At 39.3% G+C, this 72,089-nt stretch overlaps 1 protein-coding gene across 1 annotated transcript; it reads right to left on the bottom strand.

Moving 5' to 3' along the window:
- Positions 1-29,137: 29,137 nt before the first annotated feature.
- On the bottom strand, positions 29,138-53,465 carry LOC138356309 (uncharacterized). The gene is made up of 3 exons (XM_069312285.1): positions 53,355-53,465; positions 30,747-30,888; positions 29,138-30,627 (listed from the first exon to the last, which is right to left on the bottom strand). Exons 1-3 carry the CDS (start codon positions 53,463-53,465, stop codon positions 29,138-29,140), a joined length of 1,743 nt encoding a protein of 580 aa, XP_069168386.1.
- Positions 53,466-72,089: the final 18,624 nt, after the last annotated feature.

Here is a 72,089-nt window from a genome sequence, read left to right as displayed (position 1 = left end):
TCTTCATGACAATTACTCTCCCAACATAGTCACCATTACTATTACACTCGAAACATCGTCATCGTGACAATAACACTCCCAACATAGTCATCATTACTATTCCTCTCCGAACGTCGTCATCATGACTATTACATCGTCATCATGAATATTACACTCCCATTATCGTCGTCATGACTATTACACTTCAAAAATCGTCATCATGACTATTCCTCTCCGAACATCGTCATCATTACTATTACTCTCCCAACATCGTCATCATGACTATTAGTCTCCCAACGTCGTTATCATGACTATTACTCTCCCGACAGCGTCATCATTACTATTACACCCCAATCATAGTCGTCATGACTATTACACTCCCAACGTCGTCGTCACAACTACTACACTCCCAACATAGTCATCATGACTATTACACTCTCAGCATAGTTATCATAAGTATTATACTCCGAACATAATCATGATGACTATTCCAACATGGAAATGCCTGGTAATAATTCCCAGCATCATCATCGGTACAAAAAGTTAAAAAAACAAAAACGATTATGTACTGTAGTTCGGGTAACACCATCACCACCACTACTTGCGGGCTGTTCATGCGCGTGCCACCTCTTGGGTGGCTTAATCTTCATCAATCTTCACCACCACTATCATTTCCCCCCCCCCCCCCCCCCTTCACTCCCCGATGGTGACCATTTACACCATCACAACTAAAACCACTATTCCCACCCATAGCCTCGCACAATAACTGGTTAGTATTACTATATTGCCAGTTAACTATATTTTGTGTTATCTAGGATATAATTTTGGGTAGTAGTGCTGGATGGTATGGCTTAGTAGGAATCATAATAATTATATTCTCTCGTGACTAAGTAGATAGAGCGACAGGGTTCCAGTCCCTCCTAAGGCAGAAAAAATGAGGTGTCTTCCAGTGACAGTCTGCGTGTCCTCGGGCTCTCCCAGGGTGTTTGAAGTATACACAATGAGGCCTGGGGAGTGGGAGAGGTATGCTGCAGTTGAGCAGCAATACACAGTACTCGACGCACAGAAACAACTTGCTGCACTCGCCCTAGGCAAACGTGAGACAAAGGTGTTACAACGTAAAAATAAGGACAAAAAAAATGAAGTAAAAGAGCGCCGCCAGAGGATGGTGAGGATTACACTGGATAACGGGAAGGTTCCCCCACGCCACCCTCCTCCCACCCGCGCCATCGTCTCCCACTGAACAGTGCGAGAATGCAGGATTTATATTATTTAATTTAATTTAATTTATTTTAATTTTAAAGTGGACTGCTTTTTAATATTTACCCTAATAGGTGTTTATCCATGCACGTAGCGAGCCTTAAACTGTACATATAGCTTATATAACAATTGGTGGTTATAAATAAACTACAGTATAATGTGTGTTAGTTTTATTGTAACCGTATAATGGGTTAGTGTAACGGGTAAAAAAGTCTATTGGGGAAGCCAGAGCATGCAAGGTGTCTGTGGTGTCTTGTAGTTGGTACAGTTCTCTTTGACTTCTCATGGATAACAAGCTTACCTGCCAACAAGTAAGGCTATAACACTTGCACTAACATGTAAAGTACAGGTGAGACACATGAAATGAAAAGTGTAATAATAATAATGAGGATTACTTTTTGTTTCGGATTGATCTACTACATAACAGCAATGAACTATCTAATATTCTCGGACTGGACGGTAGAGCGACGGTCTCGCTTCTTGCACTTCAGCGTTCAATCCCTGACCGTCCAAGAATGAGACCGGTACCACCTTACACCATCAACAATGACCACTGTACTTCCTTACACCATCAACAATGACCACTGTACTGTCTTACACCTTCAGCAATGACCACTGTACTGCCTTACACCATCAACAATGACCACTGTACTGTCTTACACCTTCAACAATGACCACTGTACTGCCTTACACCATCAACAATGACCACTGTACTGTCTTACACCTTCAACAATGACCACTGTACTGCCTTACACCATCAACAATGACCACTGTACTTCCTTACACCATCAACAATGACCACTGTACTGCCTTACACCATCAACAATGACCACTGTACTTCCTTACACCTTCAACAATGACCACTGTACTGTCTTACACCTTCAACAATGACCACTGTACTGTCTTACACCTTCAACAACGATCACTGTACTGCCTTACACCATCAACAATGACCACTGTACTGCCTTACACCATCAACAATGACCACTGTACTGCCTTACACCATCAACAATGACCACTGTACTGCCTTACACCGTCAACAATGACCGCAGTACTACCTTACAACATCAACAATGACCATTGTATGGCCTTACATCATCAACAATGTCATTACTATTACACTCCCAACATCGTCATCATAACTATAGCACTCCCATCATAGTCATCATGACTATTTCTCTTCCAACGTCGTCATCATGACTATTACTCTCCAAACATCGTAATCAGTACTATTACACTCCCAACATCGTCATCATGACTATATAACCTCAATATAGTCATCATGACTAATACACTTATTATAGTCATCATGACTATTAAACTCCCAACACCGTCATCATGACTATTACATCGTCATCATGAATATTACATTCCCAACATCGTCATCATGACTATAACACTCCCAACATAGTCATCATGACTATTAAACTCCCAACGGCGTCACCATGACTATTACTTGCCCAACATCGTTATCAGTACTATTACACCCCCATCATAGCCATCATGACTATTGCACTCCTAACATCGTCATCAGTACAATTACACTCCCAACATCGTCATCATGACTATTACATCGTCATCATGACAATTACACTGCCAACATAGTCGTCATGACTATTACACTCCCAACATCGTGATCAAGACTATTACACCCCAAGATAGTCATCATTACTATTACACTCCCAACATCGTCATCATGACTATTACATCGTCTTCATGACAATTACACCCCAAGATAGTCATCATTACTATTACACTCCCAACATTGTCATCATTAGTATTACACTCTCAACATTGTTATCATGACTATAACACTCCCATCATAGTCATCATGACTATTTCTCTCTCAACGTCGTCATCATGACTATTAGTCTCCCAACATCGTCATCAGTACTATTACACCGCTATCATAGTCGTCATGACTATTACACTCCCAACATCGTCATCATGACTATTACACCCCCAACACAGTCATCATGACTATTATACTCCCAACATCGTCATCATGACAATAACACTCCCAACAGAGTCATCATGACAATAACACTCCCAACAGAGTCATCATGACTATTACTTTCCGAACATCGTCATCTTTACTATTACTCTCACAACGTCGTCATCATGACTATTACACCCCCATCATAGTCGTCATGACTATTACACCTCCAACATAGTCATCATGACTTTTATACTCCCAAAATCGTCATCATGACTTTTACACCCCCCAACATAGTCATCATTACTATTACTCTCCCAACATCGTCATCATGACTATAACACTCCCAACATAGTTATCATGACTATTTCTCTTCCCACGTCGTCATCATGACTATTACTCTCCCAACATCGCCATCAGTACTATTACACCCCCATCATAGTCGTCATGACTAGTACACTCCCAACATAGTCCTCATGACTATTACTCCCCCAACATAGTCTTCATTACTATTACACTCCCAACATCGTTATCATGACTATAACACTCCCATCATAGTCATCATGACTATTCCTCTTCCAACGTCGTCATCATGACTATTACACCCCCATCATAGTCATCATGACTATCATGACTATTACATCGTCATCATGAATATTACATTCCCAACATCGTCATCATGACTATAACACTCCCAACATAGTCATCATGGCTATTGAACTCCCAACGGCGTCACCATGACTATTACTCTCCCAACATTGCCATCAGTACTATTACACCCCCATCATAGTCGTCATGACTATTACACTCCCAACATCGTCATCATGACTGTTACACCCCCAACATAGTCATCATCACTATTATACTCCCAACATCGTCATCATGACTATTATACCCCCAACATAATCATCATTACTATTACTCTCCCAACGTCGTCATCATGACTATTACTCCCCCAACATCGTCATAATGACAATTACACTGCCAACATAGTCGTCATGACTATTAAACCCCAACATAGTCATCATGACTATTATACTCCCAACATCGTTATCAAGACTATTGCACCCCCAACAAAGTCATCATGACTATTACACTACCAACATCGTGATCAAGACTATTACACTCCCAACATAGTCATCATGAATATTACACTCCCAACATAGTCATCATGACTATTACTCTCCCAACATAGTCATCAATACTTTTACACTCCCAATATCGTCATCGTGACTATAACACTCCCATCATAGTCATCATGACTATTACTCCTCCAACATCGTCATCAGTACTATTACACCCCCATCATAGTCATCATGACTATTACACTCTCAACATCGATTTCATGACTATTATACACCCAACATCGTCATCATGACTATTTCACCCCCAACCTAGTCATCATTACTATTACACTCCCAACATACTCATCATGACTATTACTTTCCGAAGATTGTCATCATTACTATTACTCTCCCCACGTCGTCATCATGACTATTACTCCCCCAACATCGTCATCATGACAATTACACTGCCAACATAGTCGTCATGACTATTACACTCCCAACACTGTCATCATGACTATTACACTACCCACATAGTCATCGTGACTATTACACTCCCAACATGACTATAAAACCTCAACATAATCATCATGACTATTACACTCCCAACATAGTCATCATGACTATTACACTCTCAATAGAGTCATGACTATTACACTCCCAACATCGTCATCATGACTATAACACTCCCATCATAGTCATCATGACTATTACTCTCCCAACGTCATTATCATGACTATTACACTCCCGACATCGTCGTCACAACTACTACACACCCAGCATAGTCATCATGACTATTACACTCTCATCATAGTTATCATAAGTATTACACTCCGAACATAATCATGATGGCTATTCCAACCTAGAAATGCCTGGTAATGATTCCCAGCATCATCATCGGTACAAATAGTTAAAAAAAAAAAAGAACGATTATGTACTGTAGTTCGGGTAACACCATCACCACCACTACTTGCGGGCTGTTCATGTGCGTGCCACCTCTTGGGTGGCTTAATCTTCATCAATCTTCACCACCACTATCATTCCCCCCCCCTTCCTTCACTCCCCAATTGTGACCATTTACACCATCACAACTAAAACCACTATTCCCACCCATAGCCTCGCACAATGACTGGTTTGTATTACTATATTGCCAGTTAACTATATTTTGTGTTATCTAGGATATAATTTTGGGTAGTAGTGCTGGATGGTATGGCTTAGTAGGAATCATAATAATTATACTCTCCCGTGTCCAAGTAGATAGAGCGACAGGGTTCCAGTCCCTCCTAAGACAGAAAAAATGAGGTGTCTTCCAGTGACAGTCTGCGTCTCCTAGGGCTCTCCCAGGGTGTTTGAAGTATACACAATGAGGCCTGGGGAGTGGGAGAGGTATGCTGCAGTTGAGCAGCAATACACAGTACTCGACGCACAGAAACAACTTGCTGCTCTCGCCCTCGGCAAACGTGAGACAAAGGTGTTACAACGTAAAAATAAGGACAAAAAAAATGAAGTAAAAGAGCGCCGCCAGAGGATGGTGAGGATTACACTGGATAACGGGAAGGTTCCCCCACGCCACCCTCCTCCCACCCGCGCCATCGTCTCCCACTGAACACTGCGAGAATGCAGGATTTACATTATTTAATTTAATTTAATTTATTTTAATTTTAAAGTGGACTGCTTTTTAATATTTACCCTAATAGGTGTTTATCCATGCACGTAGCGAGCCTTTAACTGTACATATAGCTTATATAACAATTGGTGGTTATAAATAAACTACAGTATAATGTGTGTTAGTTTTATTGTAACCGTATAATGGGTTAGTGTAACGGGTAAAAAAGTCTATTGGCGAAGCCAGAGCATGCAAGGTGTCTGTGGTGTCTTGTAGTTGGTACAGTTCTCTTTGACTTCTCATGGATAACAATCTTACCTGCCAACAAGTTAGGCTATAACACTTGCACTAACATGTAAAGTACAGGTGAGACACATGAAATGAAAAGTGTAATAATAATAATGAGGATTACTTTTTGTTTCGGATTGATCTACTACATAACAGCAATGAACTATCTAATATTCTCGGACTGGACGGTAGAGCGACGGTCTCGCTTCTTGCACTTCAGCGTTCAATCCCTGACCGTCCAAGAATGAGACCGGTACCACCTTACACCATCATCAATGACCACTGTACTTCCTTACACCATCAACAATAACCACTGTACTGTCTTACACCTTCAACAATGACCACTGTACTTCCTTACACCATCAACAATGACCACTGTACTGTCTTACACCTTCAACAATGACCACTGTACTTCCTTACACCATCAACAATGACCACTGTACTGTCACACACCATCAACAATGACCACTGTACTGCCTTACACCATCAACAATGACCACTGTACTGCCTTACACCATCAACAATGACCACTGTACTGCCTTACACCATCAACAATGACCACTGTACTGCCTTACACCTTCAACAATGACCACTGTACTGTCTTACACCTTCAACAATGACCACTGTACTTCCTTACACTATCAACAATGACCACTGTACTGTCTTACACCATCAACAATGACCACTGTACTGTCTTACACCTTCAACAATGACCACTGTACTACCTTACACCATCAACAATGACCACTGTACTGCCTTACACCATCAACAATGACCACTGTACTGCCTTACACCTTCAACAATGACCACTGTACTGCCTTACACCATCAACAATGACCACTGTACTGCCTTACACCGTCAACAATGACCACTGTACTGCCTTACACCATCAACAATGACCATTGTATGGCCTTACATCATCAACAATGACCTCTGTATGCCTTACACCATCAACAATGGTGTATTCCAGCATAGTTGAGGCAGTGTATAGTGGGAAGGTTTGTTACGTTGTAAACCTTGACTTTAGAAAAGCTTTTGATACAGTGCCACATGAAATATTGATTAAAAAATAGAAGCGCGTGGTACTGGGGGGACTATATTAAGTTGGATTAGGGCAAGACTGTTGAAAAGAAAACAAAGAGTTAGAATAAGTGGAGTTAAGTCAGAATGGAAAATGCTGAAAATGGAGTGCCTCACGACTCTTTCTGGGACCTCTTGTTTTATTATTGAAATGATTTAGGTTCAGGTATGAGCAGCATTATTTGGAAATTTGTCGAAGATACGAAAATCGGGAGGGAGATAAACACGGAAAAATACTCACTATCACTTCAAGACGATATAAATAGAGTTTTGAATTGGTTAAAAGATTGGCAGATACCGTTTCTTCTTCTTTTTCGCGATACGTGCAGTTTGCATGAAGGTTTTTCCTCCCGTTCATTGCAAGAGTGGTGATTTTGAAAGATGTGACACTCACAGTGGGACATCAATGTTTATAATTTGGCAGAGATTGGAAATTATTGATGTCTTCTATTTGTGTGAGAATAATGAGAAAATTAAACATATGAGTGGATATGGACTCATGATGGTAAGGATGAGGAGCTGTGTTAATAGTGGTATCAAAGTGTTGCTGTTCAAGGAAAAGTGTGTGGTTTAGTCAAGAGAGTGAGTTTGTGAGTCGAAGTATGTTTGGGAATAAGTCACTAGTCAGATAAGTTAGAATAGATTATAATAGGGTAAGGAAGAGTACATTAAGTAACATGGGGTTCATGTGTGTAAGGTTTGGTTAGGTTAACCTAAGTTAGTGAACTTAACCTAACCTAATTTTAAGGTAAATTAGGATAGGTTGAGGTAGGTTAGTTCAAGATGGGTTGTTATGTTGTTGTATTTGGAATTTTTTACGTCTGGGATGTGACTACATCGGTCTTCTTTGACGAGCCAATAGTCCATCGTGTTGAATATCTGATAGTGATTGGAGGATGGTTAGTGGATGAATGTGGTTTATGTTGTTTTTCAGTCAAAGTGGCAGGTCGTTGGGAGGTTTGTACAGCTGGGGGATTCTTACTCCTCGTGCTGGTGGTTGGGGTTTGTGGCAAAGTCAGCCTGGGGAGTGACTTGGGTAAGGCGTGCTAAGGAGTCATTTAGGAGTTTTTCCATCAACATTTCAAGCGATGTGTGTCCAGCAATGGTAGCTGTGTTAGAGCGGATGTCATTGTCAATGGATGTCAATGGGGTGTCTTTTGGGACCGCCTAGGGGATGGGTTGTATTACGTGTGTAAAGAATTTAGTTAGGAGTCGGTTCAACGTCTTTTCTATTGCCTTTTCATTGCCAGTGACAAGAGTCTCAACAAGATCGGCAATCTTAGTCATACGTTTTATGGGATCAGATTGGACTCTGAAACTGTAGGATTGTCAGTGACAGACATGTCAGGAACAAGCAAAAGTTATGGTTGAGTGTGAGGTAGCGGTTGACGATGGGCTGAGTTAGGTTGTTTCAATGCACTACTGTATTGCAGGTTATTGGTAAGAAGAACCTTAGGTTTTGCCGCAATGTATGAAGGACATTGTTTGAATGTAATGTTGTGATCGTCACCACAGTTTGAGCAGGTGAGTACATATGATGCACAGTCCTGTGTGTAATGGGAACCAGAGTATTTTCCACATTTAATGTGAAGGGTGCAGCCTTTCCTGGTATGGTTAAAACCTTTACATATGAAGCACTGACTGTTACGGGGTATGTGCACCTCTAGTCTAAGGAGTAAGCTGTTAAACCGAACCTGATCAGGGGGGGGAGAGTAGTCTAGGAGAGTAAATAGGGCAGTGTCTGTATCACTCAGTTCTCCGTTTATTCTACGGATACATTTTTTGACTCCAAAGATTGGAATGCCATCTGCCAGAAGTTGTGCCTTGATGTCGTTTGCACTAATGTCTACAACATGTCTGAATATATATTTTGCTAATACGTCACCTAGTGGTTTGTAGCATTTGACTTAGTGTCCACAGATGTCAGTAACGTCTGAAAGCTCTAGTTCTGCGCTGTGTTTGTGGTCCACTGCGATTAAGTTCCTTTGTTTGTTAGGTTTAATATCGTGCACTATGATCTTAAATATATTTTCGAATGGCATTATATAGGATACTTTGTGACCTGCTATTTCTGAAAACAATCCTATCTTCCTCGTCAAAGGCAATTATGAAAATTTGTAAAGCAGGAGAACTTGTCCTAGCATGGTTGAGCGGTGGATGTTGATACTGAGGCCGCCTGGGGCCAGGATGGTCTCTCTTTACCTCTGTATGATGGCGACGTTGCGCCTCTAATCTGTTTGCCTTACTGTGATGTTTACTGTCCAGGAAAACTCCCTCTGGATCCTCCTCTAAGACCGTGTGACCATCATAATCTAAATGTGTGCCATGTAACAGTGGTTTCTTAAAACTCTCAAAGGTATCGTGGATGTTTGTAGGAGAGATGCTGTGCACACCTCCGGTGTTGCCATGTTGTTCGCCCTCCCCCCCCCCCCTCCTCCCAAGATGCAGTTTAATGCTGAAAAATGTTGCAAATCAAAGAGACAAATATTGCAAGTCAAATGCAATATCATTCATAGGTAACTGGGAACTCTTCTATGGAAGAAATAACATGTATGCTCGAGATGGGGTGCATTTATCTAGGGCTGAGGTTGTTGCTATTGGTAACTCATTTCTACCTGTGGCTAGAGGGGTTTGTTTGGGTTTAAAGTTTAAAGGTCTGTTTAAAGTTTAAAGCGGTATGGGAATTGATATGGAGAAAGGAGGAAATATAAGTATGTGTTTGTGGGGGAAACATATTGACAAAATGAACAGAAAAAGAGAAAGGCTTCAAATTAATAATACACTTAAGGTATATTACAAGAACAGTAGGAGTCTAAGAAACAAAATAAACTATTTAAATGATCTTGTCTGCACAGAAAAAAAATTATTATTGCGCTTGCCGAAACATGGATGAATGTAGAGAATAGAGAACTTTTAGCTGAATATTAAATAAACGGATTTAAACTACTTCACACAGATAGATATATTAGACGAGGAGGGGGAGTAGCCATTTATGTTAGGGAAAACTATACATGTAATCTCAAATATTGAAACAAAACGGAGCCACACACAGAAACTATCTAGCTAGAATTAAACGAAAAAATTAAAATCTTATAATATGAGTTATTTACAGGCCACCAAACTTAGGCTGAATGGAAGCAAAGCATCTATGGGATGAAATATCTAGGTCAAACAGTATTTGTGTCATGGGTGACTTTAATTTTATTGGAATAAACAGGATTAACAGAACAGGGAATAACGAATCAGTAGATTTTCTACAGTTAATTGACGATTGGTTTCTTAGACAACACATTAAGGAACCAATGCGAGAAAATAATATTTTAGATTTAGTGTTAACTAACCCAAATTAAAGAAAACGAAATAGGAAGTGAGTTAGGGAACATTGATTACAATGAAATCAGATTTAGCATAGAATGGAATAGATTTGTAGAAGAAAATTCTGTTAAAGTGCCAGATTTTCGAAAAGCTGATTTTAATGATCTTTGGGTAAAATAACTTTTTGGGGTGAAATAGTTTGGAAAGTCCTGAGCATGAGGGGTGGGCTAGTCTTGCTACCAAAAAATTTAATCAAAGTCAGCATTTATATCATGCAGCTCAGTTTTAGTCATAATACTATGGAATGGATATAAATTCACTAGAACGCGTCCAGCGTAGGATGCCAAAGTTAATTCCCGAAATTAAAAACTTGTCATATGAAGAGAGGTTAACAAAGCTTAAATTTAATTCGCTGGAAAGGCAAAGTGTTAAGGGTGACATGATAAGAGTTTACAAGTGGATGAATGGACATAACAAAGGGACTATTAATAGGGTATTTATAGAATCAACACATGACCCAACACGAAACAATGGCTATATAGTGGATAAGTTTAGATTTAGGAAAGACTTTGGTTAAATACTGGTTCAGTAACAGGGTTTTTGCTCTGTGGAACCAATTACCGCATAATGTGGTGGAACTGGGGTCCCTCGATTGTTTCAAACATGGGTTGGACAGGTATATGAGTGGGATTGGGTGGTAGTAAATAGGAGCTGCATCGGATGGGCCAATAGGCCTTCTGCAGTTACCTATGTTCTTACGTTCTTATGTTCTTATGTACCGATTTTGTATCATCGGCAAATTTACAAATGTTGCTACTCAAACCTGAATCTAAATTATTTAAATATATTATAAACAACAGAGGACCCAGGACAGAGCCTTGAGGCACTCCACTTACAACATTTTTCCACCCTGACTTAATCCCATTTATACTAACTCTCTGTTTCCTTTGGTATAGCCATGCCCTAATCCAGCTTAATTATGCTCTTGTCTGCACAGAAAAAATAGATATTATTGCACTTACCAAAACGTGGATGAATGTAGAAAATAGAGAGCTATTAGCTGAATATAAAATAAATGGATTTAAACTATTTCACACAGATAGATATATAAGACGAGGAGGGGGAGTAGCCATATATGCTATTGACAATTTGAAATGTAGTCTCAAAGAGGGAATCAAAACTGAGCCACATACAGAAAATATTTGGATAGAATTAAACAAAAAAGCAAATAACATTATAATAGGAGTTATATATAGGCCACCAAATTTAGAAAGAATGGAAGCAAAGCATCTATGGGATGAAATATCTAGAGCAACTAGATCCAACAGTGTTCATGTCATGGGTGACTTTAATTTTAGCGGAATAAACTGGTTGAACAAAACAGGGAATAATGAAGCAGAAGATTTTCTAGAATTAATTGACGATTGCTTTCTTATGCAACACATTAAGGAACCAACGCGGGGAAATAATATTTTAGATTTAGTGTTAACTAACAGGGAAACACAAATTAAGGACATCGAAATAGGGAGTGAGCTAGGGAACAGTGATCATAAAGAAATCAGATTTAGCATTCAATGGAATAGATCTGTAGGAGAAAATTCTATTAAAGTGCCCGATTTTCGAAAAGCTGATTTCAATAGCCTAAGAAATTTTTTGGGTCAAATAGACTGGAAAGTTTTGGGTATGGGTTGTGGGCCGGTATTGGAGCTAGACGTTAACCCAGCGATAGGTGACGTAAAAGGGGGTTTTAGATGTGGATTCAAAATATAACCTATTTAAAAATATTCTAACCAAAGCCTAGGAATGTAGTATACCGTATAAATTGAATAGATCGAATACTAATGATCCGAAGTGGATAACAATGGATCTGAAGAACCTTATAGGTAAAAGGAGAGCGTGGTACAAAAGGATTAGGAATGGGGAAGTCTGTTTAGAACAGGAATTCGTACAACTGGTTAGAAATACTAAAAAATAGAAAATTAAAGCAAAAAGAAACTATGAAGTTTGCATAGCAGAGCAAGCAAAAACAAATCCTAAAGGGTTTTTCCAACTATACCGGACAAAGATTAGGGATAGGATAGGTCCATTAAAAACTGAGACAGGTCAAATAACAGATAGTGATGAAGAGATGAGTAGTATTTTTAATAAATATTTTGTATCTGTATTTACTAAAGAGGAACTTAACAATATGCCTTCAGCCGAACAAGTCTATGTGGGTGGGGACGAGGACAGGTTGACGAGTTTAGCAGTTACCAGGGAGGATGTTCTTAAACAAATAGTAAAACTCAAACCAAACAAATCCCCAGGGCCGGATGAAGTGTTTGCCAGGGTGCTTAAAGAATGCAAAGAGGAGCTTTGTGACCCACTGTCAACCATATTTAATAAATCAATAGAGTCAGGCAGAGTGCCAGAGTTATGAAAAGTTGCTAAGTGATACCAGTTTTTAAGAAAGGAGATAGATCACTTGCGTCTAACTATTGACCAATTAGCCTAACGTCTATTGTGGGAAAGTTACTCGAATCTATAATTGCAAATAAAATTCGTCTTCATCTTGAAAAACATAAGTTAATAATTGAGTCGCAACATGGTTTTATAGATGGCCGTTCATGTCTAACAAATTTGTTATCGTTTTTTTCTAGCATAGTTGAGGCAGTTGATAGTGTTAAGGATTGTGATGTTGTGTACCTTGAGTTTAGCAAAGCTTTTGATACAGTGCCACATGAAAGACTGATTAAAAAGATAGAGGCTCATGGTATTGGGGGTGCTATATTAAGCTGGATTAGAGCATGGCTATACCAAAGGAAACAGAGAGTTAGTATAAATGGAGTCAAGTCAGAGTGGGAAAATGTTGTAAGTGGAGTGCCTCAAGGCTCTGTCCTGGGACCTCTGTTGTTTATAATATATATAAATGATTTAGATTCAGGTTTGAGTAGCAACATTTGCAAATTTGCCGATGATACGAAAATCGGTAGGGAAATTAACTCGGTGGAGGACTCACTATCACTTCAAGTTGATCTAGATAGGGTTTTGAAATGGTCAAAAGATTGGCAGATGCAGTTTAATGCTGATAAATGTAAAGTTCTGAGGCTAGATAATGATGATAAAATTACAAGATACGAGCTAGATGGTGTTGAGATTGCGAAGACGGATTGCGAAAGGGATCTAGAAGTTATGATTAGTAAGAATTTAAAACAAAAGGATCAATGCATGAATGTTCGAAATAAGGCAAATCGGACACTCGGATTTATTAATCGCAGCGTTAGTAACAAGACACCTAGTGTGGTTCTTAAGCTATATCTTGCACTGGTTAGGCCCCATTTAGATTATGCAGTTCAGTTTTGGTCGCCGTATTATAGAATGGATATAAATTCACTTGAACGTGTGCAGCGTAGGATGACCAAGTTAAATCCCCAAATTAGAAATCTTTCATATGAAGAAAGATTAATAAAGCTTAAGTTCCATTCACTGGAAAGGCAAAGAGTTAGGGGTGACGTCATAGAGGTTTACAAGTGGATGAATGGACATAACAAAGGGGATATTAATAGGGTATTAAAAGTATCAACACAAGACAGAACACGAAACAATGGGTATAAATTGGATAAGTTTAGATTTAGGAAAGACTTGGGTAAATACTGGTTCAGTAACAGGGTTGTTGATTTGTGGAACCAATTGCCGCGTAACATGGTGGAGGTGGGGTCCCTGGATTGTTTCAAGCATTGGTTGGGCAAGTATATGAGTGGGATTGCGTGGTTATAAATAGGAGCTGCTTCGTATGGGCCAATAGGCCTTCTGTAGTTGCCTTTGTTCTTATGTTCTTATGTTAATGTAGCACCCCCAATACCATGAGCCTCTATCCTTTTATTCAGTCTTTCATGTGGCACTGTATCAAAAGCTTTGCTAGAGTCAAGGTACACAACATCACAAACCTCTCCACCATCAACTGCCTCAACTATGCTGGAATAAAATGATAGCAAATTTGTTAAACATGAACGGGCAATACTAAAACCATGTTGTGAATCATTTCTTAATTATTTTTTTTTCAAGAGGAAGACGAATGTTATTTGCAATTATCGATTCAAGTAACTTTCCCACAATACACGTTAGGTTAATTTGCTGATAGTTTGAAGCAAGTGATCTATCTCTTTTCTATCACTATTTGTTTAATAACATCCTCACTGGTAACTGCTAAACTAATCAACCGGTCCTCTTCCCCATCCACATAGACTTGTTCGGCTGAAGGCATAGAGTTAAGTACTTTTTTAGTAAATCCAGAGATAATTTATTTATTAAAAATATTACACATCTCTTCGTCATTATCAGTTATCTGACCAGTCTCAGTTTTAATGGACCTATCCTTTTCCTAATCTTTGGTCGATATAACTGAAAAAGCCCTTTAGGATTTGTCTTTGTTCGCCCTGCTATGCAAACTTCATGCATTGAAGTGCTGGGGATTGAAGAGATGCTAGGGATTCTTGTGTAGATGTTCCAGGTATTTCAGCCCCAAGCAGAGTTTCATATACCTCTATGGTTGAAGATACATCATTGTTGTGCTAGGTATTTCAGCCCCAAGCAGTGAGGGAGTATTAGGTTGTGAGCCAAGAGTTGTGCAGCCACTAGATATGGATAGTTCGTGAAGCCAGGGTATGATATGATATTGGAGTATTACTGTGTTGTAGCAGTTTAAAGTGTTGTATGGTAATATTGTAGATTATATGTCTTTTATTATGAATGTTTTAATTTATTAAATGTTTTATATGATAGCTGGCTTTTGCTCTTTTCCTGGGGAGGTTTCCTGGAATGCGAAGGAGAAAGAGAGAGAAAGATGGCTGTGGATAGGGGTGACAGAAGACACTAATTCAAGAAAAGGGGATGTTAGGATATCATTCCAAACAAGGAGAGAGTGGGGAGTCACGGCGGCTTGAGTTGGGTATGTGCACAAGATAACGAGTCCAGTTTTGGAGGCGCACCCGTAAATACGAGTAGTGGAAGTAGACCGTCCATTTTGCTTTTTCCCAAGCTGGTCTATATGTCGTGTTTTTTCCCATAAAACATCAATGGCCGGTCAATGTGTCGTGATATTTTTCCGTGAAACATCGATGGCCGGTCAATGTGTCGTGATATTTTTCCATGAAACATCGATGGCCGGTCAATGTGTCGTGATATTTTTCCGTGAAACATCGATGGCCGGTCTACGTTTCATGATTTTTGTCTGTGAAACATCGATGGCCAGTCTATGTGTCGTAATTTTTTTTCCGTGGGAATGCAGGGTTACTCTCCTAGGTCGAGCCATTTCGTTCAAGGGGATTAAAAGGTCGGGCCCTGTCTTGGGTGTTTTCCGTTACCCCAGTGACCCTGCACAGACATCGCCAATGGTCAAATGACGTTATCAGCTAGCCAGTCTTCATATCCCATGAATAAGTCAGTTTTCTATAATGGCATATTTAAACCCATTTACTTAATGTTCCCGATTTTTCAAAGTTCATTTCCGAGATAAGATCGCATATTGGATATAAGAAATTAAATTGCACTGGGCCTTTGCAGGATTTCCTATTTACTTCCAATTTATGTCAATAAAAATATCAACTAGCACTATTAGATGAACTGCAGTAGGCCTATTTCCTATTTAATTATATACACCCTTTCCTCTCAATTCATACATTCATTCACGCCACTCTATCAATATTCCAAAGGACTTATTTGCTCACCTTATATCTATAATGTCCATATAAGGATTGTTTATTGAGCATGAGAAAGGTTGAAATCCACTAACACCCTATCGTATGAAACAAGGGGAGCAGCACAGAGCAAGAACTATTATGAATTTCACATGCGACAGCGATAATATAACGTAAAAATCGGGCATAAGAACACTACTGAAGCCCCTATTGGAGTCTCCAGCTGAATGCGGATATTTTTGCCATTATATAATTTAAAAAAAACAAATCAAGCTATAACATCACTCAGCTATTTTCATTGAAATCCTCCCTCACTGCTAGTCCTGTGAACACCTCATAATCGCTCCAAAATCACCTTACTGTATCATAAAATAAATCAAAATACTCATTTGGTGTATCTATATATGAACTACAATGAGTAGAAGCTGTTTCACATGTTTTGAAATAGGCCTTCTGTAGTTACCTTCATTCTGATGTTCTCATCCCCAATGCGGTTGGATCCATCAATAGGGTGCGTTCCGAGGAGGGGCCCCTGCCTCTCATTAGCACATTCCTTAATCTCCTAATGGCTCAACTGTTCGCTGTGTCATCACTGGCTAAGCTATGATGTCTTATATCCATTTATATCGTACCTCATTGTATCATTGCTCATATTTATTTTAATATTCAGTTCATCAACCCCACCAAACCAACCTAACCTATAATAAACAAAAGCATTCTATAGTAATAAGATCCATTGTTGTTTTAGCGACGTCACAAAAGCTGTCCCAGTATAGGGATAAAATATGGACACCCATTAACAGATGGGTATCAAGGTCAACACCAACCAGACATTTTCAACTATGAGTGACGTCACAAAGATGCGCAATGAGGCCTTGGTACCCTACTTTAATGTAGTTTATTTAATGTTGTTATTCAAAAAATGGCTAAAGTAACTTTTCCCACCTAATCTAACTTCAACAGATGTGTAAGAATATACATTGTATAGGTTTTTATTGTTTTTATTGGTAATAAAAGTTTACATTCAAGTCTTAACAAAAGAAATTAGTGGGAACGAGGATAATTTTTCAGATGTTGGTCATAGCAATCCTAGTGCTTGAATAATTTTGTGTGGAAGACCAGTTCCTCTGCCACATCAAATCTGGAACAATAAATAAAAATCTTATGAACAACACAGAATAATAATAATAATAATAATATAAATAATAATCCGGCAATAATATGAAAGACAATATATAGTATACATCCAGAAAGGCATACTTACAGCTCAGTAATATGAGGAATCATCACACAGTGATAGACATTTTCCTGTCCATCTATGCAAAATGTATTTTTGTAGTTAGGCATTGCAAAATTGGTATATACGAATTGAATTATCTTCCTATCGCTCATATTATATTCTCCATATTCAAATAAAGTTTTAAATATATGTAGTGCAACTCTCAACTTTAGGCTGCATAATTGATATACGAAAAACATGGCATAGGCTCTACAATAATAGGAGTCCATACACACCACTTTGTTATAGTGGTGTGTAGTGCTTTGTTATAGTGGTGTGTAGTGCTTTGATATAGTGGTATGTAGTGCTTTGTTATAGTGGTGTGTAGTACTTTGTTATAGTGCTGTGTAGTGCTTTGTTATAGTGGTGTGTAGTGCTTTGTTATAGTGGTGTGTAGTGCTTTGTTATAGTGGTGTGTAGTGCTTTGTTATAGTGGTGTGTAGTGCTTTGTTATAGTGGTGTGTAGTGCTTTATTACAGATAGTTACAATGATGAAGATGGTCGGGTATAGTGTTGATGGCTACAGTGTTGATTGAAGGTTGTGTGAAGTAACGATGGTCACAGTGTTGATGGTCGTGTGTAGTGAAGATGGCTTCGGTGATAATAGTAGCTTTGTATTATATGCCTTGAGCTACATAGTGCCATAATTAAATTTGGAATAATTGGGATATTTTGAAAACTGCCGGGGAGGGTTTGGGCAAAACTTGACCCATCGCTGCTTTCAGTAATTGACATGTTTCGGTATAAAATTCGTAATTTCGAACTGCGAATATGTTCAGAGAGCCAGAGTTTGGCTCCAAAATATGGTTCAATCGTCGAATTTGGGATGTATGGAATATTTTGAAAACTGCAGGGGGGGTTTGGGCAAAGTGTGATCCATCGCTGCTCTCAGAAATTTGCATATTTTCGGTATAAAAAGTCGATATTTAAAACAGCGAATACGTGTAGAGAGCCAGAATTTGGCTCCAAAATATGGCTCAAGCGTCGAATTTGGGATGTTTGGGATATTTTGAAAACTGCAGGGAAGGTTTGGGCAAAATGTGACCCATCGCCGCTCTCAGTAATTGGCATAATTTCTGTATAAAAAGTCGTAATTTCAAACTGCGAATAAGGGCAGAGAGCGAGATTTTGGCTGCAAAATATTGCTCAAGCGTCGAATTTGGGATGTTTATGGTATTTTGAAAACTGCAGAAAGGGTATAGGCAAATTGTGACCCATCGTTGATCTCAGAAATTTGCATTTTTTTCGGTATAAAAAGTCGAAATTTCAAACGGCATATACGTGCAGAGAGTCAGAATTTGGCTCCAAAATATGGCTCAATCGTCGATTTTGGGATGTTTGGGATATTTTGAAAACTGCAGGGAAAGTTTGGGCAAAATGTGATCCATCGCCGCTGTAAGTAATTGACATATTTTCGGTATAAAAAATCGTAATTTCAAACTGCGAACACATGCAGAGAGCGAGAATTTGGCTCCAAAATATTGCTCAGGCGTCGAATTTGGGATGTTTGGGATATTTTGAAAATTGCAGAGAGGGTTTGGACAAAATGTTATCCATTGCCGATCTCAGTAATTGGCATATTATCGGTATAAAAAGTCACAATTTCAAACTGCAAATACGTGCAGAGAGGCAGAATTTGGGTCCAAAAATAGATCGAGGGTCGAATTTGGGATGTTTGAGATATTTTGAAAACTGCAGGGTGGGTTTGGGCAAAATGTGACCCATCGCTGCTCTCAGTAAATGGCATATTTTCGGTATAAAACGTCGTATTTTCAAACTGCGAATACGTGCAGAAAGCCAGAATTTGGCTCCAAAATATAGCTCAAGGGTCTAATTTGGGATGTTGGGAATATTTTGAAAACTTCAGAGGGGTTTGGGCAAAATGTGACCCATCGCCGCTCTCATTAATTGGCATATTTTCGGTGTATAAAGTCGTAATTTCAAACTGCGAATACGTGCAGAAAGCCACAATTTGGATCCAAAATATAGCTCAAGGGTCGAATTTGGTATGTTTGGGATATTTTGAAAACTGCAGGGGGGGTTTTGGGCAAATGTGACCCATCGCTGGTCTCAGTAATTGGCATATTTTCGGTATAAAATTCGTAATTTCATACATTCACTACGTGCAGAGACAGAATTTGGCTCCAAAATATGGCTCAAGCGTCGAATTTGGGATGTTTGGGATATTTTGAAAACTGCAGGTAAGGTTTGGGCAAAATATGACCCATCGCCGCTCCCAGTAATTGGCATATTTTCGGTATAAAAAGTCGTAATTTCAAAATGCGAATACGGGCAGAGAGCAAGATTTTGGATGCAAAATATTGCTGAAGCGTCGAATTTGGGATGTTAATGATATTTTGAAAACTGCAGAGAGGGTTTGGGCAAAATGTTATCCATTGCCGATCTCAGTAATTGGCATATTTTCGGTATAAAAAGTCGTAATTTCAAACTGCAAATACGTGCAGAGAGGCAGAATATGGCTCCAAAATATGGCTCAAGCGTCAAATTAGGGATGTTTGGAATATTTTGAAAACTGCAGGGGAGGGGTTTGGGCAATATGTGATCCATCGCTGCTGTCAGTAATTGGCATTTTTTCTGTAAGAAAATTCGTAGTTTCAAACTGCGAATATGTGCAGAGAGCCAGAATTTTGCTTCCAATAATGGCTCAAGCGTCGAATTGGGGATGTTTGGGATATCTTGAAAACTGCAGGGGCTGTTTGGGCAAAATGTGAAACACCGTTGTTCTCAGAAATTTGCATTTTTTCCGTATAAAAAGTAGCAATTTCAAACGGCATATACGTGCAGAGAGCCAGAATTTGGCTCCAAAATATAGCTCAATCGTCGATTTTGAGATGTTTGGGATATTTTGAAAACTGCAGGGAAAGTTTGGGCAAAATGTGATCCATCGCCGCTCTCAGTGATTGACATATTTTCGGTATAAAAAATCGAAATTTCAAACTGCGAATACATGCAGAGAGTGAGAATTTGGCTCCAAAATATTGCTCAGGCGTCGAATTTGGGATGTTTGGGATATTTTGAAAATTGCAGAGAGGGTTTGGGCAAAATGTTATCCATTGCCGATCTCAGTAATTGGCATATTATCGGTATAAAATGTCGTAATTTCAAACTGCAAATGCGTGCAGAGAGTCAGAATTAGGCTCCAAAATATGGCTCAAGGGTCGAATTTGGGATGTTTGTGATATTTTGAAAACTGCAGGGGGGGTTTGGGGAAAATGTGACCCATCGCTGCTCTTAGTAATTGGCATATTTTCGGTGTAAAAATTAGAAATTTCAAACTGCGAATACGTGCAGAGAGCCAGAATTTGGCTCCAAAATATAGCTCAAAGGACTAATTTGGGATGTTGGGAATAATTTGAAAACTTTGGAGGGGTTTGGGAAAAATGTGACCCATCGCTGCTCTCATTAATTGGCATATTTTCGGTGTATAAAGTCGTAATTTCAAACTGCGAATACGTGCAGAAAACCTGAATTTGGCTCCAAAATATGGCTCAAGGGTCGAATTTGGAATGTTTGGGATATTTTGAAAACTGCAGGGGGGGTTTTGAGCAAATGTGACCCATCGCTGGTCTCAGTAATTGGCTTATTTTCGGTGTAAAAAGTCGAAATTTCAAACTGCGAATTCGTGCAGAAAACCAGAACTTGGCTCCAAAATATGGCTCAAGCGTCGAATTAAGATGTTTGTGATACTATGAAAACTGCAGGGGGGGAGGGCAAAATGTGACCCATCGCTGCTCTCAATAATTGGCAAATTTTCGGTATAAAATTCGTAATTTCATACAGTGAATATGTGCAGAGACAGAATTTGGCTCCAAAATATGGCTCAAGCGTCGAATTTGGGATGTTTGGGATATTTTGAAAACTGCAGGGAAGGTTTGGGCAAAATGTGACCCATCGCCGCTCTCGGTAATTGGCATATTTTCGGTATAAAATGTCGTAATTTCAAAATGCGAATACGGGCAGAGAGCGAGATTTTGGATGCAAAATATTGCTCAAGCGTCGAATTTAGGATGTTTATGATATTTTCAAAACTGCAGAGAGGGTTTGGGCAAAATGTTATCCATTGCCGATCTCAGTAATTGGCATATTTTCGGTATAAAAAGTCGTAATTTCAAACTGCAAATACGTGCAGAGAGGCAGAATATGGCTCCAAAATATGGCTCAAGCGTCAAATTTGGGATGTTTGGAATATTTTGAAAACTGCAGGGAGGGGGGGGGTTTGGGCAATATGTGATCCATTGCCGCTTTCAGTAATTGGCATTTTTTCGGTATAAAAAGTCGTAGTTTCAAACTGCGAATATGTGCAGAGAGCCAGAATTTGACTCCCAAATATGGGTCAAGCGTTGAATTTGGGATGTTTAGGATATTTTCAAAACTGCAGGGAAAGTTTGGGCAAAATGTGACCCATCGTTGTTCTCAGAAATTTGCATTTTTTCGGTATAAAAAGTCGTAATTTCAAACGGCATATACGTGCAGAGAGCCAGAATTTGGCTCCAAAATATAGCTCAATCGTCGATTTTGGGATGTTTGGGATATTTTGAAAATTGCAGGGGGGGTTTGGACAAAATGTTATCCATTGCCGATCTCAGTAATTGGCATATTATCGGTATAAAAAGTCGTAATTTCAAACTGCAAATACGAGCAGAAAGCCAGAATTTGGCTCCAAAATATAGCTCAAGGGTCTAATTTGGGATGTTGGGAATATTTTGAAAACTTCAGAGGGGTTTGAGAAAAATGTGACCCATCGCCGCTCTCATTAATTGGCATATTTTCGGTGTATAATTCAAGTCGTAAATCGTAATTCAAGTATAAGTCTTAATTTCAAACTGCGAATACGTGCAGAAAGCCAGAATTTGGCTCCAAAATATGGCTCAAGGTTCAAATTTGGAATGTTTGGGATATTTTGAAAACTGCAGGGGAGGGGGGGGTTTGGGCAAATGTAACCCATCGTTGGTCTCAGTAATTGGCATATTTTCGGTGTAAAAATTCGAAATTTCAAACTGCGAATACGTGCAGAAAACTAGAATTTGGCTCCAAAATATGGCTCAAGCGTCGAATTAAGATGTTTTTGATACTATGAAAACTGCAGGGGAGGGCAAAATGTGACCCATCGCTGCTCTCAATAATTGACATATTTTCGGTTTAAAATTCGTAATTTCATACAGTGAATACGTGCAGAGAGACAGAATTTGGCTCCAAAATATGGCTCAAGGGTCGATTTTGAGATTTTTGGGATATTTTGAAAAGTCCAGAGAGGTTTGGGCAAAATGTGATCGATTGCCGCTTTCAGTAATTGGCATATTTTCTGTATAAAAAGTCGTAATTTCAATCTGCGAATACGTGCAAAAACTCAGAATTTGGCTCCAAAATATGACTCAAGGCTCAAATTTGGGATAATTGGGATATTTTGAAAACTGCCGGGGAGGCTTTGGGCAAAAATTGACCCATCGCTGCTCTCAGTAATTGACATGTTTTCGGTATAAAGTTCGTAATTTCAAACTGCGAATATGTACAGAGAGCCAGAATTTGGCTCAAAAATATGGCTCAAGTGTCGAATTTGGGATTTTGGGATACTATGAAAACTGCAGGGGGTGGGGGGGGGGGCAAAATGTGACCCATCGCTGCTCTCAGAAATTTGCATATTTTTGGTATTAAATTCGTAATTTCAAACGGCGAATACGTGTAAAGAGCCAGAATTTGGCTCCAAAATATATCTCAGCGTCGAATTTGGGATGTTTGGGATATTTTAAAAACTGCAGGGGGGGTTTGGGCAATATGTGATCCTTCGATGCTTTCAGTATTTGGCATATTTTCGGTAAAAAAAAGTCCTAATTGCCAGCTGCGAATACGGGCTGAGAGCCAGAGTTTGGCTCCAAAATACAGCTCAAGCGTCGAATTTGGGATGTTTCGGATATTTTGAAAACTGCAGGGTGGGTTTGGGCAAAATGAGACCCATCGCTGCTCTCAGTAATTGGCATATTTTCGGTATAAAGTTCGTAATTTCAAACTGCGAATACGTTCACAGAGCCAGAATTTGGCTCCAAAATATATCTCAAGCGTCGAATTTAGAGTGTTTGGGATATTTTGAAACTGCAGGGTGGGTTCAGGCAAATTGTGACTCATCGCCGCTCTCAGTTATTGGCATATTTTCGGTTTAAAAATTAGTAATTTCAAACTGCGAATACTTCAAAAGAGCCAGAATTTGGCTCAAAAATATAGCACAAGTGTCGAATTTGGGATGTTTGTGATATTTTGAAAACTGCAGAAGGGGGGGGGGGGGGGCAAAATGTGACCCATCGCCGCTCCCAGTAATTGGCATATATTCGGTATAGAATTCGTAATTTCAAACTGCGAATACGTGCAAAGAGACAGAATTAGGCTCCAAAATATTGCTCAAGGGTTGAATTTGAAATGTTTGGGATATTTTGAAAACTGCAGGGGGGGTTTTGGCGAAATGTGACCCATCGCTACTTTCAGTAATTGGCATATTTTCGGCATAAAAAGTCGTAATTTCGAACTGCAAATACGTGCAGAGAGCCAGAATTAGGCTCCAAAATATGGCTCAAGCGTCGAATTTGGGATGTTTGGAATATTTTTAAAACTGCCGGGGAGGGTTTAGGCAAAATTTGACCCATCGCCGCTCCCAGTAATTGGCATATTTTCGGTATACAAAGTCGTAATTTTAAACGGCGAATACGTGCAGAGCGCCAGAATTTGCCTTCAAAATATGGCTCAAGCGTCGAAATTAGGAAGTTTGGGATATTTTGAAAACTGCAGTGAGTGTTTGGGCAAAATGTGATCAATCGATGCCTATAGTAATTGGCATATTTTCTGTATAAAAAGTCGTAATTTCAAACTGCGAATTCGTGCAGAGAGCCAGAATTTGGTTCCTAAAAATGGCTCAAGCGTCGAATTATGGATGTTTGGGATATTTTGAAAACTGCAGGGGGGGTTTGGGCAAAATGTGACTTATCGCCGCTGTCATTAATTGGCATATTTTCGGAATAAAAAGTCGTAATTTCAAACTGCGAATACGTGCCGAATGTTTAGGAAATTTTGAAAACTGCAGGGGGGTTTGGTCAAAATGTGACTTATCGCCGCTGTCATTAATTGGCATATTTTCGGAATAAAAAGTCGTAATTTCAAACTGCGAATACGTGCCGAGAGCGAGAATTAGGTTCCAAAATACGGCTCAAGGGTCGAATTTGGGATGTTTGGGATATTTTGGAAACTGCAGGGGAGGTTTGTGAAAAATGTAAGCCATCGCAACTCTCAGTTATTGGAATATTTTCGGTATAAAAAGTCGTAATTTCAAACTGCTAATACAAGCAGAGACCCAGAATTTGGCTCCAAAACATGGCTCAAGCGTCGAATACGGGATGTTTTTGATGCAGTTTTCAAAATATCCCAAACATCTCAAATTCGAGCCTTGAGGCATATTTTCAGCCAAATTATAGCTCTCTGCACGTATTCGCAGATTGAAATTACGACTTTTTGTACAGAAAATAATCCAACTGCTGAAATCGGCGATGGATTACATTTTGCCCAAACCCCTCTGGAGTTTTCAAAATATCCCAAACATCCTAAATTCAACCATTGAGCCATATTTTGGAGCAAAATTCTGTCTCGCTTCACGTATTCGCTGTTTGAAATTACGAATTTTTATACCGAAAATATGCCAATTACTGAAAGCGGTGATGGTCACATTTTGTCCAAACCCACCCTGCAGTTTTCAAAATATCCCAAAGACTCCAAATTCGACGTTTGAGCCATATTTTGGAGCCAAATTCTGGCTCTGTGCACGTATTCGCAGTTTGAAATTACGAATTTTTATACCGAAAATATGCCAATAACTGAGAGTATCGATGGGTTACATTTGGCCCAAAACCTCCCCTGCAGATTTTAAAACATGATAAACATCCCAAATTCGGTGCTTGAGCCATATTTTGGAGCCAAATTCTGGCTCTCTGCACGTACTCGCAGTTTGAAATTACGACTTTGTATACCGAAAATATGTAAATTACTGAGAGCAGCGATGGGTCACATTTTTCCCAAACCCCCTTGCAGTTTTCAAAATATCCCAAACATCCTAAGTTCGACGCATGAGCCATATTATGGAGCCAAATTCTGGCTCTCTGCACGTATTCGCAGTTTGAAATTATGATTTTTTTTTATCGAAAATATGCCAATTACTGAGAGCGACGATGGGTCACATTTTGCCCAAACCCCCCCTGCAGCTCTCAGAATATCACCAACATCCCAATATCGATGCTTTAGCCATATTTTGGAGCCAAATTCTGGCTTTCTTCACGTTTTCGCATATTGAAATTACGATTTTTAATACCGAAAATATGCCATTTACTGAGAGCGGCGACGGATAACATTTTGCCCAAACCCCCATGCAGTTTTCAAAATATCACAAACATCACAAATTAGACGATTGAGCTATATTTTGGACCCAAATTCTGGCTCTCTGCACTTATTCTCAGTTTGATATTACAATTTTTTTACCGAAAATAGTCCAATTACTGAAAGCAGCGATTGATCACATTTTGCACAAACCCCCACTGCAGTTTTCAAAATATGTCAAACATCCCAAATTAGACTCCTGATTCATATATTGGAGCAAAATTCTGTCTCTGCACGTATTCGCAGTTTGAATTTACGACTTTTTTTACCGGAAATATGCCAATTACTGAAAGCGGCGATGGATCTCATTTTGTCCAAACCCTCCACTTAATTTTCAAAATATCCCAAACATCCCAAATTCGACTCTTGAGCCATATTTTGAAGCCAAATTCTGGAACTCTGCACGTATTCGCAGTTTCAAATTACTACTTTTTATACCGAATAAATGCCAATTACTAAAAGCGGCGATAGATCACATTTTGCCCAAACCCCCCTGCAGTTTTCAAAATATCCCAAACATCCCAAATTCAACCCTTGAACACAATTTTGGAGCAAAATTCTTGCTCTCTGCATATATTCGCAGCTTGAAATTGCGATTTTTTTTATCGAAAAGATGCAAATTACTGAGAGCGGCGATGGATCATATTTTGCCCAAACCCTCCCTGCAGTTTTCAAAATATCCCAAACATTACAAATACGACCCTTGAGCAATATTTTGGAGAAAAATTCTTGCTCTCTGCATATATTCGCAGTTTGAAATTTCGAATTTTTATACCGAAAATATGCCAATTATTGAGAGCGGCGATGGACCACATTTTGCCCAAACCCTCCCTGCAGTTTTCAAAATATCCCAAACATCCCGAATTCGACGCTTGAGCCATTTTTAGGAACCAAATTCTGGCTCTCTGCACGTATTCGTAGTTTGAAATTACTACTTTTTATACAGAAATTATGCCAATTACTATAGGCATCGATGAATCACATTTTGCCCAAACACTCATTGCAGTTTTCAAAATATCCCAAACTTCCTTATTTCGACGCTTGAGCCATAATTTGGAGCCAAATTCTCGCTCTTTGCACGGATTCGCAGTTTGAAATTACGACTTTTTGTACCAAAAATATGCCAAATACGTAGAGCGGCGATGGGTCAAATTTTTCCTAAACCTTCCCCGGCAGGTTTTCAAAATATCCCAAACATCCTAAATTCGGCGCTTGAGCCATATGTAGGAGCCAAATTCTGGCTCTCTGCACGTATTCGCAGTTTGAATTTTCGTTTTTATACCGAAAATATGCCAATTACTGAGAGCGGCGATGGGTATTAATTTTGCCCAAACCCCCGTCCAGTTTTCAAAATATCCCAAACATCCACAATTCGAGCCTTGAGCCATATCTTGGAGCAATATTTTCGCTCTCAGCACGTATTCGCAGTTTGAAATTACGACTTTTTATACCGAAAATATTCCAATGATAGAAAGTAGCTATGGGTCACATTTTGCCCAAACCCTCCCAGCAGTTTTAAAAATATCCCAAAAATCCTAAATTTGACGCTTGAGCCATATTTTGGAGCCAAATTCTGGCTCTCTGCACGTATTCGCCGTTTGAAATTACTACTTTTTTTACCGAAAATATGCAAATTACTGTGAGCAGCGATGGATCACATTTTGCCCAAACCCTCCCTGCAGTTTTCAAAATATCCCAAACTTCCCAAATTCGACACTTGAACTATATTTTGGAGCCAAATTCTGGCTCTCTGCACGCATTCGCAGTTTGAAATTACGATTTCTTTTACAGAAAATTTGTCAATTACTGAGCGAGGCGATGGGTCACATTTTGCCCAAACCCTCCCTGCAGTTTTCAAAATATCCCAAACCTCCCAAATTCGACGCGGGAGCCACAATTTGGAGCCAAATTCAAGCTCTCTGCACTTATTCGCCGTTTGAAATTACGACTTTTTATACCGAAAATATGCCAATTACTGAGAGCGGCGATGGGTCAGTTTTTGCCCAAACCCTCCCCAGCAGTTTTCAAAATATCCCAAACATCCCAAATTCAAGCCTTGAGCCATATTTAGAGACAAATTCTGGCTCTCTGCACGTATTCGCAGTTTGAAATTACGAATTTTACAAAGAATATATGCCAATTACTGGGAGCGGGGATGGGTCACATTTTGCCTTAACACCCCCCCCCCCCTTCAGTTTTCAAAATATCCCAAATATCCTAAATTCGACCCTTGAGCAATATTTTGGAGCTTAATTCTTGCTCTTTGCACGTATTTGCAGTTTGAAATTACAAATTCTATACCGAATATATACCAATTACTGGGAGCGGCGATGGGTCACATTTTGCCCAAACCCCCTTCCCCCCCCACTGCAGTTTTTAAAATATCACAAACATACCAAGTTCGACACTTGAGCCATATTTGGGAGCCAAATTGTGGCTCTTTTCACGTATTCGCAGTGTGAAATTAGTACTTTTTATACCAAAAATATGCAAATTACTGAACCAAAATCTGGACCTCTGCACGTATTCGCAGTTTCAGATTATGACTTTTTATACCGAAAATATGCCTATTGCTGAGATCGGCGATGGGTCACATTTTACCCAAACCCCCCTGCAGTTTTCAAAATATCCCAAACATCCCAAATTCGACCCTTGAGCCATATTTTGGAGCCAAATTCCGGACTTTTGCACTTATTCGCAGTTTGAAATTACGACTTTTTATACCGAAAATATGCCAATTACTGAAAGCGCTATGGATCACATTTTGCCCAAACCCTCCCTGCAGTTTTCAAAATATCCCAAACATCCCCAATTCGACCCTTGAACCATAATTAGGAGCCAAATTCTCGGTATCGGCATGTATTCGCAGTTTGATATTACGACTTTTTTTACCGAAAATATGCCAATTACTATTTGCGGCGATGGATCACATTTTGCCCAAACACTCCCTGCAGTTTTCAAAATGTCCCAAACATTACAAATTCGCTTATGTTTGTAGACCCTTCCTAACCGCTCTGCATACTCCGCCTCCTCGCAGGTCGCACACCAAACCTGTGTCATGTTAGGTTAGGGTCTGTAAGTTTCATTTCTTTGAACTGTAACCTGGGGCTGGTCCTCTCCCCCAGTTCGGTTGAGATGATCTACCTCCACAGCTGCTCTAACAAGGTGGTCCTTTAAAGACTTACCTCGCCTCCAGGCGATCATGGGAGGGTTTTGTGGGAATTTTACCTAGGATGGATGTTCACTGTACGTTTCCCTCATCCATGTCCATACTTCTTGGAGTTTTATCTTAAGCTGTGCTGCAAGGCCGGGGAAGAAAATGGTTGGAAGAATCCATCTCTTGTCTTCTACCTCTTGTGTTCTAGGTCTAAGTAGCTCTGCCCTTGTTTTTTCTCTGAGTTTCTCCTGGGCCGTATGTATTATTGTCTCTGGGTAGTCTCTGTTCCTAAACATATCCCATAGGTCATCAAGCTGGGGATATAGAGTCTCTTCTTTGCTGTTAATCCTCTTGAGTCTGAGTCCAAGTGAATAGGGTAGCGATTTCTTCAAGGCTAGTGGGTGGCTCGAGTCAAATTTCAGATACGTATGAAGGTTAGTCGGTTTATAGTATGCCTTCGTATGCAGATTCCTGGTTAGCTGGTCTATATACACTGTTGTATCTAGGAAATTAATCGTGGAGTCACTGTGCTCGAGGGTAAACTTAAGGTTTTCATGAACTGTATTTGACCATGAAAAGAAACCTTCTAGGCGCGGGAAACTGTCCTCCACTATTCCGAAGATGTCATCTATGTAACGGAAATATACCGCCGGTCCGTCCTTCCTGTGGGATCGTTTCCTCTCGAACACTACATGCACAAATATTTCAGCGATTGCCACACTACTGGATGCTCCTATCGCTGTACCCTTGGTTTGCCGGTATGCCCGTCCTTCAAATTGCAAAATAATGTGTCTCATCACATGGAGGATGGCCTCCTCAAGAGTTTCTTTCGAGGGGGTCCTCCATACTCCAGCGTCTTGAAGTTCCTGTCTGATTTTTGCTCTGTTATCTGTAAAGAAAGATGCTACTACCTTTGCAGCTTCTCTCTTTGGCATGCTCGGGTAGAGCGATACCACATCCATGGAAAAAAGGCGGGCCCCTCTCGGGACGGGACCTTTAATTTCTGCAATTTTCTTGAGGAAATCCGTCGTACCTTTGATTCTTTCCGGTAGTAGGCGTAGTAAGGGGTTCAGGAGGGCTGTGCAGATCCAGTCTTCCGGCCTTGTTGGGGCCCGGCAGCCGCTTAGAACCGGTCTCCCTTGCCACGTTCCTGTTGTTTCTTCTAGTGCTTTATGGATCTTTGGTAAAAAGTAGAGGTGGGGAATGATGGATTCAAAGGCTAGGAAGAAATCTCTCGCCCCTGCCTGCACGAGTCCTCCTTTCCCGTCCCCAGTCTTGTTTTCGAACAGCTTGAGGACTATCCTTTTACTCCTCGTTTGGGCGTTTCTAAGCGCATCATCCTGGTTGTGTATCTGTTTGTAGGCTGCAGTGTCTGCCAGGTGCCTCTCATCTCGTTCCTGTAGTTGTCCTTTCTCCAGGCGACGACAGTACCTCCCTTGTCCGCCGGTTTTATCACAATATCCGTGCGTCCTTTCAGCGTTGAAAGGGCGTCCCTCTCCTCCCTTGAGAGATTGCAGTTGCGTCGTCGTTCCGTACCACGCTTGAGGTCGACCTTCATTTGCTGGATTACCGGTTTAAGGCCTACTAGGTTATAGTTTAGGCACTGGACTGGTTTGCTGGGGTGGAGATACCTAAAAGAGAGGGAGAGTTTATTTCTTTTAATTGCTCCCTGTGACTTACCTTGCTCCGGCCGGAGGTTGCTCCAAACTTGGTTGATACTAGTTTCCAAGTTGTTGCACAGATCCTCTATCGCATCTTCTCTCTTCTTACGCGCCGGAGGGCCTATCAAGAATGTAAGTCCCTTTTCCCACAGCTTCCTCTCCTGTTCAGTAAGGGGTACCTCAGAGACAACTGTCTGTTTCAATTGTCCTCTTTTCTGCCTTAATTCCTGTCGTTTCCTGAGTTTCTCCGATCTCCACCGATCCACCCTCTTTCTCTGTCTCTTCTTTGTTGATCTCGGTTCGTGCTGTTCCAGCGCTTGGGTCTGCTGTTGTTCTCCTGGTTCCGATTATTGCCTCTGCCCCTGTTTCTGTTTCTGAAAAAATGATTATTATTATGGCCCCTATTATTATTACTACCTCCCAGTCTGTTGTCCCAGTTATTGTTGTTGTTCCAGGCATTTTGCCCAAACCCTCCCTGAAGTTTGTAAAATATCCCAAACATCCCAAATTCGACGCTTGAGCAACATTTTGGAGGCAAATTTTGGCTATTTATTTGGCTCTATGCACGTATTTGCAGATTGAAATTACGAATTTTTATACCGATCATGTGCCAATTAATGAGAGCGGCGATTGGTCACATTTTGCCCAAACCCCCCTGCAGTTTTCAAAATATCCCAAACATCCCAAATTCGACCCTTGAGCCATATTTTGGAGCAAAATTCTGGTTCTCTGCAGGTATTCGCAGATTTAAATTACTACTATTTATACCGAAATTAAGACAATTACTGAAAGCTGCGATGGATCACATTTTACCAAACACTCCCTGCAGTTTTCAAAAAATCCCAAACATTACAAATTTGACGCTTGAGCCATATTTTGCAGACAAATTCTGGCTCTCTGCACGTATTCGCAGTTTGAAATTACGAATTTTTGTACCAAAAATAACCAAATACTGAGAACGGCGAGGGACCAAATTTTGCCCAAACACCCCTGCAGTTTTCATAATATCCCAAACACCCCAAATTCGACCCTTGAGCCACATTCTGGAGCCAAATTCTGGCTCTCTGCACGTATTCACAGTTTGAAATTACGAATTTTTATACCGAAAATATGCCAATTACTGAAAGCGGCGATGGTTCACATTTTGCCCAAACCCTCCCTGTAGTTATAAAAATATCTTAAACATCCCAAATTCGACGCTTGAGCCATATTTTGGAGCCAAATTCTGGCTCTTTGCACGTACTCGCAGTTTGAAATTACGACTTTTTATACCGAAAATATGCCAATTACTGAGAGCGACGATGGGTCACATTTTGCCCAAACGCTCCCTGCAGCTCTCGCAATATCCCAAACATTATAAACTCGACGCTTGAGCCATATTTTGGAGCCAAATTCTGGCTCTCTGCACATATTCGCAAATTGAAATTACGACTTTTAATACCGAAAATATGCCAATTACTGAAATTTCAAATTTCAAACTGCGAATACGTGCTGAGAGCCAGAATTTGGTTCCAAAATATTGCTCAAGCGTCGAATTTGGGGTGTTTCGGATATTTTCAAAACTGCAGTATTTGGGATGTCTGGGATATTTTGAAAACTGAAGGGGAGGTTTGGGCAAAATGTGACCCATCGCCGTTCTCAGAATTTTCCATATTTTCGGTATAAAAAGTCGTAATTTCAAGCAGCGAATTCGTGCAGAGAGCCAGAATTTCGCTCCAAAATATGGCTCAAGGGTGGAATTGGGAATGTTTGATATATTTTGAAATCGGCAAGGGGGTTTGGTCAAAATGTGACCCATCGCTACTCTCAGTAATTGCCATATTTTCGGTATAAAATTAGTAATTTCAAACTGCGAATACGTGCAGAGAGCGAGAATTTGGATTCAAATTTTGGCTCAAGCTTAGAATTTGTAATGTTTGCGATGTTTTGAAAACTGCAGGGAGGGTTTGGGCAAAATGTGTTCCATCGCCGCTTTCAGTAACTGCCATATTTTCGGCATAAAAAGTCGTAATTTCATACAGTGAATACGTGCAGAGAGACAGAATTTGGCTCCAAAATGTGGCTCAAGCGCTGAATTTTGGATATTTGTGATATTTTAAAAACTGCAGGGTGGGTTTAGGCAAAATGTAATCCATCGCTGCTCTCAGTAAGTGGCATATTTTCAGTATAAAGTACGTAATTTCAAATTGCGAATACGTGCACAGAACCAGAATTTGGCTCCAAAATATGGCTCAAGCGTCGAATTTGGAGAGTTTGGGATATTTTTTAAACTGCCTGGCGGGTATAGGCAAAATGTGACTCACCGCCGCTCTCAGTAATTGGCACATTTTCGGTATAAAAACTCGTAATTTCAAACTGCGAATTCGTGCAGAGAGCCAGAATTTGGCTCCAAAATATGGGTCAAGCTTCGAATTTTGGATGTTTCGAATATTTAAAAAACTACAGGGAGGGTTTGGGCAAAATGTGATCCAACTCTGCTTTCAGTAACTGGCATATTTTCGGCATAAAAAGTCGTAATTTCAAACTGCGAATACGTGCAGAGAGCGAGAATTTGACTCCAAAATGTGACTCAAGCTTGGAATTTGGGATGTTTGGGATATTTTCAAAACTGCAGGGTGGGTTTGCGGAAACTGTGACCCATCACTGCTCTCAGTTATTGGCATATTTTCGATACAAATTTAGTAATTTTAAAGTGCGAATACGTGCAGAGAGCCAGAATTTGGCTCTAAATTTTGGCTCAAGCGTCGTGTTTGCGATGTTTGGGATATTTTGAAAACTGCAGGGGGGTTTGGGAAAAATGTGACCCATCGTTGCTCTCAGTAATTGGCATATTTTCGGTATAAAAATTCGTAATTTCAAACTGCGAATACGTGCAGAGAGCCAGAATTTGGTACCTAAAAATGGCTCAAGCGTCGAATTTGGGATGTTTGGGATATTTTGAATACTGCAGGGGGGGTTTGGCCAAAATGTGACTTATCGCCGCTGTCATTAATTGGCATATGTTTTGGAATAAAAAGTCATAATTTCAAACTGCGAATACGTGCCGAGAGCGAGAATTCGGTTCCAAAATATTGCTCAAGGGTCGAATTTGGGATGTTTGTGATATTTTGAAAACTGCAGGGGGGTTTGGGCAAAATGTAACCCAACGCCACTCTCAGTTATTGGCATATTTTCGGTATAAAAAGTCGTAATTTCATACAGTGAATACCTGCAGAGACACAGAATTTGGCTCCAAAATATGGCTCAAGGGTCGAATTTGAGATGTTTGGGATATTTTGAAAACTCCAGAGAGGTTTGGGCAAAATGTGATCCATTGCCGCTTTCAATAATTGGCATATTTTCTGTATAAAAATTAGTAATTTCAATCTGCGAATACGTGCAAAAAGCCAGAATTTGGCTCCAAAATATGGCTCAAGGCTCAAATTTGGGATAATTGGGATATTTTGAAAACTGCCAGGGAGGCTTTGGGCAAAAATTGACCCATCGCTGCTCTCAGTAATTGACATGTTTCCGGTATAAAATTCGTAATTTCAAACTGGAATATGTACAGAGAGCCAGAATTTGGTTCAAAAATTTGGCTCAAGCGTCGAGTTTTGGATGTTTGGGATACTATGAAAACTCCCCGGGGGGGGGGGGGGGGTAGGGCAAAATGTGACCCATCGCTGCTCTCAGAAATTTGCATAATTTCGGTATAAAATTCGTAATTTCAAGCGGCGAATACTGTAAAGAGCCAGAATTTGGCTCCAAAATATGGCTCAAGCGTCGAATTTGGGATGTTTGGGATATTTTAAAAAATGCAGGGGGAGTTTGGGCAAAATGTGATCCTTCGATGCTTTCTGTATTTGGCATATTATCGGTAATAAAAAGTCCTAATTGCAAACTACGAATACGGGCTGAGAGCCAGAATTTGGTTCCAAAATATGGCTCAAGCGCTGAATTTGGGATGTTTGGGATATTTTAAAAACTGCAGGGTGGGTTTAGACAAAATGTAATCCATCGCCGCTCTCAGTAATTGGCATATTTTCGGTATAAAGTACGTAATTTCAAATTGCGAATACGTGCACAGAGCTTGAATTTGGCTCCAAAATATGGCTCAAGCGTCGAATTTGGATTGTTTGGGATATTTTGAAAACTGCCGGGCGGGTATAGGCAAAATGTGACTCATCGCCGCTCTCAGTAATTGGCATATTTTCGGTATAAAAAGTCGTAATTTCAAACTGCGAATTCGTGCAGAGAGCCAGAATTTGGCTCCAAAATATGGCTCAAGCTTCGAATTTTGGATGTTTCGAATATTTTAAAAACTGCAGGGAGGGTTTGGGCAAAATGTGATTCATCGCTGCTTTCAGTAATTGGCATATTTTCTGTATAAAAGTTCGTAAATTCAAACTGCGAATTTGTGCAGAGAACCAGAATTTGGCTCCAAAATATGGTTCAAGGGTCGAATTTGGGATGTTTGGGATATTATGAAATCTGCAGGGGGGGTCTGGGCAAAATGTGACCCATCCCCGCTCACAGTAGTTGCCATATTTTTGGTATAAAAATTCGTAATTTCAAACTGCGAGTACGTCCAGAGAGCGAGAATTTGACTCCAAAATGTGGCTCAAGCGTGGAATTTGGGATGTTTGTGATATTTTCAAAACTGTTGGGTAGGTTTGCGGAAACTGTGACCCATTGCTGCTCTCAGTAATTGGCATATTTTCGATATAAAATTAGTTATTTTAAACTGCGAATACGTGCAGAGAGCCAGAATTTGGCTCCAAAATATAGATCAAGCGTCGAATTTTGGATGTGTCGGATATTTTCAGAACGGCAGGGTGGGTTTGGGCAAATTGTGACTCATCGCCGCTCTCAGTAATTGTTATTTTTTCGGTATAAAAAGTAGTAATTTCAAAATGCGATTACGTCAAAAGAGCCAGAATTTGGCTCCAAAATATGGCACTAGTGTCGAATTTGGGATGTTTGTTATATTTTCAAAACTGCAGGAGGGGGGGAGGTGATCAAAATGTGACCATTCGCCGCTCCCAGTAATTGGCATATATTCGGTATAGAATTCGTAATTTCAAACTGCGAATACGTTCAAAGAGACAGAATTAGGCTCCAAAATGTTGCTCAAGGGTCGAATTTGGGATGTTTGGGATATTTTAAAAACTGCAGGGGGGGTTTGGGCAAAATGTAGCCCATCGCTGCTTTGAGTAATTGGCTTATTTTCGGCATAAAAAGTCGGAATTTCCAACTGCGAATACTTGCAGAGATCCAGAATTAGGCTCCAAAATATGGCTCAAGCGTCGAATTTTGGATGTTTCAAATATTTTGAAAACTGCAGGGGGGGGAGGGGTCGCCAAATGTGACCAATCGCTTCTCTCAGTAATTTGCATATTTTTGGTATAAAAAGTGGTAATTTTAAACGGCGAATACGTGCAGAGAACCAGAATTTAGCTCCTACATATGGCTCAAGCGTAGAATTTGGGATGTTTGGATATGTCGAAAACTGCCGGAGAGGGTTTAGGCAAAATTTGACCCATCGCCGCTCTCAGTATTTGGCATATTTTCGGTATAAAAAGTCGTAATTTCAAACGGCGAATACGTGCAGAGAGCCAGAATTTGCCTCCAAAATATGTCTCAAGCGTCGAAATTTGGAAGTATGGGATATTTTGAAAACTGCAGGGAGTGTTTGGGCAAAATTTGATCCATCGATGCCTATAGTAATTGGCATATTTTCTGTATAAAAAGTCGTATTTCCAAACTGCGAATACGCGCAGAGAGCTAGAATTTGGCTCCAAAATATGGCTCATGGGTCGAATTTGGGATGTTTGGGATATTTTGAAAACTGCAGGGGAATTTGGGCAAAATGTGACCCATCGCTGCTCTCAGTAATTGCCATATTTTCGGTATAAAATGTTATAATTTCAAACTGCGAATACGTGCAGAGAGCCAAAATTTGGTTCCTAAAAATGGCTCAAGCGTCGAATTTTAGATGTTTTTGATATTTTGAATACTGCCGGGGGTTTGGGTAAAATGTGATCCATCGCCGCTCTCAGTAATTGGCATATTTTCTGAATAAAAAGTCGTAATTTCAATCTGCGAATACGTGCAGAGAGCCAGAATTTGGCTCCAAAATATGGCTCAAGGCTCGAATTTGGGGTGTTTGGGATATTTTGAAAACTGCCGGGGAGGGTTTGGGCAAAAATTGACCCATCGCTACTCTCAGTAATTGACATGTTTTTGGTATAACAAGTCGTAATTTCAAACTGCGAATACGTACAGAGAGCCAGAATTTGGCTCCAAAATATGGCTCAAGCGTCGAATTTGGGATGGTTGGGATTCTATAAAAAATACAGGGGGGGAGGGTTCAAAATGTGACCCATCGCTGCTCTCAAAAATTTGCATATTTTCGGTATAATAAGTCGTAATTTCAAACTTCGAATACGTGCTGAGAGCCAGAATTTGGTTCCAGAATATAGCTCAAGCGTCGAATTTGGGATATTTGGGATATTTTCAAAACTTCAGGGTGGGATTGCGGAAACTGTGACCCATAGCTGATCTCAGTAATTGGCATCTTTTCGGTATAAAATTAGTAATTTCAAACTGCGAATACTTGCAGAGAGCCAAAATTTGGCTCCAAATTTTGGCTCAAGCGTCGAATTTGGGATGTTTGCGATGTTTTGAAAACTGCAGGGAGGGTTTGGGCAAAATGTGTTCCATCGCCGCTTTCAGTAACTGGCATATTTTCGGCATAAAAATTCGTAATTTCATACTGCGAATACGTGCAGAGAGCCAGAATTTGGCTCCAAAATATTGCTCAAGCGCTGAATTTGGGATGTTTGGGATATTTTAAAAACTGCAGGGTAGGTTTTGGCAAAATGTGATCCATCGCTGCTCTCAGTAATTGGCATATTTTCTGAATAAAAGATCGTAATTTCAAACTGCAAATTCGTGCAGAGACCCAGAATTTGGTCCAAAATATGGTTCAAGGGTCGAATTTGGGATGTTTGGGATATTTTGAAATCTGCAAGGGGGTCTGGGCAAAATGTAACCCATCTCCGCTCACAGTAGTTGCCTTATTTTCGGTACAAAAAGTCGTAATTTCAAACTTCGAATTCGTGCAGAGAGCCAGAATTTGGCTCCAAAATATGGCTCTAGCGTCGAATTTGGGATGTTTGGGACACTATGAAAACTGCAGGGGGATTTGGGCAAAATGTGACCCATCGCTGCTATCAGTAATTGCCATAATTTCGGTATAAAAAGTCGTAATTTCAAACTGCGAATACGTGCAGAGAGCCAGAATTTGGTTCCTAAAAATGGCCCAAGCATCGAATTTTGGAAGTTTGGGATATTTTGAATTCTGCTGGGGGGTTTGGGTAAAATGTGATCCATCGCCGCTCTCAGTAATTGGCATATTTTCTGAATAAAACTCGTAATTTCAATCTGCGAATACGTGCAGAGAGCCAGAATTTGGCTCCAAAATATGGCTCAAGGCTCGAATTTTGGGTGTTTGGGATATTTTGAAAACTGCCGAGGAGGGTTTGGGCAAAAATTGACCCGTCGCTACTCTCAGTAATTGACATGTTTTTGGTATAAAAAGTCGTAATTTAAAACTGCGAATACGTACAGAGAGCCAGAATTTGGCTCCAAAATATGGCTCAAGCGTTGAATTTGGGATGGTTGGGATACTATTAAAACTGCAGGAGGGGGGGGGACAAAATGTGACCCATTGATGCTCTCAAAAATTTGCATATTTTCGGTATAAAAAGTCGTAATTTCAAACAGCGAATACGTGTAGAGAGCCAGAATTTAGCTCCAAAATATGACTCAAGCGTCGAACTTGGGATGTTTGGGATATTTTGAAAACTGCAGGGAAGGTTTCGGCAAAATGTGACCCATCGCCGCATCAGTATTTGGCATATGCTCGGTAAAAAAGTCGTAATTTCAAACTGCGAATACGTACAGAGAGCCAGAATTTGGCTCCAAAATATGGCACAAGTGTCGAATTTAGGATGATTGTGATATTTTGAAAACTGCAGGAGGGAGGGGGGTTGGGCAAAATTTGACCCATCGCCGCTCCCAGTAATTGGCATATATTCGTTATAGAATTCGTAATTTCAAACTGCGAATACGTGCAAAGAGACAGAATTAGGCTCCAAAATGTTGCTTATGGGTCGAATTTGAGATGTTTGGGATATTTTGACAACTGCAGGGGAGGTTTGGGCAAAATGTGACCCATCGCCGCTTTCAGTAATAGGCTTATTTTCGGCATAAAAAGTCGTAATTTCGAACTGTGAATACGTGCAGAGAGCCAGAATTAGGCTCCAAAATATGGCTCAAGGGTCGAATTTGGGATGTTTTGAATATTTTGAGAACTGCAGGGGAAAGGGGGGGGTCTCCAAATGTGACCAATTGCTGCTCTCAGTAATTTGCATATTTTCGGTATAAAAAGTGGTAATTTCAAACGGCGAATACGTGCAGAGAGACAGAATTTATCTCCTACATATGGTTCAAGCCTCGAATTTGGGATGTTTTGGATATGTCGAAAACTGCCGGAGAGGGTTTAGGCAAAATTTGACCCATCGCCGCTCTCAGTAATTGGCATATTTTCGGTATAAAAACTCTTAATTTCAAACTGCGAATAAGTGCAGAGACCCAGAATTTGGTTTCAAAATATGGCTCGAGTGTCGAATTTGGGATGTTTGGGATATTTTGAAACCTGCAGGGAGGGTTTGGGCAAAATGTGACCCATCGCCGCATCTGTATTTGGCATATGCTCGGTATAAAAAGTCGTAATTTAAAACTGCGAATACGTACAGAGAGCCAGAATTTGGCTCCAAAATATGGCTCAATGGTCGAATATGGGATGTTTGGGAGACTTTGAAAACAGTAGGGGGGTTTATACGAATACGTTCAGAGAGCCAGTATTTTGCTCTAAAATTTGGCTCAAAAGTCGAATTTGGGATGTTTGGGATATTTTGAAATCTGCAGGGGGGTCTGAGCAAAATGTGACCCATCGCCGCTCACAGTAGTTGCCATATTTTCGGTATAAAAATTCGTAATTTCAAACTGCGAATACGTGCAGAGAGCGAGAATTTGACTCCAAAATGTAGCTCAAACGTGGAATTTGCGATGTTTGGGATATTTTCAAAACTGCAGGGTGGGTTTGCGGAAACTGTGACCCATCGCTGCTCTCAGTAATTGGCATATTTTCGATCTAAAATTAGTAATTTTAAACTGCGAATACGTTCAGAGAGACAGAATTTGGCTCTAAAATATAGCTCGAGCGTCGAATTTGGGATTTGTCGGATATTTTCAAAACTGCAGGGTGGGTTTGGGCAAAATGAGACCCATCGCTGCTCTCAGTAATTGGCATATTTTCGGTATAAAGTTCGTAATTTCAAACTGCGAATACGTTCACAGAGCCAGAATTTGGCTCCAAAATATAGCTCAAGCGTCGAATTTAGAGTGTTTGGGATATTTTGAAACTGCAGGGTGGGTTCAGGCAAATTGTGACTCATCGCCGCTCTCAGTAATTGGCATATTTTCGGTATAAAAAGTATTAATTTCAAAATGCGAATACATCAAAAGAGCCAGAATTTGGCTCCAAAATATGGCACAAGTGTCGAATTTAGGATGATTGTGATATTTTGAAAACTGCAGGAGAGAGGGGGGTTGGGCAAAATTTGACCCATCGCCGCTCCCAGTAATTGGCATATATTCGGTATAGAATTCGTAATTTCAAACTGCGAATACGTGCAAAGAGACAGAATTAGGCTACAAAATGTTGCTTAAGGGTCGAATTTGAGATGTTTGGGATATTTTGACAACTGCAGGGGAGGTTTGGGCAAAATGTGACCCATCGCTGCTTTCAGTAATAGGATTATTATCGGTATAAACGTCGTAATTTTAAACTGCGAATACGTGCTGAGAGACAGAATTTGGTTCCAAAATATAGCGCAAGCGTCGAATTTGGGATGTTTGGGATATTTTGAAAACTGAAGGGTAGGTTTGGGCAAAATGTGACCCATCGCTGTTCTCAGAATTAGGCATATTTTCGGTATAAAAAGTCGTAATTTCAAGCAGCGAATTCGTGCAGAGAGCCAGAATTTCGCTCCAAAATATGGCTCAGGCGTGGAATTTGGAATGTTTGATATATTTTGAAATCTGGAAGGGGGTTTGGGCAAAATGTGACCCATCGCTGCTCTCAGTAATTGCCATATTTTCGGTATAAAAAGTCATAATTTCAAACTACGAATACGTGCAGTGAGCCAGAATTTGGCTCCAAAATATGTCTCAAGCTTCGAATTTTGGATGTTTCGAATATTTTAAAAACTGCAGGGAGGGTTTGGGCAAAATGTGACCCATCGCCGGATCAGTATTTGGCATATGCTCGGTATAAAAAGTCGTAATTTCAAACTGCGAATACGTACAGAGAGCCAGAATTTCGCTCCAAAATATGGCTCAATGGTCGAATATGGGATGTTTGGGAGACTTTGAAAACAGTAGGGGGGTTTGAGAAAAATGTGACCAATCGCCGTTCTCACTAATTAGCATATTTTCGGTATAAAAAGTCGCAATTTCAATCTGCAAATACGTACATAGAGCCAGAATTAGGCTCCAAAATATGGCTCAAGGGTCGTATTTGGATTGTTTGGGATATTTTGAAAACTGCAAGGAGGGTTTGTTCAAAATATGATCCATCGCCGCTCTCAGTAATTGGCATATTTTCGGTATAAAGTAGCTGTTTCAAACTGCGAATATATGCAGAGAGCAAGAATTGGGCTCCAAAATATTGCTCAAGGGTAGAATTTTGGATGTTTGGGATATTTTGAAAACTGCAAACCTTCCCTGCAGTTTTCAAAATATCCCAAACTTCCCAAATTCAACGCTTGAACCATATTTTGAAGCCAAATTCTGGCTCTCTGCACGTGTTAGTAGTTTGAAATTACGAATTTTTATACCGAAAATATGCCAATTACTGAGAGCGGCGATGGGTCACATTTTACCGAAACCCCCCTGCAGTTTTCAAACCCACCCTGCAGTTTTCAAAATATCTCGAAGGTCCCAAATTCGACGCGTGAGCCATATTGGAGCCAAATTTTGGCTCTCTGCACGTGTTCGCAGTTTGAAATTACGAATGTTTATACCGGAAATATGCCAATAACTAAGAGCGGCGTTGGGTCACATTTTTCCCAAACATCCCCTGCAGTTTTCAAAATATCCCAAACATCCCAAATTCGACCCTTGAGCCATATTTTGGAGCCAAGGTCTGGCTATCTGTACGTATTCGCAGTTTGAAATTATGACTTTTTATACCGAAAAAATGCCAATTACTGAAAGCGGCCATGGATCACATGTTGCCCAAACACCCCCCCCCCCCCTGCAGTTTTCAAAATATTCCAAACATCCCAAATTACACCCTTGAGCCATATTTTGGAGCCAATTTCTGGATCTCTGCACTTATTCGCAGTTTGAAATTACGAATTTTTATACCGAAAATATGTCAATCACTAAAAGCGGCGATGGATCACATTTTGTCCAAACTCTCCATACAGTTTTCAAAATATCCCAAACATCCCAAATTCGACGCTTGAGCCATATTTTGGAGCCAAATTCAGGACCTCTGCACGTTATCGCAGTTTGATATTACGACTTTATATACCGAAAATATGCCAATTACTGAGAGCATCGATGGGTCACATTTTAATCAACCCCCCTGCAGTTTTCAAACCCACCCTGCCGTTTTCAAAATATCCCGAAGATCCCAAATTCGACGCTTGAGCCATATTTTGGAGCCAAATTTTGGCTCTCTGCACGTATTCGCAGTTTGAAATTACGAATTTTTATACCGAAAATATGCCAATTACTAAAAGCGGCGATAGGACACATTTTGCCCAACCCTCCTGTAGTTTTCAAAATACCCCAAACATCCCAAATTCGACCCTTGAGCCATATTTTGGAGAAAAATTCTGGCTCTCTGCACGTATTCGCAGTTTGAAATTACGAATTTTTATACCGAAAATATGTCAATTACTTAAAACGGCGAAGGTTCACATTTCGCCCAAACCCTCCCCGCAGTTTTCAATGTATCCAAAACATCCCAAATTCGAAGCTTGAGCCATATTTTGAAGCCAAATTCAGGCTCTCTGCACGTGTTAGTAGTTTGAAATTACGAATTTTTATACCGAAAATATGCCAATTAATGAGAGCGGCGATGGGTCAAATTTTGCCTAAACCCTCCCCGGCAGTTTTTGACATATCCAAAAGATCCCAAATTCGACGCTTGAGCCATATGTAGGAGCTAAATTCTGGCTAACTGCACGTATTCGCCGTTTGAAATTACCACTTTTTATGCCGAAAATATGCAAATTACTGTGAGCAGCGATTGGTCACATTTGGCGACCCCCCCCCCCCCACCCCCTGCAGTTTTCAAAATATTCCAAACAACCCAAATTCGACGCTTGAGCCATATTTTGGAGCCTAATTCTGGCTCTCTGCACGTATTCGCAGTTCGAAATTACGACTTTTTATGCCGAAAATAAGCCAATTACTGAAAGCAGCGATGGGTCACATTTTGCCCAAACCGCACCTGCAGTTTTCAAAATATCCCAAACATCCCAAATTCGACCCTTGAGCAACATTTTGAAACCTAATTCTGTCTCTTTGCACGTATTCGCAGTTTGAAATTACGAATTCTATACCGAATATATGCCAATTACTGGGAGAGGTGATGGGTCACATTTTGCCCCCCCCCCCTCCTGCAGTTTTCAAAATATCACAAACATCCCAAATTCGACACTTGTGCCATATTTTGGAGCCAAATTCTGGCTCTTTTGATGTAATCGCATTTTGAAATTACTACTTTTTATACCGAAAAAATAACAATTACTGAGAGCGGCGATGAGTCACAATTTGCCCAAACCCACCCTGCAATTTTGGAAAATATCCGACACATCCCAAATTCGACGATTGAGCTATATTTTGAAGCCAAATTCTGGCTCTCAGCACGTATTCGCAGTTTAAAATTACTAATTTTATATCGAAAATATGCCAATTATTGAGAGCAGCGATGGGTCACATTTTGCCCCTCCCCCCTTCCCCCTGCAGTTTTCAAAATATCCCAAACATCTCAAATTCGACCCTTGAGCCATATTTTGGAGCCAAATTCTGGCTCTCTGCACGTATTCGCATTTTGAAATTACTACTTTTTATACCGAAAAAATAACAATTACTGAGAGCGGCGATGAGTCACAATTTGCCCAAACCCACCCTGCAATTTTGGAAAATATCCGACACATCCCAAATTCGACGCTTGAGCTATATTTTGAAGCCAAATTCTGGCTCTCTGCACGTATTCGCAGTTTAAAATTACAAATTTTATATCGAAAATATGCCAATTACTGAGAGCAGCGATGGGTCACAGTTTCCGCAAACCTACCCTGCAGTTTTGAAAATATCCCAAACATCCCAAATTCCACGCTTGAGCCACATTTTGGAGTCAAATTCACGATCTCTACACGTATTCGCAGTTTGAAATTTCGACTTTTTATACTGAAAATATGGCAACTACTGTGAGCGGCGATATGTCACATTTTGCCCAGACCCCTCTGCAGATTTCAAAATATCCCAAACATCCCAAGTTCGACCCTTGAGCCATATTTTGGAGGCCAATTCTGGCTCTCTGCACGAATTTGCAGTTTGTAATTGCGAATTTTATACCGAAAATATGCAAATTTCTGAGAGCAGCGATTGGTCACATTTTACCCCCTCCCCCATGCAGTTTTCATAGTATCCCAAACATCCCAAATTTGACGCTTGAGCCATATTTTGGAGCCAAATTCTGGCTCTTTGCACGAATTTGCAGTTTGAAATTACAACTTTTTATACTGAAAATATGGCAACTACTGTGAGCGGGGATGGGTCATATTTTGCCCAGACCCCCCCTGCAGATTTCAAAATATCACAAACATCCCAAATTCGACCCTTGAACCATATTTTGAAGCCAAATTCTGGTTCTCTGCACAAATTCGCAGTTTGAAATTACGACCTTTTATACAGAAAATATGCCAATTACTGAAAGCAGCGATGGATCACATTTTGCCCAAACCCTCCCTGCAGTTTTTAAAATATTCGAAACATCCAAAATTCGAAGCTTGAATCATATTTTGAAGCCAAATTCTGGCTCTCTGCACGAATTCGCAGTTTGAAATTAGATATTTTGGAGCCAAAATTTGGCTCCAAAATATAGCTCAAGCGTCGAAGTTGGGATCTTCGGGATATTTTGAAAACTGCAGGGTGGGTTTGAAAACTGCAGGGGGGTTTGATTAAAATGTGACCCATAGCCGCTCTCTGTAAATGTCATATTTTTGGTATAAAAATTCGTAATTTCAAACTACTAACACGTGCAGAGAGCCAGAATTTGACTTCAAAATATGGTTCGAGCGTCAAATTTGGGATGTTTGGGATATTTTGAACTCTGCGATGAGGGGATTGGGCAAAATCTGACCCATCGCCGCGCTTAGTAATTGGCATATTTTCGGTATAAAAAGTAGTAATTTCAAACTGCGAATACGTGCAGAGAGCCAGAATTTGGCTCCAAAATATGGCTCAAGCGTCGAATTTGGGATGTTTGGGATATTTTGAAAACTGCATAGAGGTTTTGGGCAAAATGTGACCCATCGCTGCACTCAGTAATTGGCAAATTTTCGGTATAAAAAAGTCATAATTTCAAACTGCGATAACGTGCAGAGATCCAGAATTTGGCTCCAAAGTATGGCTCAAGTGTCGAATTTGAGATGTTTAGGATATTTTGAAAACTGTATGAAGAGTTTGGACAAAATGTGATCCATCGCCGCTTTAAGTAATTGACATATTTTCAGTATAAAAATTCGTAAATTCAAGCTGCGAATAAGTGCAGAGAGCCAGAAATTGGTTCCAAAATATGGCTCAAGGGTGTAATATGGGATGTTTGGAATATTTTGAAAACTGCAGGGGGGTTTGGGCATAATATGATCAAACGATACTCTCAGTAATTGACATATTTTCGGTATAAAAATTCGTATTTTCAAACTGCGAATACGTGCAGAGAGCCAGAATTTGACTCCAAAATAAGGGTCAAGCGTCGATTTTGGGATGTTTGGGATATTTTGAAAACTACAGGGGGGGTTTGGGCAATATGTGACCCATCGAAGCTCTCAGTAATTGACATATTTTCGGTATAAAAATTCGTAGTTTCAAACTACTAACACGTGCAGAGAGCCAGAATTTGGCTTCAAAATATGGCTCAAGCTTCGAATATGGGATGTTTTGGATACATTGAAAACTGCAGGGAGGGTTTGGGCAAAATGTGATCCTTCGCCGCTTTAAGTAATTGGCATATTTTCGGTATAAAAAGTCGTAATTTCAAACTGCAAATACGTGCAGAGAGCCAGAATTTGTCTCCAAAATATGGATCAAGGGTCGAATTTGGGATGTTTGGGGTATTTTGAAAACTACAGGAGGGTTTGGGCAAAATGTGACCTATCGCCGCTTTCAGTAATTGGCATATTTTCGGTATAAAAATTCGTAATTTCAAACTGCGAATACGTGCAGAGAGGCAAAATTTGGCTCCAAAATTTGGCACAAGCGTCAAATTTGGGATCTTCGGGATATTTTGAAAGCTGCAGGGTGGGTTTGAAAACTGCAGGGGGGTTTGATTAAAATGTGACCCATCGCCGCTCTCAGTAATTGTCATATTTTTGGTATAAAAAATCGTAATTTCAAACTACTAACACGAGCAGAGAGCCAGAATTTAGCTTCAAAATATTGTTCAAGCGTCGAATTTGGGATGTTTGGGATATTTTGAACTCTGCGATGAAGGGATTGGGCAAAATCTGACCCATCGCCGCGTTTAGTAATTGGCATATTTCCAGTATAAAAAGTCGTAATTTCAAACTGCGAATACACGCAGAGAGCCAGAACTTGGCTCCAAAATATGGCTGAAGCTTCGAATTTGGGATGTTTGGGATATTTTGAAAACTGCATGGAGGGTTTGGGCAAAATGTGACCCATCGCTGCTCTCAGTAATTGGCATATTTTCGGTATAAAATGTCGTAATTTCAAACTGCGATTATGTGCAGAGATCCTGAATTTGGCTCCAAGATATGGCTCAAGCGTCGAATTTGGGATGTTTGGGATATTTCGAAACCTGTATGGAGAGTTTGGACAAAATGTGATCCATCGACGCTTTTAGTGATTGACATATTTTCGGTATAAAATTTCGTAATTTCAAACTGCGAATAAGTGCAGAGAGCCAGAAATTGGCTCCAAAATATGGTCCAAGCGTCGAATTTGGGATGTTTGTTGGAAATTTCCAACACTGTTGTAATCTCATTAATTATTACTAATTCTACTAATCATTGTAGTGAGTAAAATTAACCTAACGTAGAGTTCGCATGTACTAATAATTACATCTGTACAATAAGGCTAGAATTCTTACGTCACCCGACGCCAGTATTGCGTCAGATTCCATTGTAATAAACACATTTATATCCAATGTGTCTGAGAATTGAATTTGATTCTCTATAAACAACGGTGTTCTGTGTGATAATTAATTACAGATAAACTGATCCCCCAACTAAGACCAAATAGAGCGTTTATAGTTATAACTGTTATCTAGTATTAAATTTAACGTCACGCGTAAATGCCCTGGAGAGACTTTAATTCATCTCCATTGTTCGTTTACTATCATAAAACTGGCGAATAATAATATTTAACTCCTCTAAATAATAAACTCGTCCTAACCCGTGCATTTCAATCACAACTGTGAGAAATGATAATATTCACAATAAATAATTTGAGTAACAAACGCGGGACGCGGAGCGGGGAGGAGGAGACGCCAGTCCATGTGTTGAAGCGCTCACGAGTAGACGTGTTCACGTGGTGCTCACGAGGTGACGCCCTTACCCAGCCACCAGGGTAAACGCTATCAAATCTCCAGAAGAAAGTCGCCACTGTGAGGTGTGAAGAACCTTGCAGACAATACCTTCACCTGGTGTCAGTGTCATTTACGGAACCTGTTAAATTTGGTTCTATGTAACTCCACGTGACCGGCCAGTGAAGCGCGTCAGTATCTAGGATAGGCTAGACCGGAGCCTGGGACGCGAATTTCGGCAAGCCTTAACTTACACAGTGCCCATATTAGCTAAGTATCCTTATTTGATGCATCTAATGGGGTTAGGTTTATAGCTGGGTAGCTTGTCGTGACGACGTATGACAACTAAAAACTACAGGTTATTATTTCCTGATGTTAATCTCGTTTTCTTGAATATAGATTCCAAGTAGTTTAATTTGTTACTACTGAAACTAATTTGATTTACAGCGTGTGTGAAGAATTCTCCGAGCTGTCATTTCCCATGTTTAATCAACTCCCAGTGTTCCATGACGAGTCCAGGAGAATCAGAGGAAGCGTCGTGACTAACTTCTAAGGAATCGTCATTAAGCTAAGATTCCTTTTGTATTCCTCGAATTTATTATCTGTACTCTTTTACATGCAGAACTCTGTTCATTGGATTAACATGTGTTTATTATGATTATTATTATTTATGTTCATAATCTATGGTCCCCTTAATGATAACGATAATGATTTCACAAGTATTCATAGGATTAGATTATTATACATTGGACTGGTGAACGAACCACACTAGTTCCTGGACGTACTGAGTTCCAGTAATACCCCCCCAATGTAGGTGTTTGAGGCTTTGATTCATTTAATTATACAGCCCATTAATTATTTCAATGATCATATTCTCTAGTATTTTATCCATACTTACTGGTTCATCTAGAAGTCTCTAATGATCATATTTTCTCAGTTTCCCTCTTTTACTATAAAAGTGGGTGGTCCTTCGTAATTTAATTTTACTATATTAATATTTAAATAATTAGAGTCAAGCCCCAAATGTCCCACATTATGGTCCTCTTCGAACCGGATAAACATAAATTATAATTACAAATACTAATTAATAATAACTAATCCTTGTGTGATGTAATCAAGACTAACTCTTTTAATTAATTGTGTCTACTAACAACGTAACACATAGGTTAGCCTAAGTAACACCAATTCATTGCTACTTATACCTTATGTATAAGGTAACACTCGTGGGATAGTTTATTGCCCACAACACTTAGGCCTGCACTTCATACTGAGGTAAGAATCTTTAGGTCACCAGGAGCAACAGCTCATAACCTGTATATTAATCACTAACACCAATTATGTGTTAAACATTTGGGCTATACAAATGTTTCAATATATGGCTGTCAGCAGACTGTCCATTATAGCCTGAATCCATGTTATAGTTACTGATTCACTCAAGTCAGTGGATCATTAACATTTAGGGATCCAGTATACTAATACAAATTACTGATATCATACTAGTTAATCATTACTAACCCTGATAACATTTTATTCCACAATTAGGAGTACATTCAGGAGTTAGATAATATTTACGGCAGTAGAATACTTGCCAAACACAATTAATTCTCTTGTGTTCATTTAATTTCTTATACACATAATTATACAAGTGCATATAAACTATAAAATACAAAAAAAACAAAAACACAGCACAATTATTTGCACATTATTGCACCACAATATAATATTTGCCAACCTTTATTAGGTAGCAATTTAGGCTGTGATTGTGTTGAATTTGACACAAGCATAGACTAAATAAGTTGTAGTTTCTTAAGTAGAAATTCTCACGACTAGGCTTGAACAAGTTAGTGACATATATATTATTCTTTTTGTGCTGACCCTATCAAGGGTGGGATTAACCATTTATTGTGTAATTATATTTTATTGCATATTTCTATGTATGTCTTTGAGTGTTACTGTAAGTCCACTACCCATCCGAGGCTGATTTAGAAGAGCTAAGCTGAGGAACACCTGTAGTGAGACCAAGGTACCACTCAAATCTTAGTTGCTTATTATTAGGTAGGTAGCTTACCTCTAAATGAGGTAAATTACAGCCAGCCTCAAGAAATATCAGTCTGTCAATAATTATATCTGCTCTACATCAAGGAGCAGACACCATAGCTATACAAATAGCTACATAAGCCCTATCAGGCTCAATTTACCGCAAGAATGAATCCTCTAGAAAGCAATGCAAGATTCTTGAGAACTCTTCAAATTCGCCTAGGAGAACTGCTTATCAGATGTCATCTCTGTGTAGAAACTGACCCAGGTGACGTCTACAGACTAGCAAGTTCCATAAGGAACGCCATCCAAAAATATGATCATGTAAAGACTGTAATCGAGTCCCACAGGAATTTACTCCAGGTCGGTCATACTGTCTCAGACCACTTACGTCTGACAGAATCTGATCTTGATAACTATGAACATTACGTTCAAACCAGGTTAGACCAATACAAGGGGGTGCTTGTGAGACAAGATATTCCCGAGTGGATAGAGCAGATCATTAATAGACCTACACCCAAGTCAACACTCAGTTCAGATGAAATACCTGAACTACCTCAAGATGAGGAGAATCCTCTAATCAATACTGATCACTACACAGGATCCACAACTGAAGTTCAACCTTCATTTTCTAACCTCTCATCTAATACAACTTCACGTGATGATTTGTTTACAGAGTCTGATCAATTTTCAGACAGCTCTTCTCAATGTTCCCTGGATTCTATAAGTTCAATACATAAGGCTACTGAATTAACTAGCTTATCACTAGAACCCAGAGAAACAAGTGAAGCTACAGATGAAACAAGTGAAGCTGCAATAAACAGTGGATCTGAACCAGAAAATGATAAAGCAAATGCTGCAGCAGCAGATGAAGCCGTAATCAAAGCTGAGGCTAAGCAAGAAGCCTTTAGCAACACAAGTAATGGTCACAATTGCTCACAACAGCCTTCTAAAGTAAGTGCTGACAATGAGAAGACTATTATAAACCTTGTGCACCAATTATTAAATTTATCTTCACCAGAACAATCAGTTGACTCTTTACAAGCCTTTAGTTTCCAGCTTGAGTCACTGATAAATTCTTTCAGTAAAGAGGTGGATCATCCAACTGCTGAGTGGATGACAAAAATCGTCATCCAAAGAAAATTGTCTGGTGACACACTTAATAAATTATATGTATACCAGAATGGTAATACCCTGTCAATGCAGGATATATTTACAGGTTTACGCAATATGAGCAATCATACAGCAAACCAGGCAATTAATGCTAAATCTGAATGCACCAAAACTGTACCTACATCAGTTTCCTTACCTGAAACTCCTAAAGTGACACTGTCACTAGGTAACAAAGGTGCTAATACTCAATGTAATAATAATCAGTCAAACACTGATTCATCAGTGAGGCCTAAAGGCTCCACAGGTGCTCCTAAGAGACCTAATAGTCCAAAGAGTACCCCCAATGACTCCACAGGTGCTCCTAAGAGACCTAATAGTCCAAAGAGCACTCCCAAGAGCCAATTAATGGTTCCCCAGAGTACACCAAGTACTCACAAGAGAATAAATAACAAGCAAATGCAAGCAGCAAAACCATCACAACCTGCAAGTACTGGTTTACCTAAACCGGTAACCCCTAAACGAGCTGTAGGATGGGGAATGTGCTTGTTTTGCAATCAAAAACATTCTCTGTACAAATGTACCAATTATCCTAACAGAGACACAAGAGTCAGACGACTCAAACAGTTACATAAATGTAGTAGGTGTCTCAAATCACATAATGTTAATAGCTGTGAAACCCCACTGAACACCTGCAATAGGTGTAGAAGGGGCAAGCATCATGCTGCACTGTGCAAATTAGTTAGGACAAATTATGTCAATCCTAGAATAGGACGTAGAGAATCTATACCAGTACAGTGCTGCAAGGTGCGAGATGTGTACAGCGTAACTTCACAAGCATCTCAAGTGGATGCTGCTTTGCCTACTGCCCATCTTCAAGTGAAGAACAGAGGAGCCAAGATCACCACACGTGGACTATTTGATCAAGGTTCCCAGAGAACTTTCATTACTCAAAGGGCAGCAGAGGCACTTAATTTGCAATCAATAGGACAGGTAAAATTAAACTTGTCAGGGTTCATGATAAATCGAGGAACCCATGAATACTCAGTAGTTCAACCGCTTGTACGACTAGGTACTCATGCCAAGGCTGTCCAAGCCATTGTTGTAGATCAAATACCTTTAGACTTAAACATTAAGGGTCTGGGGTACACAGCCCATTTCCTGCAGGAACGTGAAATTAATTTGGCTGACAACAAGTTAACGTCTGACCGCCTTAACAATGTAGATGTACTAGTAGGAGCCGACTACTATTACCAGTTCATAACTGGACATGTTAAACGATTGTGAATGAATATGCTCCAATCTGCAGGTGGCTACTTACTTACTGGTAAAGTTCTGAATGTGAACAAGCCTAAGCCTGCCAACAATAATAAATTAGTCAGCAATAAATCAATTCTCCAGCAGCAAGCTAAAAGGAGAAACACAGCTGAGTAATAAACTCAGATTGAATGTAGTGCAATTGATACTCGCCGAGATGTTTCATAGCTCTCAGTGAAAACCAATGGTCTGTACTCAAACAAGTACAAGTCACAGCGACCAAGCCATTGAATTCACTACAGACCTAGAATTATTCTCGACAAGTAGTAGTTGACCACACTCAGTCTTCCTAGGTAAATTATAATGTTGGGCTGGAGAATCTAGTACTCCCTAGGTAATTAATAATGTTAGGCTAGAGAATCTAACACTCAATGCCACTGGCATTTCCTGAATTTAGTAATACTATGAAGTCATCAAGCATCTTCTGTAATTATAAATTCACTAGGACCACTGGTCCACTATACTTGCGCTTAAAGGTTTGCCAAGAAAACCTTCTTAATACCATGTTTTCAGCACTAAGAGTTAGTGATAATACTTGCATCAATTTTGTTTGAGTTGTTTTTCTTTCGTTTCTGCTTAATTAGTGTAGGAGCGCAGCACGAACAAACTTGCAATCTTACCAATACGTAAGTGAATTTACAGAGAACTAATAACCCGTGAAACGTTTAGGTTGGGAAAATGTTACAAATTATCTTGAATAGGATTAATCGTAGCAGTAATTTAATTTCCAGCAATCTTAGGTTTCTCTTTGTTTAATGCATTATCGTTAAACATTAGCATTGTTAATTAACATGCTTCATGAGCTTAATATAGCTCACCTTAGAATTAACGTAATAATATGAGTGCTTGTTCCCCATGCGCATACGAGCTCAATATTGCTCGCCATGACAATCGAACGTTTTAATGTTCCCCATGCCACAAGCACTGCTCGCCATGATAATTGAATGATGCAATACTCCACCTCGTTTATTCGAGCTCACTGTAGCTCACCCTGTTAACACTGTTAACGAGCTCACTGCAGCTCACCTTGTCAACACTGTTGACGAGTTCAATATAACTCACCCTGTTAACACTGTTAACGAGCTCACGGCAGCTCCCTGTCAACACTGTTGACGAGTTCAATATAACTCACCCTGTTAACCTTGTTAACGAGCTCACCCTGTCAACACTGTTGACGAGTTCAATATAACTCACCCTGTTAACACTGTTAACGAGCTCACTGCAGCTCACCCTGTCAACACTGTTGACGAGTTCAATATAACTCACCCTGTTAACACTGTTAACGAGCTCACTGCAGCTCACCCTGTCAACACTGTTGACGAGTTTACTATAAATCACCTTGTTAACATGCTTACCGAGCTCAATATAGCTCCCCATGTTAACGAGCTCACTGTAGCTCACCCTGTCAACACTGTTGACGAGTTCAATATAGCTCACCTTGTTCACGAGTTCAATATAGTTCGACCTGTTAATGAGCTCAATATAGTTCCCAATGTTAATTCGAGTACATTTTGCTCACAATTAGTTTCGTCCCTTACTTAGGTAGGTTAAAAATTCAAACCATTTATTTAGGTAGGTTTAGGGACTTTAGTAGTGTCAACTGAGTACTAGCCTAATCTGTACTCACCATTAATTACAGTTGACTATACTTATAGAGACTGATTTAATAAACTTAATTTCATGTAAAGGTGATTTCGTATTAACAAGTTTACAATGTCAAGCCTATGAGCTGCCATTTAATTAGCTCATAAGTCAGAATGACTAGGCTACTAATCTCACTGTCGACTCAGAATTTTCCTTGATTTTAATGAATAAACTTTTCAGTTCTCTACTTTTCTATTATTTTAGCTAGTTAGCAAATTAGTTGTACCATCAGTCAGAATGACTATTGCACAGCAGTGGACATTAAATTCAATTTCCTCATTTGAATTTGGGGTGATCATGATGCTGCGTGATGTTATTGTCTAGTAACCCAATAGTTACAAGTCACAGCGACCCTAGACAGGGACCTTACTGCAGTGTCATAGTCTCCTTGATCTTAAATGACTAATAATACTTTACTGTATAATTATACAATAGTGTTATCAGTTCTTAGGAACTTATTCTGAGTTTGCCTACGATTCAGCAGCTACGTAATACACCATTACATGTCACTGCGACCCTAGTTGTTGAGTTTATTGTGAGCTTTAGAGGGTTCCTGATTACCGATAACTTAATCATTTAATGTTTCAATATTTAATACATGTTTCCACTAAGGGAAACTACAAGCGTATTATAGCTCTTAACTAAGAGCAAATAACTTTACACCCAATTTAAGCAACCATGATGATACTGTGGTGTGATGTCAAGTAACAAACCATTACAAGTTATTATGACCCAAGACATTCTCATCACAGTAGATTTTCTGTTGTTTGAATTGTGTGATTTAAATCTTTAATTGTTGTATAGGCTATAAGTAATTCATAATAACATGTTTCTTTTAACATGAAATTAGCAAGACTTAAGTTTCTTGTATGTCCTTGACAAATACGGGACATTCGTTATGTGTGTACAAACATACTAACATACTAATATACTAATATTAATCTTAACTTCGGGATAGATGTCAGTACTCCACATTACACTACGACCCTAGAATCCTCCCCCCGGAGTTATGTTGGAAATTTCCAACACTAATTACAACACTGTTGTATTCTCAATATTTATTACTAATTCTACTAATCATTGTAGTGAGTAAAATTAACCTAACGTAGAGTTCGCATGTACTAATAATTACATCTGTACAATAAGGCTAGAATTCTTACGTCACCCGACGCCAGTATTGCGTCAGATTCCATTGTAATAAACACATTTATATCCAATGTGTCTGAGAATTCAATTTGATTCTCTATAAACATCGGTGTTCTGTGTGATAATTAATTACAGATAAACTGATCCCCATCTAAGACCAAATAGAGCGTTTATAGTTATAACTGTTATCTAGTATTAAATTTAACGTCACACGTGAATGCCCTGGAGAGACTTTAATTCATCTCCATTGTTCGTTTACTATCATAAAACTGGCGAATAATAATATTTAACTCCTCTAAATAATAAACTCGTCCTAACCCGTGCATTTCAATCACAACTGTGAGAAATGATAATATTCACAATAAATAATTTGAGTAACAAAAGCGGGACGCGGAGCGGGGAGGAGGAGACGCCAGTCCACGTGTTGAAGCGCTCACGAGTAGACGTGTTCATGTGGTGCTCACAAGGAGACGCCATTACCCAGCCACCAGGGTAAACGCTATCAAATCTCCAGAAGAAAGTCGCCACTGTGAGGTGTGAAGAACCTTGCAGACAAAACCTTCACCTGGTGTCAGTGTAATTTACGGAACCTGTTAAATTTGGTTCTATGTAACTCCACGTGACCGGCCAGTGAAGCTCGTCAGTATCTAGGATAGGATAGACCGGAGCCTGGGACGCGAATTTCGGCAAGCCTTAACTTACACAGTGCCCATATTAGCTAAGTATCCTTATCCTTATTTGATTCATCTAATGGGGGTTAGGTTTATAGCTGGGTAGCTTGTCGTGACGACGTATGACAACTAAAAACTACAGGTTATTATTTCCTGATGTTAATCTCGTTTTCTTGAATATAGATTCCTAGTAGTTTAATTTGTTACTACTGAAACTAATTTGATTTACAGCGTGTGTGAAGAATTCTCCGAGCTGTCATTTCCCATGTTAATCAACTCCCAGTGTTCCATGACGAGTCCAGGAGAATCAGAGGAAGCGTCGTGACTAACTTCTAAGGAATCGTCATTAAGCTAAGATTCCTTTTGTATTCCTCGAATTTATTATCTGTACTCTTTTACATGCAGAACTCTGTTCATTGGATTAACATGTGTTTATTATGATTATTATTATTTATGTTCATAATCTATGTTCCCCTTAATGATAACGATAATGATTTCACAAGTATTCATAGGATTAGATTATTATACATTGGACTGGTGAACGAACCACACTAGTTCCTGGACGTACTGAGTTCCAGTAATACCCCCCCCCCCAATGTAGGTGTTTGAGGCTTTGATTCATTTAATTATACAGCCCATTAATTATTTCAATGATCATATTCTCTAGTATTTTATCCATAGTTACTGGTTCATCTAGAAGTCTCTAATGATCATATTTTCTCAGTTTCCCTCTTTTACTATAAAAGTGGGTGGTCCTTCGTAATTTAATTTTACTATATTAATATTTAAATAATTAGAGTCAAGCCCCTAATGTCCCACATTATGGTCCTCTTCGAACTGGATAAACATAAATTATAATTACAAATACTAATTAATAATAACTAATCCTTGTGTGATGTAATCAAGACTAACTCTTTTAATTAATTGTGTCTACTAACAACGTAACACATAGGTTAGCCTAAGTCACACCAATTCATTGCTACTTATACATTATGTATAAGGTAACACTCGTGGGATAGTTTATTGCCCACAACACTTAGGCCTACACTTCATACTGAGGTAAGAATCTTTAGGTCACCAGGAGCAACAGCTCATAACCTGTATATTAATCACTAACACCAATTATGTGTCAACCATTTAGGCTATACAAATGTTTCAATATATGGCTGTCAGCAGACTGTCCATTATAGCCTGAATCCATGTTATAGTTACTGATTCACTCAAGTCAGTGGATCATTAACATTTAGGGATCCAGTATACTAATATAAATTACTGATCTCATACTAGTTAATCATTACTAACCCTGATAACATTTTATTCCACAATTAGGAGTACATTCAGGAGTTAGATAATATTTACGGCAGTAGAATACTTGCCAAACACAATTAATTCTCTTGTGTTCATTTAATTTCTTATACACATAATTATACAAGTGTATATAAACTATAAAATACATAACACCCAAAAACACAGCACAATTATTTGCACATTATTGCACCACAATATAATCTTTGCCAACCTTTATTAGGTAGCAATTTAGGCTGTGATTGTGTTGAATTTGACACAAGCATAGACTAAATAAGTTGTTGTTTCTTCAGTAGAAATTCTCACGACTAGGCTTGAACTAGTTAGTGACATATATATTATTCTTTTTGTGCTGACCCTATCAAGGGTGGGATTAACCATTTATTGTGTAATTATATTTTATTGCATATTTCTATGTATGTCTTTGAGTGTTACTGTAAGTCCATTACCCACCCGAGGCTGATTTAGAAGAGCTAAGCTGAGGAACACCTGTAGTGAGACCAAGGTACCACTCAAATCTTAGTTGCTTATTATTAGGTAGGTAGCTAACCTCTAAATGAGGTAAATTACAGCCAGCCTCAAGAAATATCAGGCTGTCAATAATTATACCTGCTCTACATCAAGGAGCAGACACCATAGCTATACAAATAGCTACATAAGCCCTATCAGGCTCAATTTACCGCAAGAATGAATCCTCTAGAAAGCAATGCAAGATTCTTGAGAACTCTTCAAATTCGCCTAGGAGAACTGCTTATCAGATGTCATCTCTGTGTAGAAACTGACCCAGGTGACGTCTACAGACTAGCAAGTTCCATAAGGAACGCCATCCAAAAATATGATCATGTAAAGACTGTAATCGAGTCCCACAGGAATTTACTCCAGGTCGGTCATACTGTCTCAGACCACTTACGTCTGACAGAATCTGATCTTGATAACTATGAACATTACGTTCAAACCAGGTTAGACCGATACAAGGGGGTGCTTGCGAGACAAGATATTCCCGAGTGGATAGAGCAGATCATTAATAGACCTACACCCAAGTCAACACTCAGTTCAGATGAAATACCTGAACTACCTCATGATGAGGAGAATCCTCTAATCAATACTGATCACTACACAGGATCCACAACTGAAGTTCAACCTTCATTTTCTAACCTCTCATCTAATACAACTTCACGTGATGATTTGTTTACAGAGTCTGATCAATTTTCAGACAGCTCTTCTCAATGTTCCCTGGATTCTATAAGTTCAATACATAAGGCTACTGAATTAACTAGCTTATCACTAGAACCCAGAGAAACAAGTGAAGCTACAGATGAAACAAGTGAAGCTGCAATAAACAGTGGATCTGAACCAGAAAATGATAAAGCAAATGCTGCAGCAGCAGATGAAGCCGTAATCAAAGCTGAGGCTAAGCAAGAAGCCTTTAGCAACACAAGTAATGGTCACAATTGCTCACAACAGCCTTCTAAAGTAAGTGCTGACAATGAGAAGACTATTATAAACCTTGTGCACCAATTATTAAATTTATCTTCACCAGAACAATCAGTTGACTCTTTACAAGCCTTTAGTTTCCAGCTTGAGTCACTGATAAATTCTTTCAGTAAAGAGGTGGATCATCCAACTGCTGAGTGGATGACAAAAATCGTCATCCAAAGAAAATTGTCTGGTGACACACTTAATAAATTATATGTATACCAGAATGGTAATACCCTGTCAATGCAGGATATATTTACAGGTTTACGCAATATGAGCAATCATACAGCAAACCAGGCAATTAATGCTAAATCTGAATGCACCAAAACTGTACCTACATCAGTTTCCTTACCTGAAACTCCTAAAGTGACACTGTCACTAGGTAACAAAGGTGCTAATAATCAATGTAATAATAATCAGTCAAACACTGATTCATCAGTGAGGCCTAAAGGCTCCACAGGTGCTCCTAAGAGACCTAATAGTCCAAAGAGTACCCCCAATGACTCCACAGGTGCTCCTAAGAGACCTAATAGTCCAAAGAGCACTCCCAAGAGCCAATTAATGGTTCCCCAGAGTACACCAAGTACTCACAAGAGAATAAATAACAAGCAAATGCAAGCAGCAAAACCATCACAACCTGCAAGTACTGGTTTACCTAAACCGGTAACCCCTAAACGAGCTGTAGGATGGGGAATGTGCTTGTTTTGCAATCAAAAACATTCTCTGTACAAATGTACCAATTATCCTAACAGAGACACAAGAGTCAGACGACTCAAACAGTTACATAAATGTAGTAGGTGTCTCAAATCACATAATGTTAATAGCTGTGAAACCCCACTGAACACCTGCAATAGGTGTAGAAGGGGCAAGCATCATGCTGCACTGTGCAAATTAGTTAGGACAAATTATGTCAATCCTAGAATAGGACGTAGAGAATCTATACCAGTACAGTGCTGCAAGGTGCGAGATGTGTACAGCGTAACTTCACAAGCATCTCAAGTGGATGCTGCTTTGCCTACTGCCCATCTTCAAGTGAAGAACAGAGGAGCCAAGATCACCACACGTGGACTATTTGATCAAGGTTCCCAGAGAACTTTCATTACTCAAAGGGCAGCAGAGGCACTTAATTTGCAATCAATAGGACAGGTAAAATTAAACTTGTCAGGGTTCATGATAAATCGAGGAACCCATGAATACTCAGTAGTTCAACCGCTTGTACGACTAGGTACTCATGCCAAGGCTGTCCAAGCCATTGTTGTAGATCAAATACCTTTAGACTTAAACATTAAGGGTCTGGGGTACACAGCCCATTTCCTGCAGGAACGTGAAATTAATTTGGCTGACAACAAGTTAACGTCTGACCGCCTTAACAATGTAGATGTACTAGTAGGAGCCGACTACTATTACCAGTTCATAACTGGACATGTTAAACGATTGTGAATGAATATGCTCCAATCTGCAGGTGGCTACTTACTTACTGGTAAAGTTCTGAATGTGAACAAGCCTAAGCCTGCCAACAATAATAAATTAGTCAGCAATAAATCAATTCTCCAGCAGCAAGCTAAAAGGAGAAACACAGCTGAGTAATAAACTCAGATTGAATGTAGTGCAATTGATACTCGCCGAGATGTTTCATAGCTCTCAGTGAAAACCAATGGTCTGTACTCAAACAAGTACAAGTCACAGCGACCAAGCCATTGAATTCACTACAGACCTAGAATTATTCTCGACAAGTAGTAGTTGACCACACTCAGTCTTCCTAGGTAAATTATAATGTTGGGCTGGAGAATCTAGTACTCCCTAGGTAATTAATAATGTTAGGCTAGAGAATCTAACACTCAATGCCACTGGCATTTCCTGAATTTAGTAATACTATGAAGTCATCAAGCATCTTCTGTAATTATAAATTCACTAGGACCACTGGTCCACTATACTTGCGCTTAAAGGTTTGCCAAGAAAACCTTCTTAATACCATGTTTTCAGCACTAAGAGTTAGTGATAATACTTGCATCAATTTTGTTTGAGTTGTTTTTCTTTCGTTTCTGCTTAATTAGTGTAGGAGCGCAGCACGAACAAACTTGCAATCTTACCAATACGTAAGTGAATTTACAGAGAACTAATAACCCGTGAAACGTTTAGGTTGGGAAAATGTTACAAATTATCTTGAATAGGATTAATCGTAGCAGTAATTTAATTTCCAGCAATCTTAGGTTTCTCTTTGTTTAATGCATTATCGTTAAACATTAGCATTGTTAATTAACATGCTTCATGAGCTTAATATAGCTCACCTTAGAATTAACGTAATAATATGAGTGCTTGTTCCCCATGCGCATACGAGCTCAATATTGCTCGCCATGACAATCGAACGTTTTAATGTTCCCCATGCCACAAGCACTGCTCGCCATGATAATTGAATGATGCAATACTCCACCTCGTTTATTCGAGCTCACTGTAGCTCACCCTGTTAACACTGTTAACGAGCTCACTGCAGCTCACCTTGTCAACACTGTTGACGAGTTCAATATAACTCACCCTGTTAACACTGTTAACGAGCTCACGGCAGCTCCCTGTCAACACTGTTGACGAGTTCAATATAACTCACCCTGTTAACCTTGTTAACGAGCTCACCCTGTCAACACTGTTGACGAGTTCAATATAACTCACCCTGTTAACACTGTTAACGAGCTCACTGCAGCTCACCCTGTCAACACTGTTGACGAGTTCAATATAACTCACCCTGTTAACACTGTTAACGAGCTCACTGCAGCTCACCCTGTCAACACTGTTGACGAGTTTACTATAAATCACCTTGTTAACATGCTTACCGAGCTCAATATAGCTCCCCATGTTAACGAGCTCACTGTAGCTCACCCTGTCAACACTGTTGACGAGTTCAATATAGCTCACCTTGTTCACGAGTTCAATATAGTTCGACCTGTTAATGAGCTCAATATAGTTCCCAATGTTAATTCGAGTACATTTTGCTCACAATTAGTTTCGTCCCTTACTTAGGTAGGTTAAAAATTCAAACCATTTATTTAGGTAGGTTTAGGGACTTTAGTAGTGTCAACTGAGTACTAGCCTAATCTGTACTCACCATTAATTACAGTTGACTATACTTATAGAGACTGATTTAATAAACTTAATTTCATGTAAAGGTGATTTCGTATTAACAAGTTTACAATGTCAAGCCTATGAGCTGCCATTTAATTAGCTCATAAGTCAGAATGACTAGGCTACTAATCTCACTGTCGACTCAGAATTTTCCTTGATTTTAATGAATAAACTTTTCAGTTCTCTACTTTTCTATTATTTTAGCTAGTTAGCAAATTAGTTGTACCATCAGTCAGAATGACTATTGCACAGCAGTGGACATTAAATTCAATTTCCTCATTTGAATTTGGGGTGATCATGATGCTGCGTGATGTTATTGTCTAGTAACCCAATAGTTACAAGTCACAGCGACCCTAGACAGGGACCTTACTGCAGTGTCATAGTCTCCTTGATCTTAAATGACTAATAATACTTTACTGTATAATTATACAATAGTGTTATCAGTTCTTAGGAACTTATTCTGAGTTTGCCTACGATTCAGCAGCTACGTAATACACCATTACATGTCACTGCGACCCTAGTTGTTGAGTTTATTGTGAGCTTTAGAGGGTTCCTGATTACCGATAACTTAATCATTTAATGTTTCAATATTTAATACATGTTTCCACTAAGGGAAACTACAAGCGTATTATAGCTCTTAACTAAGAGCAAATAACTTTACACCCAATTTAAGCAACCATGATGATACTGTGGTGTGATGTCAAGTAACAAACCATTACAAGTTATTATGACCCAAGACATTCTCATCACAGTAGATTTTCTGTTGTTTGAATTGTGTGATTTAAATCTTTAATTGTTGTATAGGCTATAAGTAATTCATAATAACATGTTTCTTTTAACATGAAATTAGCAAGACTTAAGTTTCTTGTATGTCCTTGACAAATACGGGACATTCGTTATGTGTGTACAAACATACTAACATACTAATATACTAATATTAATCTTAACTTCGGGATAGATGTCAGTACTCCACATTACACTACGACCCTAGAATCTTCCCCCCGGAGTTATGTTGGAAATTTCCAACACTAATTACAACACTGTTGTATTCTCAATAATTATTACTAATTCTACTAATCATTGTAGTGAGTAAAATTAACCTAACGTAGAGTTCGCATGTACTAATAATTACATCTGTACAATAAGGCTAGAATTCTTACGTCACCCGACGCCAGTATTGCGTCAGATTCCATTGTAATAAACACATTTATATCCAATGTGTCTGAGAATTCAATTTGATTCTCTATAAACATCGGTGTTCTGTGTGATAATTAATTACAGATAAACTGATCCCCATCTAAGACCAAATAGAGCGTTTATAGTTATAACTGTTATCTAGTATTAAATTTAACGTCACACGTGAATGCCCTGGAGAGACTTTAATTCATCTCCATTGTTCGTTTACTATCATAAAACTGGCGAATAATAATATTTAACTCCTCTAAATAATAAACTCGTCCTAACCCGTGCATTTCAATCACAACTGTGAGAAATGATAATATTCACAATAAATAATTTGAGTAACAAAAGCGGGACGCGGAGCGGGGAGGAGGAGACGCCAGTCCACGTGTTGAAGCGCTCACGAGTAGACGTGTTCATGTGGTGCTCACAAGGAGACGCCATTACCCAGCCACCAGGGTAAACGCTATCAAATCTCCAGAAGAAAGTCGCCACTGTGAGGTGTGAAGAACCTTGCAGACAAAACCTTCACCTGGTGTCAGTGTAATTTACGGAACCTGTTAAATTTGGTTCTATGTAACTCCACGTGACCGGCCAGTGAAGCTCGTCAGTATCTAGGATAGGATAGACCGGAGCCTGGGACGCGAATTTCGGCAAGCCTTAACTTACACAGTGCCCATATTAGCTAAGTATCCTTATCCTTATTTGATTCATCTAATGGGGGTTAGGTTTATAGCTGGGTAGCTTGTCGTGACGACGTATGACAACTAAAAACTACAGGTTATTATTTCCTGATGTTAATCTCGTTTTCTTGAATATAGATTCCTAGTAGTTTAATTTGTTACTACTGAAACTAATTTGATTTACAGCGTGTGTGAAGAATTCTCCGAGCTGTCATTTCCCATGTTAATCAACTCCCAGTGTTCCATGACGAGTCCAGGAGAATCAGAGGAAGCGTCGTGACTAACTTCTAAGGAATCGTCATTAAGCTAAGATTCCTTTTGTATTCCTCGAATTTATTATCTGTACTCTTTTACATGCAGAACTCTGTTCATTGGATTAACATGTGTTTATTATGATTATTATTATTTATGTTCATAATCTATGTTCCCCTTAATGATAACGATAATGATTTCACAAGTATTCATAGGATTAGATTATTATACATTGGACTGGTGAACGAACCACACTAGTTCCTGGACGTACTGAGTTCCAGTAATACCCCCCCCCCCCAATGTAGGTGTTTGAGGCTTTGATTCATTTAATTATACAGCCCATTAATTATTTCAATGATCATATTCTCTAGTATTTTATCCATAGTTACTGGTTCATCTAGAAGTCTCTAATGATCATATTTTCTCAGTTTCCCTCTTTTACTATAAAAGTGGGTGGTCCTTCGTAATTTAATTTTACTATATTAATATTTAAATAATTAGAGTCAAGCCCCTAATGTCCCACATTATGGTCCTCTTCGAACTGGATAAACATAAATTATAATTACAAATACTAATTAATAATAACTAATCCTTGTGTGATGTAATCAAGACTAACTCTTTTAATTAATTGTGTCTACTAACAACGTAACACATAGGTTAGCCTAAGTCACACCAATTCATTGCTACTTATACATTATGTATAAGGTAACACTCGTGGGATAGTTTATTGCCCACAACACTTAGGCCTACACTTCATACTGAGGTAAGAATCTTTAGGTCACCAGGAGCAACAGCTCATAACCTGTATATTAATCACTAACACCAATTATGTGTCAACCATTTAGGCTATACAAATGTTTCAATATATGGCTGTCAGCAGACTGTCCATTATAGCCTGAATCCATGTTATAGTTACTGATTCACTCAAGTCAGTGGATCATTAACATTTAGGGATCCAGTATACTAATATAAATTACTGATCTCATACTAGTTAATCATTACTAACCCTGATAACATTTTATTCCACAATTAGGAGTACATTCAGGAGTTAGATAATATTTACGGCAGTAGAATACTTGCCAAACACAATTAATTCTCTTGTGTTCATTTAATTTCTTATACACATAATTATACAAGTGTATATAAACTATAAAATACATAACACCCAAAAACACAGCACAATTATTTGCACATTATTGCACCACAATATAATCTTTGCCAACCTTTATTAGGTAGCAATTTAGGCTGTGATTGTGTTGAATTTGACACAAGCATAGACTAAATAAGTTGTTGTTTCTTCAGTAGAAATTCTCACGACTAGGCTTGAACTAGTTAGTGACATATATATTATTCTTTTTGTGCTGACCCTATCAAGGGTGGGATTAACCATTTATTGTGTAATTATATTTTATTGCATATTTCTATGTATGTCTTTGAGTGTTACTGTAAGTCCATTACCCACCCGAGGCTGATTTAGAAGAGCTAAGCTGAGGAACACCTGTAGTGAGACCAAGGTACCACTCAAATCTTAGTTGCTTATTATTAGGTAGGTAGCTAACCTCTAAATGAGGTAAATTACAGCCAGCCTCAAGAAATATCAGGCTGTCAATAATTATACCTGCTCTACATCAAGGAGCAGACACCATAGCTATACAAATAGCTACATAAGCCCTATCAGGCTCAATTTACCGCAAGAATGAATCCTCTAGAAAGCAATGCAAGATTCTTGAGAACTCTTCAAATTCGCCTAGGAGAACTGCTTATCAGATGTCATCTCTGTGTAGAAACTGACCCAGGTGACGTCTACAGACTAGCAAGTTCCATAAGGAACGCCATCCAAAAATATGATCATGTAAAGACTGTAATCGAGTCCCACAGGAATTTACTCCAGGTCGGTCATACTGTCTCAGACCACTTACGTCTGACAGAATCTGATCTTGATAACTATGAACATTACGTTCAAACCAGGTTAGACCGATACAAGGGGGTGCTTGCGAGACAAGATATTCCCGAGTGGATAGAGCAGATCATTAATAGACCTACACCCAAGTCAACACTCAGTTCAGATGAAATACCTGAACTACCTCATGATGAGGAGAATCCTCTAATCAATACTGATCACTACACAGGATCCACAACTGAAGTTCAACCTTCATTTTCTAACCTCTCATCTAATACAACTTCACGTGATGATTTGTTTACAGAGTCTGATTAATTTTCAGACAGCTCTTCTCAATGTTCCATGGATTCTATAAGTTCAATACATAAGGCTACTGAATTAACTAGCTTATCACAAGAACCCAGAGAAACAAGTGAAGCTACAGATGAAACAAGTGAAGCTGCAATAATCAGTGGATCTGAACCAGAAAATGATAAAGCAAATGCTGCAGCAGCAGTTGCAGCCGTAATCAAAGCTGAGGCTAAGCAAGAAGCCTTAAGCAACACAAGTAATGGTCACAATTGCTCACAACAGCCTTCTAAAGTAAGTGCTAACAACGAGAAGACTATTATAAACCTTGTGCACCAATTATTAAATTTATCTTCACCAGAACAATCAGTTGACTCTTTACAAGCTTTAGTTTCCAGCTTGAGTCACTGATAAATTCTTTCAGTAAAGAGGTGGATCATCCAACTGATGAGTGGATGACAAAAATCGTCATCCAAAGAAAATTGTCTGGTGACACACTTAATTAATTATATGTATACCAGAATGGTAATACCCTGTCAATGCAGGATATATTTACAGGTTTGCGCAATATGAGCAATCATACAGCAAACCAGGCAATTAATGCTAAATCTGAATGCACCAAAACTGTACCTACATCAGTTTCCTTACCTGAAACTCCTAAAGTGACACTGTCACTAGGTAACAAAGGTGCTAATAATCAATGTAATAATAATCAGTCAAACAATGATTAATCAGTGAGGCCTAAAGGCTCCACAGGTGCTCCTAAGAGACCTAATAGTCCAAAGAGTACCCCCAATGACTCCACAGGTGCTCCTAAGAGACCTAATAGTCCAAAGAGCACTCCCAAGAGCCAATTAATGGTTCCCCAGAGTACACCAAGTACTCACAAGAGAATAAATAACAAGCAAATGCAAGCAGCAAAACCATCACAACCTGCAAGTACTGGTTTACCTAAACCGGTAACCCCTAAACGAGCTGTAGGATGGAGAATGTGCTTGTTTTGCAATCAAAAACATTCTGTGTACAAATGTACCAATTATCCTAATAGAGACACAAGAGTCAGACGACTCAAACATTTACATAAATGTACTAGGTGTCTCAAATCACATAATGTTAATAGCTGTGAAACCCCACTGAACACCTGAATAGGTGTAGAAGGGGCAAGCATCATGCTGCACTGTGCAAATTAGTTAGGACAAATTATGTCAATCCTAGAATAGGACGTAGAGAATTTACACCAGTACAGTTCTGCAAGGTGCGAGATGTGTACAGCGTAACTTCACAAGCATCTCAAGTGTATGCTGCTTTGCCTACTGCCCAACTTCAAGTGAAGAACAGAGGAGCCAAGATCACCACACGTGGACTATTTGATCAAGGTTCCCAGAGAACTTTCATTACTCAAAGGGCAGCAGAGGCACTTAATTTGCAATCAATAGGACAGGTAAAATTAAACTTGTCAGGGTTCATGATAAATCGAGGAACCCATGAATACTCAGTAGTTCAACCGCTTGTACGACTAGGTACTCATGCCAAGGCTGTCCAAGCCATTGTTGTAGATCAAATACCTTTAGACTTAAACATTAAGGGTCTGGGGTACACAGCCCATTTCCTGCAGGAACGTGAAATTAATTTGGCTGACAACAAGTTAACGTCTGACCGCCTTAACAATGTAGATGTACTAGTAGGAGCCGACTACTATTACCAGTTCATAACTGGACATGTTAAACGATTGTGAATGAATATGCTCCAATCTGCAGGTGGCTACTTACTTACTGGTAAAGTTCTGAATGTGAACAAGCCTAAGCCTGCCAACAATAATAAATTAGTCAGCAATAAATCAATTCTCCAGCAGCAAGCTAAAAGGAGAAACACAGCTGAGTAATAAACTCAGATTGAATGTAGTGCAATTGATACTCGCCGAGATGTTTCATAGCTCTCAGTGAAAACCAATGGTCCGTACTCAAACAAGTACAAGTCACAGCGACCAAGCCATTGAATTCACTACAGACCTAGAATTATTCTCGACAAGTAGTAGTAGACCACACTCAGTCTTCCTAGGTAAATTAAAATGTTGGGCTAGAGAATCTAGTACTCCCTAGGTAATTAATAATGTTAGGCTAGAGAATCTAACACTCAATGCCACTGGCATTTCCTGAATTTAGTAATACTATGAAGTCATCAAGCAACTTCTGTAATTATAAATTCACTAGGACCACTGGTCCACTATACTTGCGCTTATCAGGTTTGCCAAGAAAACCTTCTTAATACCATGTTTTCTGCACTAAGAGTTAGTGATAATACTTGCATCAATTTTGTTTGAGTTGTTTTTCCTTCGTTTCTGCTTAATTAGTGTAGGAGCGCAGCACGAACAAACTTGCAATCTTACCAATACGTAAGTGAATTTACAGAAAACTAATAACCCGTGAAACGTTTAGGTTGGGAAAATGTTACAAATTATCTTGAATAGGATTAATCGTAGCAGTAATTTAATTTCCAGCAATCTTAGGTTTCTCTTTGTTTAATGCATTATCGTTAAACATTAGCATTGTTAATTAACATGCTTCATGAGCTTAATATAGCTCACCTTAGAATTAAAGTAATAATATGAGTGCTTGTTCCCCATGCGCATACGAGTTCAATATTGCTCGCCATGACAATCGAACGCTTTAATGTTCCCCATGCCATGAGCACTGCTCGCCATGATAATTGAATGATGCAATACTCCACCTCGTTAATCCGAGCTCACTGTAGCTCACCCTGTTAACACTGTTAACGAGCTCACTGCAGCTCACCCTGTCAACACTGTTGACGAGTTCAATATAACTCACCCTGTTAACACTGTTAACGAGCTCACGGCAGCTCACCCTGTCAACACTGTTGACGAGTTCAATATAACTCACCCTGTTAACCTTGTTAACGAGCTCACTGCAGCTCACCCTGTCAACACTGTTGACGAGTTCAATATAACTCACCCTGTTAACACTGTTAACGAGCTCACTGCAGCTCACCCTGTCAACACTGTTGACGAGTTTACTATAACTCACCTTGTTAACATGCTTACCGAGCTCAATATAGCTCCCCATGTTAACGAGCTCACTGTAGCTCACCCTGTCAACACTGTTGACGAGTTCAATATAGCTCACCATGTTCACGAGTTCAATATAGCTCGACCTGTTAATGAGCTCAATATAGTTCCCAATGTTAATTCGAGTACATTTTGCTCACAATTAGTTTCGTCCCTTACTTAGGTAGGTTAGAAATTCAAACCATTTATTTAGGTAGGTTTAGGGACTTTAGTAGTGTCAACTGAGTACTAGCCTAATCTGTACTCACCATTAATTACAATTGACTATACTTATAGAGACTGATTTAATAAACTTAATTTCATGTAAAGGTGATTTCGTATTAACAAGTTTACAGTGTCAAGCCTATGAGCTGCCATTTAATTAGCTCATAAGTCAGAATGACTAGGCTACTAATCTCACTGTCGACTCAGAATTTTCCTTGATTTTAATGAATAAACTTTTCAGTTCTCTACTTTTCTATTATTTAGCTAGTTAGCAAATTAGTTGTACCATCAGTCAGCATGACTACTGCACGGCAGTGCACATTTAATTCAATTTCCTCATTTGAATTTGAGGTGATCGTGATGCTGCGTGATGTTATTGTCTAGTAACTCAATAGTTACAAGTCACAGTGACCCTAGACAGTGACCTTACTGTAGTGTCATAGTCTCCTTGATCTTAAATGACTAATAACACTTTACTGTATAATCATACAATAGTGTTATCAGTTCTTAGGAACTTATTCTGAGTTTACCTACGATTCAGCAGCTACGTAATACACCATTACATGTCACTGCGACCCTAGTTGTTGAGTTTATTGTGAGCTTTAGAGTGTTCCTGATTACCGATAACTTAATCATTTAATGTTTCAATATTTCATGCATGTTTCCACTAAGGGAAACTGCAAGCCTATTACAACTCTGAAGAAGAATAATTTCTTTCACATCCCACTGAGAAAACTGTGATGAAACTACGATATCATATCACAAAACGAAACCTTACACGTCACTATGACCCAAGATATCGCATCACTGTAGATTCTGTTAGTTTAATTGTGAGAGTTGAATTCTATAAATATTGTGTAGGCTACAAACAACATGTTTCAGTTGACATGTAAATAGCAAGACTTAAATTCTTGTAAGTCCTTGATAAATCCGGGACGTTCGTTATGTGTGTACTAACATACTAACCTACTAACATACTAATGTGTTAATCTTAATATCACTTCGGGATAGGTCAGTACAACACAGTACACTGCGACCCTGGGAATCCCCCCCCCGGAGTTATGTTGGATATTTCCAACATCGAATGCAGCATTGCTGTATTCTCATTACTTATTACTAACCATATTAATATTGTAGTAAGTAAAAATAACAACTCGTAGAATTCTCATGTACTAATAATTCATCTGTGCATTAGGCTAGAATTCTCACGTCACCTGACGCCAGTATTGCATCAGATTTCTTTACAGTAAAACACATTATATACAATTTGTGTGAGAATTAAATACGATTCTCCATAATTAAAGCATTCTGTATGACAACTGATTGCAGACGAATTGTTCTCTAACTAAAAGCCGAATAGAGCGTTAGAATTATACCGTCTACCTCGCGATAGAGTTAACGTCATCAATGAATGCCATGGGGAGACATTAATTCCTCTCCCTTGTATCTTTACTATTCTTAAATAGTTAAATAATAATATTTCGTTCCTCTAAATAATAAACCCGTCCAGTCTTTAGAGTTTCAAGCGCGAATGCGAGAAATATTAATGTTCATGCCAATAATTTGTGTAATGAACGTCGACTCGGCGTGGGTAGGAGGGACGCCATGCCATCCTCAGTACGAGTGGGCGGTCGGTACACGTACACGTGGGGAACCGAAGAGAGGCAGACCTGCGCTTAACGTACTCACAAAAGACGCCATTGTCCAGCAAATAGGACACGTGTGTCCATCCACAGATGAAAGCCGCCACTGTGAGGCGTGAACGACCTTGCAGATAGTATCTTCAACTAGTGCTGGTGTTAAATAAGGGACCCCTAGACTTGGTTCCTGACGACACGTGATCAGCCAGCTTGAAACGCATCCATCCAGCCTGGGATGCGAAATTACGGCAATCTTAATACTTATACAGTGCCCACAGCTAAGTACCTTTTATTTGATGCATCATTTACAAGTTTATTAATAGCGGGGTGATTGCACGTCACGCGGCAAGACAACACCTAATAACAGGTGATTAGAATTTTATCTGTAGATATCAATAATCTTGAATATGTATTGAGTAGTTAAATCAATTGCTACTGGTAGTTATTTATTTTGCAGCTTGAGAGACGTATTCCTCATGCTGTCTTCTCCATGTTAACCGTGTCATTCGTCGGTGTACTAGACTTGGAGATTAAGAGGACTGCCAGGGTTATCTAAAGGAATCTATTACCAGCTAAGGCTTATTTCTTTTTATTCATAACTATGCAATTTGATACATTCAGAATGTACAACATAATGTGTGATTTACTGTAACTCATTATTATGCTCATATTCATGTTCTTCTTTGTATGAATAATATTATATTCCACATTAATTATAGGATTAGATTATTATTAATAGAATTAGTGAACGAACCACACTGATTCCTGGACGTACTGACCTCCAGTAATAACCCCCCAATGTAGGTGTTTGAGGTTTGTTTTTAATAATACAGCCCATTAATTATTCTTATGATCATACTTTCTAGTTATATCCATAGTCACTGGTTTTCTCTAGAATTTTATCTAATGATCTGAAATTTTCAGTTTCCCTCTTTCCTTCAAAAGCGGGTGGTCCTTCGTAATTTAATTTACTACTTTTGTCGGAAAATCCGACACCATTTAATATATCATACAGACAGATAATAATTTCTGCTGTATTACCAACAAGTTACCCATAGAAAACGTAACTTGTAGTGGAATTACCGTCTAAAGAAAACGGGATATCATCACCACACACTATTATAATTCACCACCTATTATGGTGGGAATTATTCTTAAATACATTAGTCTTTGGACTTTACCATCATAAAAACATCTTATATAAATTAACTTAATTATCAATATTAAAGTAGAGTAAATGTGACCCTTCTATCACTTTCTGAAATCTGGACAAAGTAGGCCAGGCGTCAGGGAGGAAGGAGGCAGCCATTGTTGTGTCACCTCCGAGACGTGTGGAGCAAATTTAGCTCCTATCATATCTGGACAATGTCGGCCAGTAGCGTCAGTGAGGAGTGTTAGACACAGCCATGGTTTA

The sequence above is a fragment of the Procambarus clarkii genome, chromosome 71 (genome assembly GCF_040958095.1).
Source record: "Procambarus clarkii isolate CNS0578487 chromosome 71, FALCON_Pclarkii_2.0, whole genome shotgun sequence".
Lineage (NCBI taxonomy): Eukaryota > Metazoa > Arthropoda > Malacostraca > Decapoda > Cambaridae > Procambarus > Procambarus clarkii.
This window is presented reverse-complemented; position numbering and strand designations above follow the sequence as displayed.

Bases quoted from the DNA above. Each gene is read 5' to 3' on its own strand.
- LOC138356309 (XM_069312285.1), bottom strand. From the start codon at position 53,465: ATGGGGAGCTATATTGAGCTCGGTAAGCATGTTAACAAGGTGATTTAT. The intron at 30,889-53,354 runs GTGAGTTATATT...CTTACTGAACAG, and splicing joins TCGTTAACAGTGTTAACAGG to GAGAGGAAGCTGTGGGAAAA. The intron at 30,628-30,746 runs GTAAGTCACAGG...CCGGTAATCCAG, and splicing joins CAACCTCCGGCCGGAGCAAG to CAAATGAAGGTCGACCTCAA.